Below are 72,089 nucleotides of genomic sequence, written 5' to 3' on the forward strand. Positions count from 1 at the left end.
TTTCAATGTAAAATAGCAATATCTTAATATGTAAAATTTATGCTAGAACTGTTGCATAAGCAGTTTGTATTGAGAAGAAAATTATAATGCTCAAACTGCACAGAGGATTTGGAATTTAATCCGTTATGATGCACTACTGGAGGGTGTGACTGTAATTGGAAGAGGAAAATGCAAGACCTAGCATAGCAACATTCTTCATATGCTTATATATCTTCTGTGAAATATGAATAGCTCGTGTTCGGATGCTAGAAGGAACTATCAAGCATAATGTTGCCAAAATCCCGTTAATAAGTGGTGCTAAGAAAACCATTCGGAAACTTTTACCAATGAATTAAAATGATTTAAATTAAGTACAGCGCCACATCTACTCCTGGATCTGGCAATAAGGAAAAAAGACTCATTTAATACTCACGCATGTATGGAGAACTTAATAAGTTAACATTTTGTAGCACAAGAAGATGTAAGGAAAAAACTATAGTAAGGCAATACTATACCTCCAGCATTAGCAGAAACAAAGATGGAGAAAAAATATGTGCACTTTTATCTCAACTGAGACAGCTCCGCTAGAGCAAGAGTGTATCTAGGAGGGTTTCAACTAAAATTCACATGCGGAGTAGCGAAGTAAATCAAATTTGTACTATAATTTAAGGAAAACCAAGCCGGTGACAGTGAAAGCTTTTTTTTTTCATAGTTGCTAGATATACTTAAAGACAAGCGTGCATACACAATCTACAGAACTGCACAAGAAGTGTTTGAGCTGTCGCCCAAAAGCGTATATTAACTCTTCTAGAGCAGTATACCAATGAGGCATGTTATATCTATCTAACACATACGCACATTTATGGAGTTTCAGCATCACCTCGTGTAAAACATAAGCTATGCTTAGGATATTCAGAAAAAAGTAACAGTGCCATCTTGTTCTTAGAGAACCTGAAAGAGATATATTTTCAAAGCAATCTACATTAGCACAAATATGAAAATAGAAAAGACATAGGTATTAGCAAATTCTAGGTACAACAGAATCCAATGCCTAGTTGTAGCATATTATGAAAGAACTATATCTCATTAGTCGAAATCACAGGTAAACTCCGGTATTTCCAGGGATATTAAAATGTACACAACATCATCAAGTATTTTTTTAGATTAATCGCACTGACATAATTTCTTGAACCTAGTTTGCAGAAATATTTTGACTGTTGGTACGGCCCGCAAAAGTTATTTGCGAAGATGTGCGGCACACGGTAGTAGTTTAGGAAGATATCATAGGAGAAACATATGTTTGTCAAATGATAAAGCTCACATATCAATGCCGGAGATAATAGGCTTTTTTTTGCTAGTTATGATCTTCTCAATCACGGTCTAGCTATATGAGTATGTATAAGGCACCAAGGTTGCCATGTGTTACCCCTCATTGCTATTATAAAGATCTCACCTTACCAGGATATATCAATCAAACGGAACCCCATTGATTTTCTGTTGTTGTGATTTTAGTTGTAAGCCATATTGTTGGTCCTTGAGTTCTTTCCTTGCACTGACTAAGATGCCTAGAATGTAGTCACAGAGGAGCAGGACAGGCCCATCGGGATGTCATGGACACGAAATCCTTCACCATGAAGTCAGCTCATGGAACCCTCTTGATGTGGCCGCCCGCATATAGCAGCACCAAATGCTTCTTCACCATTAGGTGTACCACCAAACCGAGTAGGACGCCATCTGCAGAACTGCAAAAGAAACGTATGAGTCAGGGAGGAATCCAACAATCTCTTCCTCGTGAGCAGGCAATTTGTTTGAAAGCAAAAGGAGAGCAGAAATCTAGTTCCCTAGCACAGTTCTATCTGTAATAAGTTAAACGATTGGAGAAGGGTTTCATCTGGGATATGAAGTGTCGGTAGATAGAGGCGAAGATATGTAGTGCGGCGGCGCCATAGCCGACGCGGGCCGGAAAAGCCAGGCGGCGGTACAGGCCAGGAAACAGCCGAGGAGTCATGTGCGAGCGAGCTAGCGGTCATAGAACGCGACCTGCTCAGGACTGGCGTGACTACGACGAATCCCCACGGCAGCAACCTCGTCGTGGCACGCTCCAACAGCTGCAGCGGACACCCCTCCTTCCGCAGCATCCCTGCCTTCTTGACCGCCCTACCGACGTCGGCAAGCCATCGTCTTATGGAAGATCGGAAGAGGAGCACCACACCAAGGTGTGATTTGATTCAGCGAAATTTGATCCTGGAAAGGAAGATAAATCTGGAAAAGAGAGGATTTATCGGCATTAACCTTCACTTAAATGATTCGGTGGGATTTGATCCGCGGAATCAGGCCATGCAGGCAGGGATTCGGAGCTTCGGAGGCGGCGTCAGCGCGATTTGAGGAGGGGGATGGGGAGAACAAATGATTTTCGTTCGTTAGATAAAAGACTATGTAGTAGAGATGTATCTTTCCCGGCTTACCTCTGCAAACCTTGTCCACGAAAATCATGAGGATGCCGCTCTCCGTCTGACTGAGCCTAGATTCTCATCTCAAAAAAAAAAAAAGCCTAGATTCTATAAAATGGCCAGCCCGGTAAACACCTCTACTGCGAACAACAACACGCTCACCGCGATTCATCCTCTACTCTAGAGCAGTAGAGCGCTCAGCAGACGAGATGCATCGTTCTATCCTTATTATCCCAGCGCTCCTGCTCCTGGCCGGTGCTGTCTCGGCCTGGCTTCCCCAGGAGCGCAACTTGGCTGCTTTCAACCAGACGGCTCGCTTCGAACAGCTTGGCAAGCGCTTCGAGCCGTCTCTGGCCAAGGCCAAGGGCATCAACAAAATCAGGGGCGTTAATTTGGGCGGTATGTCTCGTTAAATTTATAAAAAATCCTGTGAAACCTTCTCGTCTCTGGCAAGAACTACTAACACACAATGGTTGGAATTCTCAGGCTGGCTCATCTGTGAGCCGTGGATGATGCGTGATGAGTGGGACAACGTCATGGGTTGCAAGGGGGCTGCCTCGGAGTTCGACTGCATGCTGAAAAATTACGGTGGAAGCAAACGAGACGCAGGCAACGACAAGTTCGAGACTCACTGGAAGACTTGGATCAATCCCGCCAGCATCCAATCAGCCCACGATGTTGGCCTGAACACGATCCGTATTCCCATCGGGTACTGGTCTAACGTAGACATTGCCGACAAGGCCAGCGAGCCTTTTGCCGACGGCAACAGGATGCTCCCCTACCTGGACGCCGTCGTCCAAAAGGCCGCTGACCTTGGCATGTATGTCATCATCGATCTTCATGGGGCTCCACGCGGTCAGCAAGAGGACGTCTTTACCGGCCAGAACAACAAGCCGGCTGGTTTCTTCAACGACTACGACTTTGACCGCGCCCAGAAGTGGATGTCGTGGATGACCAAGCGCATCCACACAAACCTTGCCTACGCCACCAAGCTCACTCTATCCAATTATTCTAGATAGAGTGAGGCACGCAATTACTAGGATCGGCGGGCTCCCGAGAGGAGCCTGTCCAGGCGCAATAAAAAAAGAAGAAAGTCCAATTCTCATCCTTGAACTTTTGGGAAAGTTCACTTTCAGTCCCAAAATTTATTTCTAGTCTAGAATGAACCTTGAACTCTCATAATAATTCACTTTTCATCCCTTTGCAGTTGAGTTGAGCAAATTAGTGGCGCGGAAAAAAAATAGGGAACCAACAAAATTGGTTTAGAACTAGACCAAGCCCAAACTAGCTGAGATGTTAAACCAAACGTCACAATGGAAAAAACAACGAAACCCTTGGGTCCTGAACCAGTCTCTCGCTTGATTTCTCTCCCTTCTAATTCACGTGAAGGGTTGCGCCACAAAGGACTAAAAGTGAATGATTCTGAGAGTTCAAGGTTCATTTTGAACCAGACGGAAGTTCTAGGACCAAAAGTGAACTTTCAATAGAATTCAAGGACCAAAAGTGGACTTTGTTCATGAAAATATTATCTCTGAACTATCAGGGTTTGGGGAACAACCCGACAGTTCCACCGCTTTTGGATCTTCGAACGCGTAGTGATCCCCGAGGTGGGTTTTTTGTCGGAGACCCACCTAGATGTATATCCGGCAGATTGTTTGCGAAGGCGTTTGAATATAGTCTTCAAAATTGTTAATCCGAGTGATGGAAGGACTGGTGGAGTTATGCTCTTGTGGAAAAAGGAAATAATTATCCAACAATTGTTCTCAGCTCCTAAATATATTGATGTAAAAGTGATTGAAGCTCCGGATAAAGTTTGGATACTTACATGTATGTATGGAGAACCGACGTGGGAAGACAAATATAAAATCATGGGACAAAATTAGGGAGCTTCATTGTAACTCAAATCTCCCGTGGGATAGCATCGGTGACTTTAATGAAATTCTCTTCTCACATGAAAAAGAGGGGCAACCCCAAGGATATATGCAAGCTTTTTGAGATGCACTGGTGGACTGTGGTTTGGAAGACTTGGGGTTTTCAGGTGATGTTTTTACATCGAAGCGAGGTCGTATTAGACAGAGGCTCGATCATGCAATCGCTAATGGGCAATGGATGACTATGCACCCGGGGGCGGTTCTCCAGCACCTGGGGTATATCAAATCGGACCATCGCCCGATTTTGCTTGATACTGACTACCAAGCGGGGGTAGGACAACCGAAACTTGGGCCCCGCAGATTTGAGGCGAAGTGGCTGCACGAAAAGGGTTTTAGACAATTGGTCGAGAATGCCTAGGAAGCGTCAGGGGCTCCCGCGGCAGGCGTGCTAGATCTCTCCTGGCTAGGCTGCATGCAGCCATGCACGAGTGGGATAGTACGGTACTGGAGCAGCCAAAGAAGCGATTGTGTAAAGCTCAAAAAGATCTTGATGATGTCCTTAGTGGTCAGTTGACTGAGGAGAGTGAAAACAAAGCAAAGGAGTTAGCTAACCTGGTTGAAATTCTACTAGAACAAGAGGAAGTGTATTGGCCGCAAAGGTCCCAGGCTAATTGGATCCAACATTGGGACATAAATACTTCTTTCTTTCATAATTATGCCTCAGCACGTCGGAAGAAGAATTTTATTACAAAGTTAAAAGATGAGGCGGATAAATGGGTGGAAGGTACCGATGCACTAAAACCCCTTATTCTAAATTATTTCTCCAATCTCTTCACGTCCGAAGTCCAGGAAACTGACCCAAACTTTTTGGAGAAAGTGCAACCTAGAGTTTCTCAGATGATGAATGAAAACTTCACGGCCCCGTTCTTGGCTGAGGAAGAAGGCCATTTTTAGCATTGGTGATTTCAAGGCACCAGGACCTGACGGGTTGCATGCCGTTTTCTATATATAAAAAAACAGGGATCTTTGTGGGACTGAAATCACGCAAGAAGTTCTTCTAGCTCTGAATACTGGACAAATACATGAAGGATGGAATGGTACTACTGTGGTGTTAATTCCCAAAAACTGAGAACCCGGAGTTAGTGACACAATTTTCACCAATAAGTCTTTGCAATGTTAACTATAAGGTTATTTCTAAAATACTCTCTCTCAGATCTTCGAGAGGTTATTTCTGCTATGCAAAGTGCCTTCGTCCCCGACCGTCTTATTACGGACAATGTTCTTGTGGCTTATGAGAGTGTTCATGCAATCAAAAATAAGAGATCGAGAAACAATGGAAATTGTGATGTCAAGCTAGATATGCACAAAGCTTATGATAGAGTTGAGTGGGTATTTTTGTATAATATGTTACACAAACTTGGCTTCGCGGAGATCTGGATTACATGGATGATGGCTTGTGTTACGTCAGGGAGATACCAGGTCCGCTTCAACTCGGAGGATACTGAGATGTTTGCGCCTACTAGAGGGCTCTGTCAAGGAGACCCGCTATCTTCATACTTGTTTCTGTTATGCGCGGAGGGGTTATCCAGCCTTTTGTTATACGAAGAAGTTGGTGGCATCGATGAGGTAAGGGTGTGCAGAAAAACACCATCAATCTCACATTTACTATTTGCTGATGACTCCTTAATCCTCATGCAAACGGATATGAACGATGCAACTTCCTTACAACGGGTACTGGACACTGTGCGAATTCTGGACAATTGGCCAGTTTATTAAAATCAAGTATTTTCTTCTCTCCTAATACTAATGTGTTGTTGAGAGCAGAAATTTGTGAGACTCTTCACATGGATACAGAGGCACTATCCGATAAATACTTGGGCCTGCCAACCATAGTGGAAATCGATAGAAGTGATTCCTTTGTGCATCTTATTGAGAGAACTATTCAGAGGATAAACGGTTGGAAATAAAAATCTTATCGTTTGCAGGTAAAGAAGTTTTATTGAAGGCTGTTGCTCAAGCCATCTCGGTCTATGCCATGTTGGTTTTCTTGATACCAAAAGGGATTTGTAAGCACATGATGGATGTTATATCCAAATTTTGGTGGGGTGATGATGACAATAGCAATAAGATGCATTGGTATGCCTGGTGAAAATTATGCTACCCGAAGAAGAAAGGAGGTATGGGTTTTTGAGATTTCAATTCCTTTAACCTCGCTATGCTGGCTAAGCAGGTTTCCAGTCTTATTGATGAACCAGAATCATTATATGCAAGGGTTCCGCGGGCCAAATATTATCCATAGGGAGATATTCGTAAAGCTGGTCTAAAATCGGGTTCATCATTTACCTGGCAGAGTATACTCGCAGGGATTACTACCTTTAAGCGTGGATATATCTGGAGAGTGGGTAATGGGGAGAAAATAAATATTTGGAGCGACCCATGGATTCCAAGCCGTCCGGATAAAAAAGTCATATCTCAAGGTGGTGGGGCGGCTTATACCAGAGTGAGCTGACGGTGATGTGCATCGAATTTTGCAAATTCCTTTACCCAGGCAGTGGTTCGAAGATTTCATTGCTTGGGATGCTACTAAACATGAGAGATATACTGTCCAATCTGGGTATTATTTACAATGGCGCCACAAGTTTGTTGCCTCAGCTTCTCAACTGGCTCTTCCAGGACAATCTGCCATAAACCTTGTTTGGAAATCCCTTTGGAAAATCAAAATTCCAAGCAAAGTTAAGATATTCATATGGCGTGCTCTCCATGGTATTTTACCTCTCAAATCAATTCTATATAACCGCCAAATTGGAACTACAGGGGGCTGCCCTATCTGTAAGCAAGGTCCAGAGGATATTAGCCACCTTCTCTTCCAATATGAAGCGGCGCAAAGACTTTGGGAAAGCCTGGGCATCTCTGATATAATTACTAAAGCAGTTCAAGTGGATAGGGCGGGTTCCGCGGTACTAGAAGAATTTCTATGCCGCCACGATAATGCGTTCGAAGGGTTTAACAACATTGGCCTAAAAGAAGTAACTTCGGTCTCATGTTGGTACCTCTGGTGGATCCGACGCCACAGGATGCATAATGAAGTTGTTCCACCTATTATCCGCTGTAAAATGTCTATCCTTTCCATTACGGAAAATGCACAGAAAGGTCCTAAACTGAGTGGAAGGAACGAAGGAGAAAGATGGTCTAAACCGAAGCCACGTTACATCAAACTGAATGTTGATGCTGACTTTCATGATGACAGACAAAGAGGAGCGGCAGGTGCGGTCCTCCATGACATCGATGGACAGTTTATCGCTGCAGCCTGCGTCTTCATACCACATGTATCCACGCCTATGATGGACGAAGCAATAGCGATGAGGAAGGTCTGGTGTTGGCTGATAGAATGAGCTTATCAAGGGTTTAGGCAGAATCTGATTCCTCTGAAATCATTGATGCATGCAAAGGGGATGAAAGGTGGTGGAATTAAGCGTCTGCTATTTTCGCGGATTGTGTTGATCTAGCCACCTCTATTGATGATGTTTCCTTTAGCCATTGTCCGAGGGAAGCTAATGGAGTGGCTCAGGAGCTAACTAGGTTTTGCTTTTCAAATTGGTCTTCTTGTAATTGGGTCGATGAACCCCCTAGATTCATGCTAGACTCGTTGATAAACGATGTAACCATATCTTTATTGTGGCAGCTTCAGACACACTATTTTTCTTACTAGTGTAAAACTACTAGTACATGAAATTCATAATCTTACTAAGCTATAGAAAAAATAAGTATTCCCTCTATTCCATTAAAGTTATCTAAGATTTGTTAAAATTTAGATGCATCTAGACACTATCTGGTATATCGATACATCTAAATTTTGTCAAATCTCAGATAAGTTAATGAGATAGAGGAACAATTGGTACTAGCTAGCAAATATGTAGGTCTTTTTTTGAAAAGAGGGTAAAAGCCTTGCCCAATTCCATTAATTAAGAAGAAGAGTTTGGATAAAGAGTTCCGTTTACAACCCAAATACAAACCCGATTACAAAGACCACTAATCTTGCCGCATCAAATTACTCATAAATTTGTCACTTGCAAGCACCCAAAGCCTATCTTTCAGCTTGATCCTGTGAAAAAGAACCGTGGGGGCGCGTGTTTGTTCTTGAAAACGCTAGCATTCCTTTCGTTCCAAACATCCCAAAACACAAGAAGGATGAGAGAGTCCAAGTCTAAAGTTCGTTGCCGCTGGCAGCAGCAAATATGAAGGTCTAAAGTTTGTTGCCGCTGGCAGCAGGGCATCGGCCTGCTGCGAGAGCACCGTGGGGGTGGCCTGTGTCCTTGCCACCAGCAGCATGAGCGTGACACTGTGGGCGAGCTGTGTGTACACCGTGTCAGAGTTAACCTTGTTGTATAGGTTTAGTCTTATGTTTATTGCATGATGTTAGAGCTAGTTATATGCATGTAAACATGGCAGAGAGGCATCGGCAAGAGAGCACATCACGCAGCGATAGAGGGAGTGGAGTGCAGCGGCTAGACTGCCAGCCATTAGTCGAGTACTTGCGTACACGTGTTGTTAAGATTAGTCAAACTAATGTTAGTGGAAGCTACATGCATGGATCAAGATGGACAGAGTTGTGTGGCCGTTAGCAATAGGATCAGCTAGCTGTTAGTGCCGATCATGAGTGTAGTTAGTGGAGAAAATAGGATCAGGTAGTTGTGTGTCCTGGTTGTGCGTGAGTTGTTATCTTGTATGGCTATTTAAGCTAACAAAGGAATGGAAAAAGAGTGGCCTGCGGGGCAGACAGAAAACATGTGTAGTCCCTGTGTTGCCCAGGAAAAGTATTCTAGGCAAAGCTTTGTGTTCTTCATCCTTGGAATATGCATGTGTGTATAGAGTTTCCTATCGTGTGTGCGATCTAGAAGACCAAAGATTTAGTTCTGAGAGTGTAGAGACTAGAGGTAGGAGAGGATCGAGGAGCTGCATAGTGCAGCTCTAACAATTGGTATTAGATCCTCATACGGCGGGGTGGATAATTTTTTTAGATCAAGCACGGGCCTTGGACATGTATCGTTGGATTTATTTTAGGGAGGACGCAAATATTTATTTTTAAATGTTGTGCTGGCTAGGATTCAAACCCAGGACCTTGTAAGTCTGAAACAAGCACCTTGAGCATGGTTCTCGGCTCAGTGATAAGTTGCACACACTTGGTTTTACTCCTTCTAAAGCTGACACTACTATAAAAAGACCTAGCCACAACATCGCTAGCAGTGGCGCACAACTACCAGGTGCTTCACTGCTCCCAAATACTAGTGACGCACCATAGCCAACATGCGCCATTTCTAACTTTTTTCCTAGTCCACCCCCTCCGCTACACTTAGAAGTGGCGCACCACACCTAGGTGCGCTACTGCAAAGTGTGCAAAATGTTGCACCATGCCATGGTGTGCCATTGGTAAGGGGACCAAAATCTGCCCCCCCCCCCTCCCCCCCACAGACAGCCTTAACAAACATGAATTTCGATATATTATGTAAATAGCGTCATGTTTCGGTAAAACGATTATTATGGTTGCATAGTAACTTCGATGAAAATGTATCTACGAAAAAAATTACATTCGATTTCAACCACCTATGGTCGTTTAGCAAATTTTTCGATTCTTCAAATTCAAAATGAAAACAAGAGTTTTTTAGCTTTTAGTTTTCGAGCAAAAAACATTTCAAGAAAAATATCAATGGCGGATCATGCCTTGGTGCGCCACTGCTAACTTCCCGCCTTCAAATTTCGGACTCGATGACGACCACCTACTAGCATGGTGCTTCACTATGATCCTACGGCTAGGCCTTTTTCTAGTAGTGGGGTATTCCTCACCCGCCTGCAACATGCCTATGGTGTGACAACATTGGAGCTACCTGCTTATCATCTAATCCTATTTTTTCATGCAAGAACTAAACACATTGAGGTGTGTCTAAAAACGAGTGACAAGAAAATTATTGGATATTCAGTTTGTTCCGTCCGGTGATCAAGTACGTAGCAGATGGATTCACGAAGGCTAAGTGCAATCTTAACTTAGATAAGTTATGACTTAGGGGATATGTTGAACAACATGTACGCGGAGGGAAGTCACTAGACGGGTCTAGAACACACATCCGCCCAGAGACAAAAAGGAAGGAATAACCATCGATTAAGCTCCTTAACGATCCGAAGATCCGGTACACATTTATTGAACGAGTCACCGCCGCCACCACCTAAGAGCCGCCCCAAAAAATCTTAACCCTAACACCAAGCCCTCGCACCGATGAAGAACCGAGATCCACCACGCCTCCATGGCCCGAAGGCCACACAGGAGGGGTAGATCGGCGACGGCTGCACTGACGGGAGTCGGGGAAACCTTAGAGAATCTCCAAAGCGTCCCTCAAACAGATTTGGGGCGCGCCGGACAAAATTTCGTTCCCATCTGCGCGCCCCAAAGGCCCTTTCCGTCCGGCGCGGCCCAATACGATGTATGGCGCCCCGAGCCCGTCCCCGCTCCACAGGGGACGCTCCAGGCACGCAGGACACAACGAAAAGCGAGGCGTTGATTGGAGGGCCCGATGCATCAGCGACACGGAAGTCTAAAACTCCGTCGCCTACCTCTGGTAAAGCGACGTTAATGGCGCCCAGCTTTCCCAGGCGATGCAGTGACGCGTCTGGTCGTGCATCGCAGTGTGGCCATCTGCGCCGGCGTTTATTGCGGCCAACACCCCGCTGCCGCTTTGCCTACCGCCGCTGTACAATAAGAGTGCCTCTCCTTCCTTCCCCATCCCAATCTCGCAGCTCCCAATCTCTCGCCGCACCTCCCAGCCGCTCCAATCTCGCCGCTCGCAACGTCGTCCTCCCGCAAGAACGTCGCAGCGTAGGCTACGGCTGCGGCAGCCTCACCGTGCCGGAGGCGTGGGCACTGTACCGCGTGGGGTATCATGTCCCGCCGGACATGCGTCTGCCAAGCAACGACGGCTGGAAGATGGACGTCAATGGGGGCGGCGTCCCGCCGCCGCCGCAAGGCACGAGGCACTGGAGGGACGCGATCAGGACCCAGCGGGCTTGCCTCACCACTGAGGAGCGAGCCGATCCGACCTGGGCCCTGATGGCGTGTAACTCACACGTTCGTTGGGAACCCCAAGAGGAAGGTATGATGCGCACAGTAGCAAGTTTTCCCTCAGAAAGAAACCAAGGTTTAATCGAACCAGTAGGAGCCAAGAAGCACGTTGAAGGTTGATGGTCGCGAAATGTGATGCGGCGCAACAACAGGGATTCCGGCGCCAACGTGGAACCTGCACAACAAAACCAAAGTACTTTGCCCCAACGAAACAGTGAGGTTGTCAATCTCACCGGCTTGCTGTAACAAAGGATTAAGCGTATCGAGTGGAAGATGTTTGTTTGCAAGAAAATAATAAAACACAAGTATTGCAGTAGAATTTATGCTATGTAAAGAATAGGACCGGGGTCCACAGTTCACTAGAGGCGTCTCTCCCATAAGATAAAAGCATGTTGGGTGAACAAATTACAGTCGGGCAATTGACAAATAGAGAAAGGCATAACAATGCATATACATGATATGATAAATATAGTGAGATTTAATTGGGCATTACGACAAAGTACATAGACCGCCATCCAACTGCATCTATGCCTAAAAAGTCCACCTTCAGGTTATCATCCGAACCCCCTCCAGTATTAAGTTGCAAAGCAACAGACAATTGCATTAAGTATGGTGCGTAATGTAATCAACAACTACATCCTTAGACATAGAATCAATGTTTTATCCCTAGTGGCAACAACACATCCACAACCTTAGAACTTTCCGTCACTCGTCCCGCATTCAATGGAGGCATGAACCCACTATCGAGCATAAATACTCTCTCTTGGAGTTAAGAGTAAAAACTTGGCCAGAGCCTCTACTAATAACGGAGAGCATGCAAGATCATAAACAACACATAAACAATAGATTGATAATCACCATAACATAGTATTCTCTATCCATCGGATCCCGACAAACACAACATATATTATTACAGATAGATGATCTTGATCATGTTAGGCAGCTCACAAGATCCAACAATGAAGCACAACAAGGAGAAGACGACCATCTAGCTACTGCTATGGACCCATGGTCCAGGGGTGAACTACTCACTCATCACTCCGGAGGCGATCATGGCGATGAAGAGTCCTCCGGGAGATGAATCCCGGAAGCATATGAGTTATGTAAATTATATCTTACAAGTTGCAAGCCTCATGCATAGTGTACTAATAGTGTCCGCACCTCGTCCTACTTAGCTTGGACTACCGGATCTTTGCATGCCATGTTTCAACCAAGTGTCACAAAGGGGTACCTCCATGCCGCTCTGTACAAAGGTCTAAGGAGAATGCTCGCATTTTGGATTTCTCGCTTTTGATTATTCTCAACTTAGACATCCATACCGGGACAACATGGACAACGAGATAATGGACTCCTCTTAAATGCATAAGCATGTAGCAATGATTATTATTCTCATATGAGATTGAGGATATATGTCCAAAACTGAAACTTCAACCATGGTTCATGGCTTTAGTTAGCGGCCCAATGTTCTTCTCTAACAATTTTGCATGCTCCAATCACTAAAATGATAGTCCTTCAGACAAGACGGACATGCATAGCAACTCACATGATATTCAACAATAGTTGATGGCGTTCCCTGAAGCATGGTTATCGCGCAACAAGCAACTTAATAAAATATAAAGTGCATAAGTACATATTCAATACTACGATAGTTTTTAAGGCTATTCTGTCCCATGAGCTATATATTGCAAAGGTGAATGATGGAATTTTAAAGGTAGCACTCAAGCAATTTACTTTGGAATGACGGAGAAATACCATGTAGTAGGTAGGTATGGTGGACACAAATGGCATAGTAGTTGGCTCAAGGATTTTGGATGCATGAGAAGTATTCCCTCTCGATACAAGGTTTAGGCTAGCAAGGTTATTTGAAGCAAACTCAAGGATGAACAAGTGCAGCAAAACTCACATAAAATACATATTGTAAACATTATAAGACTCTACACCGTCTTCCTTGTTGTTCAAAACTCAATACTAGATATTATCTAGACCTTAGAGAGACCAAATATGCAAATCAAATTTTAGCAAGCTCTATGTATTTCCTCATTAATGGGTGCAAAGCATATGATGCAAGAGCTTAAACATGAGCACAACAATTGCCAAGTATCACATTATCCAAGACATTTTAGAATTACTACATGTAGCATTTTCCAATTCCAACCATATAACAATTTAACGAAGAAGAAACTTCGCCTTGAACATTATGAGTAAAGCCTAAGGACACATGTGTCCATATGCAACAGCGGAGCGTGTCTCTCTCCCACAAAGTGAATGCTAGGATCCATCTTATTCAAACAAAACAAAAACAAAAACAAACAGACGCTCCAAGTAAAGAACACAAGATGTGATTGAATAAAAATATAGTTTCAGGGGAGGAACCTGATGATGTTGTCGATGAAGAAGGGGATGCCTTGGGCATCCCCAAGCTTAGACGCTTGAGTCTTCTTAAAATATGCAGGGGTGAACCACGGGGGCATCCCCAAGCTTAGAGCTTTCACTCCTCTTGATCATAGTATATCATTCTCCTCTCTTGACCCTTGAAAACTTCCTTCACACCAAACTTCAAGCAAACTCATTAGAGGGTTAGTGCACAATTAATAATTCACACATTCAGAGGTGACACAATCATTATTTTCACTTCTGGACATTGCATAATGCTACTGGACATTAATGGATCAAAGAAATAAATCCAACATAGCAAAAGAGGCAATGCGAAATAAAAGGCAGAATCTGTCAAAAACAGAACAGTCCGTAAAGACGAATTTAAAGCTGGCACTAGACTTGCTCAAATGGAAAAACTCAAAACTAATGAAAGTTGCGTACATATCTGAGGATCACGCTCGTAAATTGGCAGATTTTTTCGAATTTTCTACAGAGAACTGTGCCCAGATTCGTGACAGACAGCAATGCTGTTTCTGCGCAGCGATCCCAAATATAACATCAACTTTGACATAGAAACTTTACTTGGCACAAAAACATGATAAGGAGAGGTTGCTACAGTAGTAAACAACTTCCAAGACTCAACAAAACAAAAAATTGCTGTAGGTAAAAACATGGGTTGTCTCCCATAAGCGCTTTTCTTTAACGCCTTTCAGCTAGGCGCGAAAGTGCAAATCAAGTAACATCGAGAGTAGAAGCATCAACATCATAACTTGTTCTAATAATAGAATCAAAAGGCAACTTCATTCTCTTTCTAGGGAAGTGTTCCATACCTTTCTTGAGAGGAAATTGATATTTAATATTACCTTCCCTCATATCAATAACAGCACCAACAGTTCGAAGAAAAGGTCTTCCCAACACAATAGGACAAGATGCATTGCATTCGATATCCAAGACAACAAAATCAACGGGGACAAGGTTATTGTTAACCGTAATGTGCACATTATCAATCCTCCCCAAAGGTTTCTTTTTAACATTATCGGCAAGATTAACATCCAAATAACAATTCTTCAATGGTGGCAAGTCAAGCATATCATAAATCTTTTTAGGCATAACGAAATACTTGCACCAAGATCACATAAGGCATTACATTCAAAGTCATTGAATTTCATTTTAATGATGGGCTCCCAACCATCTTCTAACTTTCTAGGAATAGAAGTTTCAAGTTTTAGTTTCTCTTCTCTAGCTTTTATGAGAGCATTTGTAATATGTTTGGTAAAGGCTAAATTTATAGCACTAGCATTAGGACTTTTAGCAAGTTTTTGTAAGAACTTTATAACTTCAGAGATGTGGCAATCATCAAAATCTAAATCATTATGAGCTACAGCAATGGGATCATTGTTCCCAAGGTTGGAAAAAATTTCAGCAGTTTTATCACAAGCGGCTTCAGCAGTTTTAGCAATTTCAGAGCGTTTTGTACGCTTTGCACTAGAAGTAGGAACATTGCCAACACCAATTATTTTACCATTGATAGTAGGAGGTGCAGCAACATGTGAAGAATTAGCATTACTAGTGGTGGTAATAGTCCAAACTTTAGCTACATTATTCTCTTTAGCTAGTTTTTCATTTTCTTCTCTATCCCACCTAGCACGCAATTCAGCCATTAATCTTATATTCTCATTAATTCTAACTTGGATGGCATTTGTTGTAGTAGTAATCTTATTATCAATATCATTATTAGGCATAACTTTCAATTTTAAAAGATTAACATCGGAGGCAAGTCTATCAACTCTAGAAGCAATAGTATCAATTTTATCAAGCTTTTCCTCCACAGATTTGTTAAAAGCAGCTTTGTGTACTAATAAATTCTTTAAGCATAGCTTCAAGACCAGAGGGTACACTCCTATTATTATTGTAAGAATTCCCATAAGAATTACCATAACCATTACCATTAGCGAAGGATATGGCCTATAGTTATTACCAGAGTTGTTCCTATAAGCATTGTTGTTGAAATTATTGTTTTTAATGAAATTCACATCAACATTTTCTTCTTGAGCAACCAATGAAGCTAAGGGAACATTATTTGGATCAACATTAGATCTACCATTCACAAGCATAGACATAATCACATCAATCTTATCACTCAAGGAAGAGGTTTCTTCAACAGAATTTACCTTCTTACCTTGTGGAGCTCTTTCCGTGTGCCATTCAGAGTAATTTATCATCATATCATCAAGAAGTTTTGTAGCCGCCCCCAAAGTGATGGACATAAAGGTACCTCCAAGCAGCTGAATCCAATAAATTCCGCGAAGAAAAATTTAGTCCTGCATAGAAGGTTTGGATGATCATCCAAGTAGTCAGTCCATGGGTTGGGCAATTCTTTACCAAAGTTTTCATTCTCTCCCATGCTTGAGCAACATGTTCAGTATCTAATTGCTTAAAATTCATTATGCTACTTCTCAAAGATATAATTTTAGCGGGAGGATAATATCTACCAATAAAAGCATCCTTGCATTTAGTCCATGAATCAATACTATTCTTAGGCAAAGATAGCAACAAATCTTTAGCTCTTCCTCTTAATGAGAAAGGAAACACTTTCAATTTAATAATATCACCATCTACATCTTTATACTTTTGCATTTCACAAAGTTCAACAAAATTATTGAGATGGGCAGCAGCATCATCAGAACTAGCACCAGAAAATTGATCTCTCATAACCAAGTTCAAGTAAAGCAGGTTTAATTTCAAAAAATTCTGCTCTGTAGTAGCAGGTGGAGCAATAGGTGTGCATAGGAAATCATTATTATTTGCATTTGTGAAGTCACACAACTTAGTATTTTCAGGGGTATTCATTTTAGCAATAGTAAATAAAACAAACTAGATAAAGTAAATGCAAGTAACTAATTTTTTTGTGTTTTTTGATATAGAGAGCAAGACAATAAATAAAGTAAAACTAGCAACTAATTTTTTTGTGTTTTGATTTAGTGCAGCAAACAAAGTAGTAAATAAAATAAAGCAAGACAAAAACAAAGTAAAGAGATTGAGAAGTGGAGACTCCCCTTGCAGCGTGTCTTGATCTCCCCGGCAACGGCGCCGTAAAAAGAGCTTGATGGCGTGTAACTCACACGTTCGTTGGGAACCCCAAGAGGAAGGTATGATGCGCACAGTAGCAAGTTTTCCCTCGGAAAGAAACCAAGGTTTAATCGAACCGAGTAGGAGCCAAGAAGCACGTTGAAGGTTGATGGTCGCGAAATGTGATGCGGCGCAACAACGAGGATTCCGGCGCCAACGTGGAACCCGCACAACAAAACCAAAGTACTTTGCCCCAACGAAACAGAGTGAGGTTGTCAATCTCACCGGCTTGCTGTAACAAAGGATTAAGCGTATCGAGTGGAAGATGTTTGTTTGCAAGAAAATAATAAAACACAAGTATTGCAAGTAGAATTTATGCTATGTAAAGAATAGGACCGGGGTCCACAGTTCACTAGAGGCGTCTCTCCCATAAGATAAAAGCATGTTGGGTGAACAAATTACAGTCGGGCAATTGACAAATAGAGAAAGGCATAACAATGCATATACATGATATGATAAATATAGTGAGATTTAATTGGGCATTACGACAAAGTACATAGACCGCCATCCAACTCGCATCTATGCCTAAAAAGTCCACCTTCAGAGTTATCATCCGAACCCCTCCAAGCATTAAGTTGCAAAGCAACGGACAATTGCATTAAGTATGGTGTGTAATGTAATCAACAACTACATCCTTAGACATAGAATCAATGTTTTATCCCTAGTGGCAACAGCACATCCACAACCTTAGAACTTTCCGTCACATCGTCCCGCATTCAATGGAGGCATGAACCCACTATCGAGCATAAATACTCTCTCTTGGAGTTAAGAGTAAAAACTTGACCAGAGCCTCTACTAATAACGGAGAGCATGCAAGATCATAAACAACACATAAACAATAGATTGATAATCACCATAATCATAGTACTCTCTATCCATCGGATCCCGACAAACACAACATATAGTATTACAGATAGATGATCTTGATCATGTTAGGCAGCTCACAAGATCCAACAATGAAGCACAACAAGGAGAAGACGACCATCTAGCTATCGCTATGGACCCATGGTCCAGGGGTGAACTACTCACTCATCACTCCGGAGGCGACCATGGCGGTGTAGAGTCCTCCGGGAGATGAATCCCCTCTCCGGCAGGGTGCCGGAGGCGATCTCCCGAATCCCCCGAGATGGGATTCGCGGCGGCGGCGTCTCTGGAAGGTTTTCCGTATCGTGGCTCTCGGTACTGGGGGTTTCGCGACGGGAGCTTTAAGTAGGCGGAAGGGTAGGTCAGGGGGCCACACGAGGGGCCCAGGGGTAGGTCGGCGCGGCCAGGGCCTGGGCCGCGCCGCCCTATCTCCTGGCCACCTCGTGGCCCCACTTCGTTGACTCTTCGGTCTTCTGGAAGCTTCGTGCAAAAATAGGACCCTGGGCGAAAGTTTCGTCCAATTCCGAGAATATTTCCTTACTAGGATTTCTGAAACCAAAAACAGCAGAAAACAAACAACTGGCTCTTCGGCATCTTGTTAATAGGTTAGTTCCAGAAAATGCATAAATATGACATATAATGTGCATAAAACATGTAGGTATCATCAATAAAGTAGCATGGAACATAAGAAATTATCGATACGTTGGAGACGTATCAGGCCCCCACCAGTAACGACGACTGGTGGGCGGACTACTTCGAGGCACATGTAATATCCCATGATTTTAGACGTTTGCGGGGTAGAATTAGAAAAGGGATGTGCATTGCATCGCAAAACTAGGGGAAATTTCACGCTTAATTGCATAAAACCTAAGAGGGAACAAGTTTCTCTCTCGACACCAGCCATGATTAGGGTTTCGAGAGTGCGACAAACTTGGACATGATCACTTTTGAATTAGGATTTTGAAAAGGGGGAACCACTTGAATTCAACACTTAGAGTTAAGTGATTGCATTTGAAATGAGTTTGAATTGATTTTCAAACTTAAACATCACATAAAATATAAGACAAGTAATAATTCAACAAATATTATTACATTTGGATAATTCAAATAATAAAAGAATAGATATGTATTACAATAAGCTCATTAGAGAAACATTGAGCTTTATTGATCATCACACAAGATACATTATCTTTACAATATCCAAATATAATAATTACTACATAATAATTTTAGAAAATGATAAAAGAAAAGAAAAGGAAAATTACAACAAATGGAAGAACTAAGCTAAACTAAACCTATCTACATTCTTGATCTTCCTGATCAACCAATAGAAGAAGAACTTCTTTATCATTCTTGATCCCTGCATAAGAACATAAAAATAGAAATATACATTGTTGCCAAGTGGCAATGCCACTTGGAAGGTTAGAAAGAATGCAAATATGAGCGATAAGATCAGACCAGCCGAGCTGATCCACCAAATTCCCAAGTTCCAGCATGGAACCACACAGGCAACCCACAAGGTTGTGTGCATGCACACCAGCACACACAAGCCAGGGGAGTCACCAAAATGCACCAGGCCTTGCTGTTGACCAAGGAAGCATGTAAAGGTTGATATAAAACCTTTTCATCACAAAACCCTAGCCATTCATCGACCAAGCCAGCCATATCTAGCAAGAACAGCAAGAACATCCAAGAAAACCAAGAACACATGAACATTAGAGTTCCAGTTCTTTTTCCACAAAGAAGAAGTGACTGTTGAACAAGCAGATGGAGTAGCACCAGCACAAGCCAGCTAGGAGAAGCAGGGCAAGCACCAACCATCCAAATAGAAGCAATCCTCTACATCCAGAACTGAGTGAGGTATACCATTGAAACATGAACAAACCAGATGGTTTTGTTCATATTATTGCACAACCATGCTTCACACAAGCACACAAGGGTGGATAAACCCTGTTTGATTATCATTTGGTCATAGACCAAGTGAAATCTGGTGGAAATGGCAAATACCAGAGATGAATCAAGCATAGGACCATGGTGGTAGCATCTTCCAAATGGAAATAGGAAGGAAACCATTCTAGATACTTAACCCAAACCTACCAGACTACACTAGCCCTTTGAAACCATCAGATAAAGGCCGAAATAAATGTATCTGCCAGTATTTTCAACATCAAAAGCTACTGGCAATCAAGTTTGATCACCTAGCAAGCACTTATCCAATCACAGCAAGCCAACAGAGGTGGGAGATACCAAAACAACAACTAAATACTGCTAAGGCTAACTCTACCACACAAAACCATCCAACCATCAAGCCTTACACACTTATCATTACCCAGATGGGTTCAAAAGGAAGCTAGGGTCCCCAACAGTAGTTGGCATCCCTCTAGCTCAAGCAAATATATCACAAGAGTCATCACTGCATAGCAGTTCATCTAATTTATCCACTGATACATGATAAACTGCATAGATAAATAAAGTAATCAACTGAAAAGTAACAGAGACACTTGCTAAGCATCAAATGGATCACTGCAAGCACATGCACATGCTTTACCAAGCACTAGCATCCACCAGCACATGGTGAAATGCTATACAATAGCACAGTTATCCACAGTAAGCACAAGAGAGATATCACAGTGAGCAGTTACCAAGCAAATGGTGATCATGTGATCACCAGAGCTTGCAAGAGCAAGCTAGAGCATCAGTAACTCATTGGAGTTACTGAATTGCTACAGATAAGAAACCATTGCATCAACAAAAATTATATAAAACATTTTATAATTGTATCCAGAAGCACATCATCAAGAATGAATGAATCTGTGCAACAGGATAACCAAGCAAGCCCTAGTATTAGCCAGAGCTTCACAACAACATCACACAGGCATAATTGGCACTTGCAAATGCAATGAATGTCAGCAGTAACAACCACATGAGGCAATTATAAGGACAATACAGATAGGCTAGAGCAACAGCAACAAGAAGAGCTTGCTCAACTAACAGCAACAACAACATAGCAGTAACAGAAGCTAGCAGCAACAGCAGTTCAGGCATTAGAGCAGTAGTAGCAACAACAGTTCATGCAGTAGAGCAGTAGCAGCAGCAGCAGCACACACACATCAATGGCAGCAGCACGGCATGTCCAGCATCCCAAAGAGGGAGGCTTGGCCAGTAACCCTAGAGCCTGGAGAAGAAGAGGAGAAGAGAGGAGGGGTAGCAGGAGGCGTGTACCTAGAGCAGAGCATTGCAGAAGTGTCCATGGCGGCACATCGGCGCAAGCCTGGTCACGGCGGCGCCAAGCCGCGACCAAGACGTGTCCACGCCGAGCACCATGATACGTCTCCAACGTATCGATAATTTCTTATGTTCCATGCTACTTTATTGATGATACCTACATGTTTTATGCACATTATATGTCATATTTATGCATTTTCTGGAACTAACCAATTAACAAGATGCCGAAGAGCCCGTTGCTGTTTTCTGCTGTTTTTGGTTTCAGAAATCCTAGTAAGGAAATATTCTCGGAATTGGACGAAATCTTCGCCCAGGGTCCTATTTTTGCACGGAGCTTCCAGAAGACCGAAGAGATAACGAAGTGGGGCCACGAGGCGCCGTCACCATAGGGCGGCGCGGCCCAGGCCCTGGCCGCGCCGACCTATGGTGTGGGCCCCTCGTCAGCCCCCCTGACCTACCCTTCCGCCTACAAATAGCCTCCGTCGCGAAACCCCCGGTACCGAGAGCCACGATACGGAAAACCTTCCGCGAGACGCCGCCGCCGCGAATCCCATCTCGGGGGATTCAGGAGATCGCCTCCGGCACCCTCGCCGGAGAGGGATTCATCTCCCGGGAGGACTCTTCATCGCCATGATCGCCTCCGGAGTGATGAGTGAGTAGTTCACCCCTGGACCATGGGTCCATAGCGGTAGCTAGATGGTCGTCTTCTCCTTGTTGTGCTTCATTGTTGGATCTTGTGAGCTGCCTAACATGATCAAGATCATCTATCCGTAATAATATATGTTGTGTTTGTCGGGATCCGATGGATAGAGAATACTATGTTATGGTGATTATCAATCTATTGTTTATGTGTTGTTTATGATCTTGCATGCTCTCCGTTATTAGTAGAGGCTCTGGCCAAGTTTGTACTCTTAACTCCAAGAGGGAGTATTTATGCTCGATAGTGGGTTCATGCCTTCATTGACACTCGGGACAGGTGACGAAAAGTTCTAAGGTTGTGATGTGCCTGTTGCCACTAGGGATAAAACATTGATTCTATGTCTAAGGATGTAGTTGTCGATTACATTACGCACCATACTTAATGCAATTGTCTCGTTGCTTAGCAACTTAATACCGAATGGGGTTCGGATGATAACCCGAAGGTGGACTTTTTAGGCATAGATGCAGTTGGATGGCGGTCTATGTACTTTGTCGTAATGCCCAATTAAATCTCACTATATTTATCATATCATGTACATGCATTGTTATGCCCTTCTCTATTTGTCAATTGCCCGACTGTAATTTGTTCACCCAACATGCTTTTATCTTATGGGAGAGACACCTCTAGTGAACTGTGGACCCCGGTCCTATTCTTTACATAGCATACAATCTATCGCAATTGTGTTTTACTATTTTCTTGCAAACAATCATCTTCCACTCGATACGTTTAATCCTTTGTTACAGCAAGCCGGTGAGATTGACAACCTCACCTGTTTCGTTGGGGCAAAGTACTTTGGTTTTGTTGTGCGGATTCCACGTTGGCGCCGGAATCCCTGTTGTTGCGCCGCATCACATTTCGCCACCATCAACCTTCAACGTGCTTCTTGACTCCTACTGGTCCGATTAAACCTTGGTTTCTTACCGAGGGAAACTTGCCACCGTGCGCATCATACCTTCCTCTTGGGGTTCCCAACGGACGTGTACATCTACGCGCATCAAGCAAATTTACGGCGCCGTTGCCGGGGAGATCAAGACACGCTGCAAGGGGAGTCTCCACTTCTCAATCTCTTTACTTTGTTTTTGTCTTGCTTTATTTTATTTACTACTTTGTTTGCTGCATCTAAACAAAACACAAAAAAATTAGTTGCTAGCTTTACTTTATTTACTGTCTTGCTCTCCATATCAAAAACACAAAAAAATTAGTTACTTGTCTTTAGTTTATTCGCCTAGTTTACTTTTTGCTTATTGCATCATGTTTCCTTTTAATTTTACCACAAAAGACATACCGGTAGGACGTGGGTCCATAGTTGGGAGAAATAATATAGAAGAATTTTTCAATCATGTTAGTATTATCGAAGATTTTGAAGATAGACACTTGGTAGAACTTGCACCTACCTATGAAATTGCTGCTGCTGCTTTAGTTCGCATGTTGGAAACTAAATTTGTTAATCTCAATCCTATAATCCAACACATGTTTCTTACACTCGGTGATTCTATTATTAGAACAAGCTATGATGTTGATGCTTCTACTCTCGATGTTACTTGATTTGCACTTTCTGCGCCTAGCTGAAAGGCGTTAAAGAAAAGCGCTTATGGGAGACAACCCATGTTTTTACTACAGCAATTTTTTGTTTTGTTGAGTCTTGGAAGTTGTTTACTACTGTAGCAACCTCTCCTTATCATGTTTATGTGCCAAGTAAAGTTTCTATGTTATAGTTGATGTTATATTTGGGATCGCTGCGCGTAAACAAGCATTGCTGTCTCGTCACGAATCTGGGCACAGTTCTCTGTAGAAAATTCGAAAAAATCTGCCAATTTACCAGCGTGATCCTCAGATATGTACGCAACTTTCATTAGTTTTGAGTTTTCCATTTGAGCAAGTCTGGTGCCATCTTTAAATTCGTCTTTACGGACTGTTCTGTTTTTGACAGATTCTGCCTTTTATTTCGCATTGCCTCTTTTGCTATGTTGGATTCATTTATTTGATCCATTAATGTCCAGTAGCTTTATGCAATGTCCGAAGTGTAAAGAATGTTTGTGTCACCTCCGAATGTGTGAATTATTAATTGTGCACTAACCCTCTAATGAGTTTGCTTGAAGTTTGGTGTGAAGGAAGTTTTCAAGGGTCAAGAGAGGAGTATGATATACTATGATCAAGAGGAGTGAAAGCTCTAAGCTTGGGGATGCCCCCGTGGTTCACCCCTGCATATTTTAAGAAGACTCAAGCGTCTAAGCTTGGGGATGCCCAAGGCATCCCCTTCTTCATCGACAACATCATCAGGTTCCTCCCCTGAAACTATATTTTTATTCAGTAACATCTTGTGTTCTTTACTTGGAGCGTCGGTTTGTTTTTGTTTTTGTTTTGTTTGAATAAAATGGATCATAGCATTCACTTTGTGGGAGAGAGACACGCTCCGTTGTTGCATATGGACAAATATGTCCTTAGACTTTACTCATAATGTTCAAGGCGAAGTTTCTTCTTCGTTAAATTGTTATATGGTTGGAATTGGAAAATGCTACATGTAGTAATTCTAAAATGTCTTGGATAATGTGATACTTGGCAATTGTTGTGCTCATGTTTAAGCTCTTGCATCATATGCTTTGTACCCATTAATGAAGAAATACATAGAGCTTGCTAAAATCTGATTTGCATATTTGGTCTCTCTAAGGTCTAGATAATATCTAGTATTGAGTTTTGAACAACAAGGAAGACGGTGTAGAGTCTTATAATGTTTACAATATGTCTTTTATGTGAGTTTTGCTGCACCGGTTCATCCTTGAGTTTGCTTCAAATAACCTTGCTAGCCTAAACCTTGTATCGAGAGGGAATACTTCTCATGCATCCAAAATCCTTGAGCCAACTACTATGCCATTTGTGTCCACCATACCTACCTACTACATGGTATTTCTCCGCCATTCCAAAGTAAATTGCTTGAGTGCTACCTTTAAAATTCCATCATTCACCTTTGCAATATATAGCTCATGGGACAAAATAGCCTTAAAAACTATCGTAGTATTGAATATGTACTTATGCACTTTATCTTTTATTAAGTTGCTTGTTGTGCGATAACCATGCTTATGGGGAACGCCATCAACTATTGTTGAATATCATGTGAGTTGCTATGCATGTCCGTCTTGTCTGAAGGATCTATCATTTTAGTGATTGGAGCATGCAAAATTGTTAGAGAAAAACATTGGGCCGCTAACTAAAGCCATGAATCATGGTTGAAGTTTCAGTTTTGGACATATATCCTCAATCTCATATGAGAACAATAATCATTGCTACATGCTTATGCATTTAAGAGGAGTCCATTATCTGTTGTCCATGTTGTCCCGGTATGGATGTCTAAGTTGAGAATAATCAAAAGCGAGAAATCCAAAATGCGAGCATTCTCCTTAGACCTTTGTACGAGCGGCATGGAGGTACCCCTTTGTGACACTTGGTTGAAACATGGCATGCAAAGATCCGGTAGTCCAAGCTAAGTAGGACGAGGTGCGGACACTATTAGTATACTATGCATGAGGCTTGCAACTTGTAAGATATAATTTACATAACTCATATGCTTTATTACTACCGTTGACAAAATTGTTTCATGTTTTCAAAATAAAAGCTCTAGCACAAATACAGCAATCGATGCTTTCCTCTTTGAAGAACCATTCTTTTACTTTTATTGTTGAGTCAGTTTACCTATCTCCCTCTACCTTAAGAAGCAAACACTTGTGTGAACTGTGCATTGATTCCTACATACTTGCATATTGCACTTGTTATATTACTTTATGTTGACAATATCCATGAGATATACATGTTATAAGTTGAAAGCAACCGCTGAAATTTAATCTTCCTTTGTGTTGCTTCAACACCTTTACTTTGATTTATTGCTTTATGAGTTAACTCTTATGCAAGACTTATTGATGCTTGTCTTGAAGTACTATTCATGAAAAGTCTTTGCTATATGATTCACTTGTTTACTCATGTCATTACCTTTGTTTTGATCGCTGCATTCATTACATATGTTTACAAATAGTATGATCAAGATTAGGATGGCATGTCACTTCAGAAATTATCTGTGTTATCGTTTTACCTGCTCGGGACGAGCAGAACTAAGCTTGGGGATGCTGATACGTCTTCAACGTATCGATAATTTCTTATGTTCCATGCTACTTTATTGATGATACCTACATGTTTTATGCACATTATATGTCATATTTATGCATTTTCTGGAACTAACCTATTAACAAGATGCCGAAGAGCCGATTGCTTGTTTTCTGCTCGTTTTTGGTTTCGAAATCCTAGTAAGGAAATATTCTCGGAATTGGACGAAATCTTCGCCCGGGGTCCTATTTTTGCACGGAGCTTCCGGAAGACCGAAGAGATAACGAAGTGGGGCCACGAGGCGCCGTCACCATAGGGCGGCGCGGCCCAGGCCCTGGCCGCGCCGACCTATGGTGTGGGCCCCTCGTCAGCCCCCCTGACCTACCCTTCCGCCTACAAATAGCCTCCGTCGCGAAACCCCCAGTACCGAGAGCCACGATACGGAAAACCTTCCAGAGACGCCGCCGCCGCGAATCCCATCTCGGGGGATTCGGGAGATCGCCTCCGGCACCTGCCGGAGAGGGGATTCATCTCCCGGAGGACTCTTCATCGCCATGATCGCCTCCGGAGTGATGAGTGAGTAGTTCACCCCTGGACCATGGGTCCATAGCAGTAGCTAGATGGTCGTCTTCTCCTTGTTGTGCTTCATTGTTGGATCTTGTGAGCTGCCTAACATGATCAAGATCATCTATCCGTAATACTATATGTTGTGTTTGTCGGGATCCGATGGATAGAGAATACTATGTTATGGTGATTATCAATCTATTGTTTATGTGTTGTTTATGATCTTGCATGCTCTCCGTTATTAGTAGAGGCTCTGGCCAAGTTTGTACTCTTAACTCCAAGAGGGAGTATTTATGCTCGATAGTGGGTTCATGCCTTCATTGACACCGGGACAGTGACGAGAAAGTTCTAAGGTTGTGATGTGTTGTTGCCACTAGGGATAAAACATTGATTCTATGTCTAAGGATGTAGTTGTCGATTACATTACGCACCATACTTAATGCAATTGTCCGTTGCTTAGCAACTTAATACCGAATGGGGTTCGGATGATAACCTGAAGGTGGACTTTTTAGGCATAGATGCGGTTGGATGGCGGTCTATGTACTTTGTCGTAATGCCCAATTAAATCTCACTATATTTATCATATCATGTACATGCATTGTTATGCCCTTCTCTATTTGTCAATTGCCTGACTGTAATTTGTTCACCCAACATGCTTTTATCTTATGGGAGAGACACCTCTAGTGAACTGTGGACCCCGGTCCTATTCTTTACATAGCATACAATCTACTGCAATTGTGTTTTACTATTTTCTTGCAAACAATCATCTTCCACTCGATACGTTTAATCCTTTGTTACAGCAAGCCGGTGAGATTGACAACCTCATCTGTTTCGTTGGGGCAAAGTACTTTGGTTTTGTTGTGCGGATTCCACATTGGCGCCGGAATCCTCGTTGTTGCGCCGCATCACATTTCGCCACCATCAACCTTCAACGTGCTTCTTGACTCCTACTGGTCCGATTAAACCTTGGTTTCTTACTGAGGGAAACTTGCCACTGTGCGCATCATACCTTCCTCTTGGGGTTCCCAACGGACGTGTACATCTACGCGCATCACACCACAGCTCCGACGCACTACCAGCGAGCCCTGAGCACCACCACGGCGCCCTGGAACACCAGCGCGGCGAGAATCACCGCGTGTACCGCAACCCTAGTTGCAGTAGGGGTTGATGATGAGCGGAGGTGACCAGATCTTCCAGATCGAAGCGGATAGGAAGAGGCAGCGTCACCAGGCGGTTCGATTGCGACAAACCACGCCGCCAGGGACCGCCGGAGACGGCCGGGAGACGCCAGCGGCGGCGCTGGCGACGCAGCATCACGAGAGAGGAGAGGAATTAGGGTTAGGTCGAGGAGAGGAGGACGCGAGCGAGTGAGCCGGTTGGGCCGAGCCCAATGAGCTGGTCCAATCAAACCACTCGGTCTGACCAGTGGGCCTAGGGAGGGGCAAAATGGTCATTTGACCATAGGATTTATTATAAATTTGAAAATAAATCTAAAACCCCTAGAATAACTCTAAAAAAAATGTATACCACTTAAAATTTTGAGAGCTATTCAAAGTAAATACTTTCATCATAAATTGAACAAATATAAAAAATGAGTATGATGAAATATTACCAATAAAATTGAATAAATAAGTTCTAAGCTTTTTAATAATTAAAAGAAGAATAACAATCCATTCTTTGAATAAACTCCTTAATAAAAATCGCAAATAATTATTTTAATAACTCTTAAGGAGTATTTATAAATTATGCTTATTCATCACCTCTGACAAGAAATAATGAAGCATCGGGAAGGGGGGCAACCCTAAAAATCTAAAGCATGCATATTTGAATCTTTAACCATTTCCCTTATTAAACAATGATGCTATCTTTCGAAAAAAGAGGACCAGGGTCAGTCCAAACAATCCAACCGCACTACCTTGCAGTCATCAGGCAAGTTCATCGCTTGCTCATTTCACTTTGAGTATTTTTATCAAATTACTTGCAAAGTACTATACTTATCACTCTTGCATGAAAAGCAAAAATACTATTTTCATAACTATGAATATGACTATGTGGTGGGCAATGGAACCATGGTATGAGTATGGTGGAGGTTCCATTGCAATGGGTTTACATCCATATAGGATTAAAAAGAAATGTCGTCTAGTGATTCTTGTGTCGTAAAACCCGTGTTAACCATAAGATCTAGAGTGGGACGGAGTAGTCAGTTGTATTTCTTCCTCTCGTACATCAACGGATGCGCTTACTGTAGTAGTTGTATCTTGCGAGAACAACCGGATGGGTGGGGAACCTTTAAGTCCCCACGGTAATGTGGTCTATGATGGGTTGCAGAAGGCCGGCGAAGGTATCGAGGTCGGATGATACCCAATGGGGTATGCTGACCGGCGGGGATATTAGTTGAGGTCGGATGATATCCAATGGATATGCTGACCGGCGAGGACCCAAGAGGTCGGAACTGCAACAAAGGGTGGGTGTGCGGGGTCGTGGAGAAATGCAATGATTGGCTAGGACCTTATACCTGGCCCCATACCAAGGAAGTATGGACGAGCACGCGACTCGGTTGTGCAACAAGGTTAAGATCTCTTATGGGTAAAGCAACACACATTTGCAGAGTGTATCAAATCGTGACCTGTCACTCCCTGTTCCGGGTTTTGGAACTGCGAACGCGGCCGAAAAGGAACTCCATGAAGTTCTAGACACCCGGTGAAGGCTGACGGTCATAGCTCTTCGGAATAAAAGCAACCTTTACAAGAAATGCTTACAAAAACCTGCATTGGTATATGACTTTCTGGTCTAGTGTCGTAGCTGGTGCCTAAAACACCTCTTTCCTATAATGAACTTGTTGAGTACGCTCGTACTCATACCTCTTATAATCCCATGCTTAGATTTTCTGAACCACCTGGAGGAGGCCAATGAAGGACCCGAAGGAGCATATGGAATCTGCTATGAAGAACCAAACCTCTCTGGAGGAGTAGAGGGGGTAGATTATCTGATCGTTTACGGAACCGGGGAGGTTCCAGAAGAAGACACCACTTAAGCAACACAATTAGTAGTAGTCGAGTAGCACGAACTCTATAGTATTTAGCTCGATTAGAAATGGTACTAGCCTGCTTAGACCTATATTGTATAAGTTAAGTAGGGTTCACCTAGAACCTTTGAGTTATCCTCTACGGACCCAGGAGGAGCTCCAATGTGATGTACATATATGGCTTGTAATCTTAAGTGAGTAAAATAAAGACCAGCTATGTTTCTGTTGTACTACTCTGAGGGATGTAATATTTGCGGATTGGTACTTCGCACATGTTATGTCAACGACTGACATACTACAACATGCAGTGGTATGCAAGGTCACCACAACACAACACAACATCGAGATGAACAACACCGACGGCCTCATCAGCCGGAGGAACACCTGGAACAGGGAGGGGCACCTCCGCTTCTGGTGCGTTCCCGGGAGAACCCTCGAGCACGTCGTCGACGGCATCCATAATGGCACCCCAAGGCTGGAGATGCTGCCTTTGCCGCCACCATCTCCTTCGCCCGCAGCACGCTGGCAGCCAAGAGGACGTACTTGTCATCCTCGAACTCTTCTTCCTCGGGGCCGGCGCGATCGGCGCTTTCGTCGCACCGCGCCACACCCTACATCGTGCCGAAGCGCGAGGTGAAGGATGAGCCGGAGTATGCGACGCCGCCCGTCAATCGGAGGCGTGGCATCAACAGCGTCAGCATCCGCTAACCAGCGGCAGCAGCACATGCGTGTCGGAGGCGCCGTCCTCATCCAGAAGCCGGAGGTGAAGGAGGAGCGGGACGACGAGGAAGCCGCGAAGGCCGCGCTGTTGGCGGAGCACGAGTGCCAGCAGCGACGACCCCGATGACTGTCAAGGGTTGCACGCGGCGTCGTTGAACGACAAGGACGCCTGGAGGGGCGACGTCGACGCGGCGAACGCAATGTCCATCCGCGACGCCGGGAAGCCGCTCGTCGACCTCACCGACAATGACGAAACTGGACCAAGCGACGCGGCGAAGGACGAGCGCGGTAAGCAGGACGTCGTCGTCGACGACATATACAACTTTCACCAGTACTACGACCCCTCTGGCCGCCGCAAGTACTATTAGTGTTTAGGTTTCAATTTTATCGAATTTTGTTCGAATCTATGTAATATATAATATATAGCAAGTTCAAATAAATTCAACCGTTTTCTATTAAATTTTAAAAATCTCAAATTCTGTCTGGGGGACGCGGCTGGGGAGCGGTTCCCAAACGCGACACGAAGAAAACGCGTCCCCCAAACGCTAAATCCGATGCCGTTTGTAGGACGCGTCTGGAGATGCTCTTAATCGCGTGTACAGGGAGCTCTCCGGGTTGACGGGGATAAGGCGAGCTGGCCTGATGCCAGACAGCTAGAGAAAGGCAAGATATGGAGGATAGCGACGGCGTGGCGGCTAACTCTTGCGTGTTTGACCGATTGGCAGGGAACATAAGATGGGTAGAGCCACAGTTCGATATGGCAGGAACTGCGTTTGCGTATGCTCTGAGCCAGGCCAAAACAATACATGCCCAAGAGGATCTGCAGAGACTAGAACGAAGACAGAAAATTTCCTTGCGTGCGTCCCCGGCCTGTGAAAGACCAAACGATGAAACGACGACGAGAAATCAAACCCAGCACACGTTATTTTTTGTTTCGAGGGTACAAACCCAGTACACGCGTTTTCTATAAGATCAAAACAAACAGGAAAGGGGCAGGCAATGTCTTCATCATCTACAGAACGCACGCGGTTTTGCTCAACAGTAAGCACACATTTCCTCATCAGCTAGGCAAGTATCTACGCACGCGGTATCGTTCGATAGCAAGTGGCCTAGGGGCGGCCGAACTAATTTGTTCTATATATGCGGCTTACCTTCCAAGTCGCACTTACTTGTCCATCAAAGTCATGAAGATAAGCCCGTCTGACGGGGCACAGATTCTATAAAAAGACCAGCTGTGAACATCACCCTCACCGTGCCTAATCCTCTCATCTAGAGCTTCTCAGCAGCAGACGAGATGCATCGTTCTATCGTTGTTATCACGACGCTCGCGCTCCTGGCCGGTGCTGTCTCGGCATGGCTTCCCAAGGAGCACGACTTGGCTGCTTTCAAGGGCATCAACAAGATCAGGGGCGTTAATTTCGGCGGTATGTCTGATGTCTCCTTTGCAACAACTACTTCCTCATTCCTCCCATAATATAAGTCACATTCTTTTTCCAAAATTATACGGATTCAGAACGTATAAGTGCTTGCATTCCTCTTACAAATCTCTTTGTGTTTGTATATATTTATACAGATTTTGTGGATATAATAGAAGTATAAATCGTAGTGAGTGTTGTAAACTTTGGGAAGGAGGGAGTACTAACTAACACGGGTTGAAATTCTCAGGTTGGCTCATCTGCGAGCCATGGATGATGAGCGACGAGTGGAACAACGTCATGGGCTGCAACGGGGCTGCCTCCGAGTTCGACTGCATGCTAAACAATTACATGGGAAGCAATCGAGCTGCCGGCAACGACAAGTTCGAGACTCACTGGAGGACTTGGATCAATGCCGACAGCGTCGAGTCAGTCCACTACGTTGGCCTGAACACGATTCGCATTCCCATCGGGTACTGGTCCTACGTGGACATTGTCGACAAGGCCAGTGAGCCCTTTGCCGACGGCAACAGGATGCTCCCATACCTGGATGCCGTTGTTCAAAAGGCTGCTGACCTTGGCATCTATGTCATCATCGATCTGCATGGGGCTCCCGGCGGGCAGCAACAAGACGCCTTTACCGGCCAGAACAACAAGCCAGCCGGTTTCTTCAACGACTACAATTTTGACCGCGCCAACAGGTGGATATCCTGGATGACGAGGCGCATCCACACAAACCCTGCCTACGCCACCGTCGGCATGATTGAGGTTCTCAACGAACCCGTCTCCGGACACGACCCGGCCGGACGGTACCCTGCCCCGGGTCAGGTTCCGGGGCTGGTCCAGAAGTACTACCCGGGCGCTCTCAAGGCGGTCCGAGATGCCGAAGCGTCTCTCGGAGTGGCTGACGGCAACAAACTCCATGTGCAGTTCATGTCCCAGAAATGGGACTCAGGCAACGCGCGCGACAACTCTGCCGTGGCCAACGACCAACGCACTGCGTTCGATGACCACAACTACATTGGCTTCGCCTTGAAAGACGGGGGCAACCGGGACAGCCTCATGAGGAGTGCCTGCAATGACCATCGCACCGTGAACGGGCAGGCATTCACCATTACCGGCGAGTGGAGCATGACATCCAGCGTGAGCCCGGATGACAAAGACTTCTTCAGGAAGTTCTTCACGGCCCAACAACAGCTCTACGAGGAGCCTGGGATGAGTGGCTGGATCTACTGGACGTGGAAAACACAGTTGAATGATCCTCGATGGACCTACTCTCATGCCACGTACCTCAATCTGATCCCCACAGATGCCGCTGCCTTGGAAAGGAATGTGTATCAAGATATCTGTTACCCTTATAGATAGAGACACATACTACTTTTTAGATGAGGTCTATTCATACCTCTTATATTTTACTAATGTGCCGTCAGTTTTCCCCTTAAGCATCAAATTTCATAATTTGGGATTTTAATTTCGATGAGGAAATTGGAAATTGTTCCTGTAAATTCTTATCAGATTTCCGTGTTCCAAAATTCCAGAATATAGCCAGCCAAATGTTAAAGCATTATGTATTGATCAGTACGTAGTTCAAGTCTAATAATCTTACGGAGATGTAAGAACAAAAAAAATATTACTAAGCTGTAGATGTGTATCTACATACTAAATAGTATGTAGATGTACATATTTTGATAATGTCAGACAACTTTCATGTGACAGAGGGAGTACTACCAAGAAATTAAAATGACTAACAAAAAAAGGTAAATTAAATCACTCTAATTTATTTATCTCCATGATTACGCTGCTCTGTTTTGGAGTGTTTCCCTTTGTTCTGTACAGTACGTGCTCCACAAATTCCTAGCATGCTTTTGCTCCACAAATTCGAGCAGCCGGTAGTCGTTTCCGAAACATACTGGGCTACTATTGGTTTGGGCTGGACTTGATCGGGCTGGGAGAAAGAGCTGCACGTCCCGTTCAGCCCTGCACTACAGAACTTCTCAAGAAAAAAAAAACCCTGCACTACAGACGACGGCGGCAGGGGCCGACCGATAGAAAAGAGAGCGCCGCCGCCGGCAACCTCATCCCCAGGAAGCAGCCACCGAAGACTCGAGGTAAGGCCACCGCTTACCCTTCTAGATCCCCTAGTTTTTCCCAATTTCTTCTAGTTTCGTGCAGAAAACCATAGCTCTGATTTATCCTCATAACTGAACCCAATTTCTCAGAGAGGGGCGAGCGTGCTAAGGAGATAGGCAATGGATCCTGCTCAGATTCCTCAAGGGTAAGTAAGGCCACCCAATTTCTCTATTGTAGTTCCAGATGGATCCCGCTTGTTGTGTGCTGGATGGTTTGCAAGGTCGAAATAAATTTTTCTATTTCATTAACAGAAACAGCCTAGCTGATACATGTGAAGTTTATAACTCTATAGGGTAACAAGTATATTATGCATGTAATTTGTGGTTTCCTCATTGTCACGGTGAGACTACCATACAACAGTTATGGTAGGGGCTAGGGTTCTACCGGGTCTAGGGCGGAGGTTGTAAGGGTGGAAGTGAGGGCGGAGAGGCTGGAGAGCTCGGCGCCGGCGGCTGGGCGCCGTCGCGGAGGCGGCGGCTAGGGTTGGGTGTGGCTGGGCGCAGGGGTCTCCCGTCTCCCTTCGAGAGACGAGACGATATGATGCTGAATATTTGTCCGATTAATCACGAAGGGTACATGTGTTTATATAGGAGGACGGCCTCCTCTAAACCCTAATTTACTTGGGCTAAGCCCACAACTAGCCACTAGTGGGCTTCTTGCGTGTATAGGTCAGACCGACCATAACATCTCTCCCCGCCTTCTCAAACAGCTCGTCCTCGAGCTGAACTTTGGAAACTGCTGGCGGAGATCTTCAAGCTTCTCCCTAGTCGCCTCGTCCTCTGGCATGCCTGTCCAATGCATCAAGACGTGCCAAACACCAGGTCGCTGCTGGGCCTTCATCACGCGAGCCACACTCGCCGGGGCAGGCTCGAGACGCCCATCCGAAGTAGGTGGAAGAGCTGGTGGTGCAGACGGAGGGTCGCCACGGTAGGCCTTCAGGAGGCCGACGTTGAAGACGTTGTGGAGGCGCGAGCCCGCGGGCAGCTCAAGACGGTAGGCGAGCGTGCCGATGCGCTCCAGCACACGGAAGGGACCGGCGTAACGAGGTCCCAACTTGCGCCGGAGCGCGGGTCCAAGGACTCGGGTCGTCCGGTGAAGAAGGCGTAGCCAGACCCAGTCGCCCACCGCAAACTCCACCTAGCGATGGTGTGCATCATAGTACCTCCTGGCCAGCTGCTGAGCCTGAAGAAGTTGCTGGCGCGCCTCAGCCAGTATCTCGTCGCGGGTACGCAGCAGGTCATCCGCCGTCTCAGTACGTGCCATGCCAGACGCATAGGGAAGCATCGCCGGCGGTGGCCTCCCGTAGACCACCTCAAAGGGAGTGGCGTGTAGCGCGGAGTGGTAGGACGTGTTGTAGCAGTACTCGGCCCACGCCAGGCAGTCCACCCAAGCTCGTGGACGATCCCCGGTGATGCGGTGCAGGTACATGGCGATGATCTTGTTGACGACCTCGGACTGGCCGTCCGTCTGAGGATGAAACGCCGTGCTCATGCGGAGCTTCACGCCCGCCAACCCAAAGAGGTCCCGCCAGACGTGACCCGTGAACATAGGATCACGATCACTAACGATGGAGGACGGAAACCCGTGGAGGCGAACGATGCCGTCGAAGAAGGCGCGTGCCACGGACGCCGCCGTATAGGGATGGCGGAGGGCGATGAAGTGCGCGTACATGGAGAAGCGGTCGACCACCGTGAGGATGACGGACTTGCCGCCAACCTTCGGCAGCCCCTCGATGAAGTCCATGGAGATGTCCGCCCATACCTGGGACGGCACGTCCAGCGGCTGCAGTAAGCCCGCCGGACGAAGCGTCTCCGTCTTGTTCCGCTGGCATGTGACACACGCCCACACCCAGTCGCGCACCAGGGCGGCATCCCCTGGAATGTAAAAATCAGCGCGGAGACGGTGCAGGGTCTTCTGGACGCCCTCGTGACCTGCAGAATGCGCCAAGGACAAGGCCTGGTGGCGCAGGTCTCCATGATCCGGAACGAAGATGCGGCGCCCATGGAGGAGTAGTCCCTCGTCCAGGCGCCATGGCGCGGCCAGCTCGCCGTCGGCCGGCGCGCGGCGCAGCTGCTACGCATCCGCGGCCTCGGCAGTAGCGCGGCGAACCTCGTCGATGAAGGAGAAAGATGGCCCGGAGTGGATGCAGAGGGCCGCACCGACCGTGGGCGCGTCCGCAACGTCATCGATATCGCGGCGGGACAGGGCGTCGGCGACTGTGTTGAGGCGGCCGGGGCGGTACTCGACGGTGAAGTCGAAGCCGAAGAGCTTGCTGATCCACTGATGGTGCGACACTGTGGAGAGGCGCTGATCCAGCAAGAACTTCAGACTGTAGTGGTCCGTGCGCACACGGAACGTCCGGCCCCAAAGATACGCCCGCCAGTGGCGCACCGCCTGGACCAGCCCGATCAGCTCGCGCTCATATGCGGCGAGCTTGTGGTGGCGCGCGGCGAAGGGGCGGCTGAAGAAAGCGAGTGGCCCTTCGCCCTGGTGAAGGACGACGCCGAAGCCGATGTCGGAGGCGTCGCAGTCCACCACGAACGGCTCGTCGAAGTCCGGCATCTGAAAAACGGGGCCCGTCGTGAGTGCCCGCTGCAGGGCGGCGAAGGCCGTGGCCGCCTCCTCGTCCCAGGAGAAAGCGTCGCGGCGAAGCAGGCGCGTGACAGGCGCGGCGATGAGGCCGAAGTCCTGGATGTACCGCCGGTAGTATCCCGCGAGGCCCAAAAATCCGCGAAGAGCTTGCGGCGGCCGGGGCGTCGGCCAGGGCGGCGACGGCGGCGACCTTGTCCGCGTCCATCGCGACACCGTCGGCGGAGATGACGTGGCCCAAGTACGCGACGGAGGTCGTGCCAAACGAGCACTTCGAGCTCTTGAGATGAAGACGATGCGCTCGAAGCACGTTGAAGATGATGGCCACGTGCTTGCGGGTGCTCCGCCCGAGGATGCGCTGTAGAACAAAATATCATGAAAGAAAACAAGCACAAAGCGGCGTAAGTAGGGGCTGAGCACGTCGTTCATCAGGGCCTGGAAGGTTGCCGACGCGTTGGAGAGGCCGAACGGCATCACCAAAAACTCGTAGTGGCCATGGTGAGTGCGGAACGCCGTCTTGGCGATGTCGTCCGGGTGCATGCGCACCTGATGATAGCCCGAGCGCAAGTCGAGCTTGGTGAAGAAGCGCGCGCCATGCAGCTCGTCCAGGAGCTCATCCACGACGGGGATGGGAAACTTGTCCTTGGACGTGACGGCGTTGAGGGCGCGGAAGTCGATGCAGAAGCGCCACGTGCCGTCGGCCTTGCGCACAAGGAGCACGGGGGCGCAGAACGGCGACGTCGAAATCCGAATGATGCCCTGTGCTAGCATGACCGCCACCTGGCGCTCGAGCTCGTCCTTCCGCAGGCTGGGGTACCGGTACGGCCGCATAGCGACGGGCGCCGTGTTCGGCAACGAGGTGTATGCGGTGGTCACGGGGCCGCGAGGGAGGGAGGCCCTGCGGCTCGTCGAAGAGGTCGCCGTGTCTGCTGCGGTAAGTCGGCCGGGAGCGGATGCGCCTCGTCAAGCGCGGCGGCCATCGGGTGGAGCTGCGGGGATGCGCCGGTGCTTCCCAAGCCCGTTCGGTGAACACGGCGGCCGCCCTCGCGCCGAGAAGATGAGGGACAACACGTCGGTCCCACGGGATGGGGCCTAAGGTGCTCAGGAAGTCGAGGCCGAGGATGAAGTCGTAGCAGCCCAATTCGATGCCGACGCAGTCGATGGAGAACGGCTCGTCGCCCACGAGCACGGGAACCAGTCGCGCCACGCCACGGCACGTAAGACGGTCCCCGTTGCGATCCACGTGCGGTCGGCGCTGAGCGTCCGCTGCCCCCGAAAGAACTGCTCACACTGGTTCAGCCAGTTCAGGGGGTCGGTGGCGCCGTCGTAGGTGGCGAACTCCAGCTTGGTGAAGCGGGGCGGCTGCTGCGCCAGAGGCGTGACCCCGGAGGCGCCCTCCTGGCGGCCCGGGGTGAAGGACGTGCTCTCGGCGAAGGGGGCAGCAAACCCGCCGGGACCGCCAAAGGTGTGGGCGGGTTGCTTGAACCGTCGTCCGCGCCGCGGTCCGAGTGTAGACGGGCGACGCGTCGGTCCATGTGGGGATTGGCGAGGGCGATGGCGGCCACCACGCGGGCGGCCCTTGCTGGCGACGGAGGCGGGCGGTGTCGGGGTGGCGGACAGGACCGGGACGGCGGCCGGTGGGGGCGGCGGGTGCTAGCCGGCTTTGATCTCCGCGAGCTCGAAGCGGATGGCGTGGAGACTGTCGGCGAGGTCCGCCAGTGTAGCGGGCAGGAGGTCGAGGCCCGTGGGGGCGGCAGCGGCCTGGATGGCAGCGGCGGCCCCCTGGTCTCCGTCGGCGGCGGCCCCCGGCGGCGCGTGGGCGCCTGTCATGGCGGCGGAGGTGGCGGGGGTGGTGTTGGTGGCGGCGGCGGCGGACGTGGCGGTGATGGGGTCGACGGGGAGGCTGTTGGAGCCCATTAGACCTAGGCAATCTGATACCAAAGTGGTAGGGGCTAGCGTTCTACCGGGTCTAGGGCGGAGGTTGTAAGGGTGGAAGTGAGGGCGGAGAGGCTGGAGAGCTCGGCGCCGGCGGCTGGGCGCCGTCGCAGAGGAAGGAGGCGGCGGCTAGGGTTGGGTGCGGCTGGGCGCAGGGGGTCTCCCGTCTCCCTTCATGAGACGAGACAGTATGATACTGAATATTTGTCTGATTAATCACAAAGGATACATGTGTTTATATAGGAGGACGACCTCCTCTAAACCCTAATTTACTTAGGCTAAGCCCCTAATTTACTTGGGCTAAGCCCACAACTAGCCACTAGTGGGCTTCTTGCGTGTATAGGTCAGACCGACCATAACAAGTTAGCAAAGGAACTTGTTGAATAAGTTGATGGCAAAGTGATCCCCTTTTACTGATTATACATCCAATTGTATTGCAACTATGTGGATCACAGAAATACGCCCATTAATTATTGCACTTGTTGTTGTTACTGTTTCAGGCACGATCCTGCTCCAAGTATGGTATGTGTGGATGCCAAGAGGCTGCGGCGTTCTGCAATGCCAGCCGACACCGTATCCAAAGTGATCAACGCTGACAACACTAGTTCCTGGTCGGCGCCCCCGCTGGACGATGATGATCTCCTTGAGGAGATCTTTCTCCGCCTCCGTCCAAAGCCATCTGCACTTCTGCGTGCCTCCCTCGTTTGCACACGCTGGTGTAGCATACTCTCTGACCCCAAGTTCCTCAAACGTTATAGGAAACACCATCGGAAGCCTCCTCTATTGGGCTTCTTCACAGGAAATAGTGGCACAGAATACAATTTCGTTCCTGCTCTAAAGGCGAAGCCCAACCGCATCCCGGCTCAGCGCTTCACCATACCCAGGAGCAGCAGCCCCTACGACCGTTGGAACTTCCTTGGCTGTCGCCACGGCCTTGGTGTCCTAATGCACTACTATGGGCGTGAGGTTGTTGTATGGGATCCCCTCACCGGCCAGCAGCACCACGTTCCGTTTCCGCCTGAGCTACGTAATGCCAGAGGGGATATTTATTGGAGTTGGCACGCCGCGGTGTTGTGCGCTGATGACGATGATGGACATGTGCACGGCGATTGCTTCTCAAGCCCGTTTAAGTTGGTTTTGATAGCTGCTGGACAGACGCAGGCTTTTGCTTGCCTCTATGAATCGGTGTCTGGTTTATGGGGAAATATTGTCTCAACATTGACTACAACTACGATTCATGAGATTAGACACAGCGTTCTCATTGGGAATGCACTTTATTGTTTGTTCGGTGGAGGTGACATCCTTGCATATGATATTGATGGACAAATCCTTAGTCACATTGAGAAGCCAACTGAGGCCTATCATACTGGCTTGGGCTTTCAGCTTTGGCGGACAAATGATGTTTGTGGCCTTGGCCTCGCTGTTATGTCAAAACTGGGCATACATTTATGGGAGTGCAAAATGTACTCTGAAGGTGTTTTCAGATGGGTGCTGCAGCCGAAAATCATTCAACTTGAGGAGCTCTTTCCACAGAGGATCGGTAGCGACCACAAAAAGGTGTACATGGTGGGCTATGATGAGGAGTCAAATGTTATTTTTCTGGCTACGTATATTGGTGACTTCATGCTCCAACTTCAGTCTATGCGGTTTAGAAGAATTTCCGAAAGAAATTGCTGGGATAACAAGATGCATTATCCCTACAGAAATTTCTATACTGCAGGTAATACCTCTATACCTTTTGTGTGTTAAGATACCCAGTTTCTATGTTGAGTGTATTATTGTTCATGTGATCAAGGGTCGGCCAGATATATGAGAATAGCTTGAGTTGTTTGTTTCTTTATTCTAGTGCTATCTATTGTTGTGTGGCCATTTCTAAACTACGTTTTTTGTGCTTGTTGATCTTTTTAGCACTTTGCTTTGTAATAATTGGAAAATAGGCACTAAAAGGATATAATGAAACCATGTAATATGTGAAAATAGGCACTAAATTCTAACTATGGTTCTGGCTTGTATTCATATTGTACTTTGGAGTTCTCTAACAAACTGGAATCTGACAATAATTGCACTAAATGAATACAGTGAAACCATCTGCTATGTGAAATAGTTACGCAGTTGTCAGCCTGACAGCAGAAGACGAAATGAGCACCAGAAGAACACTTTCAGCGAGGAACAATTTAAGGAGATCCGGTGGAGCCTGGAGATTTGGCAAGGGCAGACGTTCTGAATCACATGGGCAGTGGCACTGGCAATGCTATCATACTCGTGTGTCAATTAGGCAGCATTTTTTCTCTCCAAGTTTCAGTTTCATTCATTTTACACTGTCACGTGACAAGTCAGACAGGGTCTAGTGGTCTTCTTTTCACGTGTTTTCAAACACTGCCTGATCGTAATTCTTGAATTTTTATAATACTTCCAACTTTTTTTTAGGACGTATGGAGTACACGATTGAGGAGTAGTATATGTCACTCCCATGTGAGTTTTTTTCTAGCCTTGTATATTTTGAAAAAAGGACATTGCTACATGGTGCGCGGTTACCAAATAGTCTTACACTCTCTGAATCACATGGGCAGTGGTAGTGACAATGATATCATACTCGTGTGTCGATTAGGCAGCATTTTTACTCTCCAAGTTTCAGTTTTACTCAGTTTACACTATCATGTGACAAGTCAGACAGGATTTCTGGCAGCCTCTCTGCAGTGACAAGTATGCAACTGGATATATTGGAGCAAATGTGTTTGGCCTACCCTTACCCAATTTAATCTAGCCACATCTAGCTATAACTGTGGTTACTCGATGTGGATTTGAGATTTTTCTGGAACTCGCTCCTCTCCTTCACCCTCATAACACACATACATTTACAAATCTAACCCTCACAATAATAACCATAAGACCGAGCAGCATCCATGTTGAATGCTCTAAATGATTTCGACAATAGAAGATGGGCAAGCCAAAAAGATATGAGATAAGTTATCTACTCCCTCCGTCTCATGAAGATTGTCTGGGATTTGTTAAAAAATGGATGTACCTAGACACTAAATAACATCTAGATACATTCAAATTTTGACAAATTTCAGCCTATACACTAAATAACACCTAGATACATCCAAATTTTGACAAATTTCAGATAAGCTTCATGGGATGGAGGGAGTTCATTTACATAAATAGTACTACTCCATCGGATCCATAGTAATCCATAGTATTGGGGCTTTAAATTGAGATAAAGCCCTAACATTTTACTAGGGTGCGTTTGGTAGCCTCGACTAGTTTTGGGTCTGGGAGGGAAAGATCCGAAAACGTGTCGCGTGTCCCAGACGGACCACGAGCCAACTTCGGCCAGTTGTTTTGTAGGATGGGAAGCATCAGTTGGTATCCAAGGCTTAATTTGTTTGGTTGCCTGTTAAAAACATATCATCTAGTATGTTCAATCATAAAGCATGTGTTTGGTTGCTATTTTAGGCACACAGCTCTGGTATCTCATCACCATATTCAAATATGGTGACCTTACTATCACACAATGCATACACAAAATCAGAGCAAGCATAGAAGCATATATAATACACATCATATGAACATTTGACCTACTAGTACCTTGCTTAGTGGTAGCGTTAGAGTACTAACGCGCACTCAGTTCATCCTAATGAGTATCATACTTACAGCAGGGGCACACATCCCTGGCACAAAATGATTGTTCAACAGGCTCGCGAGGCCAACAATATACCGCAACATCACAAAAGTACCTAAACATGTAGATAACATGGACGGTTTCCTGTAATGGCGACCTTCATAGTGAGGATCTTCCTAGCGGCCCTAGGGGCACTTCTTGCAGCCCCTGATGCTGGAGACAGAGGTGACATACCTGTAAAGCTTACTTCGAAGCCGCCATCCATGGGGGTGAAGACGATCGTGTCGTGGATGACACTCGCGTATATCGTCAATTCGTTGGTACTCGAAGCGCAGAGTGTCGTAGCAAGAGTATCTTTCCCCACAAGAGTGACTAGAGGGTTTATATCGAACTCTCGGAAAATCGGGTAAGAGTTGTCTCCTCTTTCTCTTCTTCCAACAATCCTGCAAAGCAAATTTTTGCATATGTCCTCAACACCACCGTGCGATTGTCAAGCACAAGGTTTCGTATTAGTGATTGTAGATAAAAGAGATATTGAAAGTAAAGTAAAGTAAATAAAGTAAGTAAAATAGATAAAAACAGTAACGATATAGTTGTTTTAGGTTTTGTGTATGTTTAAGTAATGAAATTATTTTTGTATTTTCAGATTAAAATATTGATGCATATGTAAAGTATGATAAAAGTGTTGGAAAGTGTTTCTTATGATTAAAATTGGACCGTAGTTCATGGGTTCACTTGTCTAGTCTCTTTTTAAGTTGTAGTGGACACTAACAATTAATCAGTGACATAATATTGGTGGAATTTTAATATGTGTTTGATGAGCATTCATATGGTCATCACGTCTTAACATAGAGATGATGCAACACATCTCTCTTACACTACACAAGAAACGAAAAAATCCAAATAATCTTGTATTAAGAATTAACATAGCATAGCCTTAACTACTTTGACATGATGTTCGAATATCAAATATGTCACCTTGAGAAAAAAACAAGATTATCATAATTGTCACATGATAACATATCACGTGCATTAAAAAATGAAACCATGTCTAGGAGGAACTAGACACTTTTTTGATATAGTAGAAGTGGGACTTGGCGTGACAATTCCGAAATTCGTCCCTGACAGGAATCGAACTCCGGTCGTTGGGGTGCGCCACTGCGACCCCAACCACTGGGCTGAGCCCACGTTGTCCATATCACGTGCATTCACTTTATCCCTAGTGAGGCAGCAAAGGTAAAGGTAAAATCATAATAGATCATTAATTTGTTGTCATTATTCAATCACTACAACCATGCTACTTCAACTAATACACACTTCTCCCCACAGATGTTCTTGCATACAAGTTGGATCAGAACAAGCACTTCAGAAAGGAATATATGATATATGCATCTATCAATACATAATACACATAATAGATTTTAATATCATATATCAATATCATAGAATAAAGATCCACCACATATGAATTACATATATGGCCATAATCATGTTGGGCAGCTCATATGGTACTAAGATCTATGAAGAATAATAGAGAAATAGATCAATCTACTGCCATAACCCCATAGTCCAGAGGTGAACTACTCCCCCTTCATCATGGTGATGATGTACAAGACGATGCAGAAGGTGGAGATCCCTCTGGCGGTGACTGTGGTGGAGTTTCCCCCTCCAATCTTTGTTGCTTCAACCTCTGTTTTGGTGTCTCTATGTTTCTGCGGCGCTCTCCTCGAGGGAACCCTGAGGGCCCTATATATAGGGATTTGTAGGTCAAATAAAGTTGGTTGGTGAAAGAATCAGGTCAATCGAAGGGACGAGACTCAAAAGAGCATGGGTGGGGCGCCCACCCTACCTGGGTGCACCACATGTTGCCTTTTGGGCCTCCAGGCCACTCTCGTGTGATCCAAGTGTTCCAGATGCTTCTTTTGATGAAATATTGATATCTCCGAAATCCTAGCTCAATTGACTCCGTTTAGGTCCCTGGAAGAGAAAAAATACACAAAAGACGGTTTTCCTATCCCGAAGAGTTGTAACCTAAATAAAAGGGATCATGGTAAATCCCCATAAATCAATATAAAACATGGATATAACGTCATATATGTTGCAAATATGTGACAATATGTATCAATAAACTACAAAGTTCATGTATGCATTTTACATGCATCAATCGTCTACAACCATCTGAGTTTTATGGATGAACACACTCCATCCTTTCATGATGGCGACCCTCTCACCCCTCTTGTACCGATGCACATTGTTCTCGTAGTACTTCCCAAATACAACGGTCTTCGCCGGTTGCCCGCCATTCTTGAGCTTGTACTTCTTGATCAATGGATACTCCATGATGGAGGCACGCTCAACGCCAAGAGGTCAGTGCTGGAGAGCTGCATGAAGAACGCTAGGAGCTTGTGTCGGGGACCGTGTCCTAGGTTTGCAGAACTGCCCGGATGAGCCTTAGGCGCGTAGATGTCACGGTATGAATCCATTAGTGCAACATTGTTGTCTCGGAGCTGTACCCTGGGCGTAATGTCTTCATGGACCTCCATCGGTCCCTCCGGGTACTCCCTTAGGTACTCCTAGTTCTACAAAGGATCACGAAATGTCAATGGCTTGTCAATGGCCGACACGGTTGTCACCACGTCTTGTCAATGGCAAGCTTGTCATTGGCAACCATGTCAATGACATGCAGCCAATGCCAGAATCGAATCCATGAAAACACTATCCTAAATCAGCTAAATCGAACTACACTTATCGAATTGCGTTGAACTAGAACTGAATCTAAAAAAACTTACCAAAATCGAAAATAGGGGAATCGTGAACTTACAATGGGCTGGAGGGAAAGTGCAACCGAGGGAGGTGGAGGACACGTTGCTTCTCCTGTCGTTGTTTGAAGATTTCCCACGCCCCATACAGGAGGAGGTAGCGGTTGAGATGCTTCAGGCGGTGCCACGGCCGCCGCTGAGGAAGGTGACCTGTCGGGGGCTGACCCCTCCGTGGAATTGGATCAAATTAGACAGAACATCCATCTCCCCGATAGGGCCTGCTGTACCAGCCGCTCTGGGCGTCGCGAACCCAAGGGGTTGTCCCCATCGAGGGATCCGCTAGCCGAATCCGCGCTGAGATGAGGGCAGCCGATTTAACACCGGCATTACTACCAGGTCAATCAACATTGACGTATCATGGAGGCCGTCAGCCTCGTACTCTCGCATGATCCGCACGTGGTCGAGCATCCTTCAGGGACCGAGCTTTGCCGCCGGAGTCGTCGACGGACTGGCCGGAGAGGGCTGAGGAGGCAAAGTATGCAAGGAGGCCATCGAAGTGTGGTTGATTGGACATGTGGTTCGATGTTAGTGAGAGCGAGTGAGGGAGACACAGACATATAGAGAGGAGGCGGTGACTGGAGTGGAGACCGACACACGCGAGTAATTGTCGCGTCCCCCTCGCTTCTCTATACGTGTGATGCATGTAAAATGCATACATGAACTTTGTAGTTTATTGATACATATTCCCACATAATTTCATATGATGTAATGTTATAATCATGTTTTATATTGAATTTTGGGGATTTTCCAATGATCCCCTTTATTTTGGTTATAACCCTACAGAAGTGGAAAACCCTGTTTTGTGTTTTTTTACCTTTCAGAGACCTATATGGAGTCAAATTGAGTTGGTTAGAGGCTTAATATTTTGCGAGGAGAAGGACATGGAGCACTGGTACATCACGAGAGGAGGCCTGAGGCCCGAAAGAGGCTTGGTGGCGTGGCCCAAGGTGTTGGTCACGCACCTGGCCTCTTTACCTCCTCGAGCATCATCACCCGTCCATCCAAAGCCCTAAATCAAAGTCTTGACCTAAAAACACCTAAAAATAGTGTCCCTGGGGGTTCCTCAAAGAGAGCAAGATAGAAACACAGAAAAACCAAAACAGACGTAGAACTAGTGAAGGTTGCTGGTGGAAACTCCATCAGAGCCGCCGCCGGAGGTATCTCTACCTTCTCCAACATCTCCACAAACATCATCATGATGAAGAGGGAGTAGTCCACCTCTGGAATATGGGTTTGTGGCAGTAGTTTGATCTATTTTTCTCTTGTTCTTTTAGTGTTCTAGTACGATATGAGTTTGTTATCACCAGAATTTGACCAAGCCAGAGGTGGGCCGCGATCGAGATGGACGTGAAGATTATACATGGAAGAAATACGTGAATCGGCCTTTTATACCAAGATGGGCTAAACTGCCCATGTATCTGTAACATATTAGATCGCATCTCAGTTTAGAAGTTAGAATCTATCTCGTGCACGGTTTAGTGCACACCCACATTAGAAAGTCCCCTGGACTATAAATATGTACCTAGGGTTTATGGAATAAACAACAACCAACGTTCAACACAAACCAATCTCTGCGCATCGCCAACCCCTTCGTCTCAAGGGTTTCTCCGGTAAGCACCATGCTGCCTAGATCGCATCTTGCGATCTAGGCAGCGACGAGCCTGCCCACGTTGTTCATGCGTTGCTCGTACCGAAGCCTTTTTGATGGCGAGCAACGTAGTTATCATAGATGTGTTAGGGTTAGCATTGTTCTTAGTATCATATGCTTGTCGTAGTGCAACCCTTGCGCATCTAGCCGTCCTTGTACCTCATCATGGGTGCGGGGCGGCACCCCGCTTGATCGTTATTTAGTAGATCTGGTCCGTTACGATTGCTCCTTGGTTTATCGGGGATTAGTTTAATATCCGCAATAGTTAGGCCTTACAAAGGGTTGGAGGATCCAGCGGCGTGTAGGGTGTAGTTTGCTGGCCCTAGACGAGATGTTCCGAGGATCAACCTCGTGTTGGTTTTTAGGCCTTGTCTAGGGTTGGCTTACGATCACCGTGCGCGAGCGCGAGGCCCAATCGTGAGTAGGATGATCCGATTATGCGGTGAAAACCCTAGATCGTCGTGGATCTCATATGCTTTATCTTGATCAAGCAGGACCACCATATATTCGGCCACCTTGGACGAATCATGGGTGGATCGGCTCCATGAGCCGATTCACGGGATAACCCGAGAGCCGATCGAGGCTCGTATTTAACGTGTACGTGTGTGCCCTGCAGGAAACTAAGCGAGGCATCATTCACACCTTCCCGACCAGGTATAGGTCGGGTGGCACGCCCTTGCAATTTGCATCGGCGCGCGACCGGGAGGCTTTGCGGGCCGTCGCTCTGAGGGACTGGGGCCAGCCGCAGCCCTAGTTGTTCCCGGCTCTACGGTGTTGGCCAGTCACTGCCCGCCGGTGGGTTTCTGACGTCAACACATTCTGGCACGCCCGGTGGGACACATCGACGACAACCACCTCGCCATCCACATCAGAGATGGCGGAAGAAACTCCGGTCACTTACGAGGAGCTCAATGGCGAACTCAAGAAGAAGTATGACGAGGTCAAAGCCGTCCTCGAAGCCGACCTCATCGGCTCTTTCCACAGGACCCGCTCCCATGGCATCAGATGGAAGGGGTTCTCACCTGAAGGCGCCCTTGATGGAGTGGACCTATCCACCCCGTCAGAAGAACGCACCAGGTCGCTGCGTCAGGAGATCAACTTCATGGTGGCTCATTCGCTGCACCGCCATTCTGAGAGCCTGGTGAATACGTTGGAGCGCGTCGCTCTGCGCGTGATCCAGGAGATCATGAGCCATCAGTACGCTCCGTCAGGACCAGCTCTAGGGACTCACCAAGGAGAAGTACCACTCCAGTCCCGTCCACCGCTGCCGTTCGCCTTGGCAGCGCCTGAAGCGCCGAACGCATCGGCCTACGTCGTCTACAAGATTGGTGGTGACCCCAGTGACTACCAATTCCTACATGACGCGCCCAAGGAGATCCCGCACGGATACGCATGCGCATACGTACCAGACTGCAGCCGCTCGGGCACCCTCGAACCAGGTTGCAACAGCGGGGACTTCGGAACAACATGAGGAACGTCGGAGGCGGACCCGAGAAGCGAGACGTGGCTAGCTAAATACGCCACCCCGACAAAACTCCGAGCCCAGCTCCTGCGGTTGGCTCGGAACCGGAAAAACAAGCATTGGCTGGTTAAGTACGCCACTCCAGCGAATCTTCAGGGTTCGGCACCTGCAGCCATCACCGCGGATCAGATTTGTACGATCCTGAAAGATCAGTTCGGCATGATGCCGAAAAGGAAGACGATCGGCTATACCAAGCCGTACCCCAACGTGTACGAATTGATCCCGCTACCACCCAAATATCGGCTCCCGGACTTCACAAAGTTCAGCGGATCAGATGGTTCCAGCTCCATCGAGCATGTGAGCCGATATTTGGCGCAGCTGGGCATGATCTCAGCGTCGGACGAGCTGCGTGTGAGGTACTTCTCACGAGTCCCTCACGGGATCGGCTTTCGGTTGGTACACATCACCGCCACCAAACTCGGTCCGGACTTGGAAGCGGTTGGAAGAACGGTTCCATGAGCAATATCACTCGGAGGCTTCCGAGGCTGGCATTGCCGATTTAGCACAAGTACGACGAAGCGCGGGGAAACAGGTGTCGGAATACATCCAGCGCTTCGAGGACCGTTAGGAACCGATGCTATTCGGTTCACGTAAGCGAAAAAGAAGCGATCGAGTTGGCGGTGGTGGGTCCGTCATCATCGATCAAGGACGTGGCCGCCCAAGCGGACTACCCTTCATTAGCACACATGGTGCAGAAGCTGTCAGCGTATGAACAGCGCCACCCAGATGTCTACCGGGACAAATTCAAGCGCGTGGTTACCATGGTTGACGCAGGCGAAGATGAAGGCGCTATGGGAGACCAAGAAATAGCAAGTGGCTGAGTGGACTCGGGGAGGAACCCCGTGTCCCGCAAATGGGTAAAGCCACCGGGGCCGCCCGAGGGATTTGATTTTGACGTGACCAAGACGGAGCAAATCTTCGACCTCCTGCTCAAGGAGAAACGAGTTGACGATTCCTGAAGGTCTCAAGTTCCCCACGGCGCAAGAGCTGAACGGAAAGCCGTACTGCAAATGGCACAACTCGCTCTCCCATGCCACCAACGACTGCAGGGTGTGGCGTCAGCACATCCAAGCGGCGATAGAGAAGGGGCGTCTAATTTTCAACCAGATACGCCATGAAGGTCGACACCCAACCCTTCCCCGCCGTTAACATGGTGGAAGTCACCTTCCCCGAGGGTTGCCGGACAGGTCCCTCGTTCGGCATCAACATGGTAGGACCCGGGAACCACTTCGGCAAAGATGGAGATGAGAGCAGCTGCTCTCAGAGCAAGGACACAGAGGGGGCCGCTCCATGCGATCGGCTCCGTCAAGATGGCAAGCGCTACGTCACGGAGGGAGAAGTGAAGAACATTAGATATCAACGACCCCTCTCTGATCACCTCCTCAACAAGTATGTGAGTCAGTACGACCAACACCGGCGACACGGCGACGATGATGAGAGAGATCGTCTGGCTAGAGAAGCCAGAAGATATCGTCGGCACGATCACAATGAGGAGGAGCACGAGCGCCGTGCCACGGAAAAGCCAAGGGAGCAAGATGACAACGCCAGGCACTGGGACTGCCCCTTCTTCAGACACTGCTGGGATTCAGGAATGAGCCGATTGCCCACGATCGGCAATTGCCCAGAATGCAATCGCAAGAAGAAGGAGGCAGCCAACGTGTCCGTGTTCGAGCGCTTAGGGCCTCTCCCACCACGAGCAAACGCGCTGAGTCCCCTCGCTGGGCAGATCTCGAGGATTCAGAAGACGAGGGACAAGAAGAGGAAGAAGACAGGTACCACCGTCCAAGGTGGTGCCCTGATGGACTCAGCCGTTCACAAAAGCGCAGGGTTCAGCGATTGCGCGGCTTGGAGGAAGCCGAGAGGTTATACTTGCATACGCTAAGGAAGGCACGACCTGATCTGGCTGCGAAAGTTCAGCGAACCCTGGATGAGGAGGGACTGCCGCAAAGAAAAGAGTGGCGCCCCAAGCAAAGGAAAGCCGATGATGAAACATCGGCTGGTACGAACATGGTGCTCGTTCGTCCGGCGAAGTGTAGAACTCCACGATTACACGATGCACCCGAGGTGGACAACAGCAAGCGCACCAACGTGATAAAGTCAGAGATTGGGCTGGTTCTATCCACCGGCCTGGACGAGTAGCAGGAGCACGTCAATAAGCAAACGTGGCGAGGATGATCCTTGCGATCGGCCCCCCAAAAATTTATGAAGGGACATTACAAAACCTTCACCGAGCAAGCAACGTGGAGGCCGATTCCAGCAATCGGCCAAAATTATCCTCACCATCTATTCTGCCTGGGGTCAATATTTGGCCCAACAGGGACTACCTAAAGAGCCGATACCATCAATTCTTGACAGAATCGGCTCGGGGGGCACCTAGATGGGTAAAACATGAGGGTATGAGGTGACACTATCAAATATGGGGGCCGATACTCAAATCGGCCTAAAAAATTCGAAGAATTTTGAGCACAGCCGATGCAGCAGACATCGACTTAAGGATATGAAAGCCGATGCATGGCCATCGACTCAAGAGGAATAACTGTTACGATCAGAGGGTTAATGGAGTAGTTTAAGGGCTCGGACCCTCTCTTCAAGGAAAATGCCAAGAGCAGCCTGGACGTGCAGATCAGGACAAGGATGGATTGCATTAGATCCGCCAAAGGAAGAAAGGGAATCGGCTTTGGCACATTCACTCTGACAGTCTCGCCTCGAGTAAGGCTCGGGGGGCAGCAGGCCTGGTGGATACTCTGTTTTACTCTGTTTAAGAAGCCGATTGGGATACCATCGGCTGATCCTTTATTGCAACTTTCTTCACAAATGATGAGTACTGAAGAGGATTATTGGGTTTGGTTGGGAAAGTTCAAAGGTTTTCATGAAGATCCTGCATTTTCTGCCAGATTTAGGAAATCATCAGTTGGAGAAAGGAAGGGCAAATTTCGAAGGACCGATGCGGTGCTATCGGCTCATTACGCATTGGCAAAGGGATGCTAATGCGAAGGAGATGCAGAGGAGAACTGTTCGTAGCAGTTAAATAAAAGGGGATATAGTGGAAATTCAATGCCACAGCAGTTTCCGAGGAAGTAGTGCCAAGACTGTCAAATCGTGCGGAGAAGTTGAGAAGGCAAGTTATCATGATGAAGGACTCTGCGACGGTTCTGCTCTGCCACGACATGACCCGGCGAAAGGAAGCATAATGATTTTGGAAATGTCATTTCCAAAACCAGGGGGGCATGTGTTATCACCAGAATTTGACCAAGCCAGAGGTGGGCCGCGATCGAGATGGACGTGAAGATTATACATGGAAGAAATACGTGAATCGGCCTTTTATACCAAGATGGGCTAAACTGCCCATGTATCTGTAACATATTAGATCGCATCTCAGTTTAGAAGTTAGAATCTATCTCGTGCACGGTTTAGTGCACACCCACATTAGAAAGTCCCATGGACTATAAATATGTACCTAGGGTTTATGGAATAAACAACAACCAACGTTCAACACAAACCAATCTCGGCGCATCGCCAACCCCTTCGTCTCAAGGGTTTCTCCGGTAAGCACCATGCTGCCTAGATCGCATCTTGCGATCTAGGCAGCACGAGCCTGCCCACGTTGTTCATGCGTTGCTCGTACTCGAAGCCTTTTTGATGGCGAGCAACGTAGTTATCATAGATGTGTTAGGGTTAGCATTGTTCTTAGTATCATATGCTGTCGTAGTGCAACCCTTGCGCATCTAGCCGTCCTTGTACCTCATCATGGGTGCAGGGGCGGCACCCCGCTTGATCGTTATTTAGTAGATCTGGTCCGTTACGATTGCTCCTTGGTTTATCAGGGATTAGTTTAATATATGCAATAGTTAGGCCTTACAAAGGGTTGGAGGATCCAGCGGCGTGTAGGGTGTAGTTTGCTGGCCCTAGACAGGATGTTCCGAGGATCAACCTCGTGTTGGTTTTTAGGCCTTGTCTAGGGTTGGCTTACGATCACCGTGCGCGAGCGCGAGGCCCAATCGTGAGTAGGATGATCCGATTATGCGGTGAAAACCCTAGATCGTCGTGGATCTCATATGCTTTATCTTGATCAAGCAGGACCACCATATATTCGTCCACCTTGGACGAATCATGGGTGGATCGGCTCCATGAGCCGATTCACAGGATAACCTGAGAGCCGATCGAGGCTCGTATTTAACGTGTACGTGTGTGCCCTGCAGGAAACTAAGCGAGGCATCATTCACACCTTCCTGACCGGGTATAGGTCGGGTGGCACGCCCTTGCAATTTGCATCGGCGCGCGACCAGGAGGCTTTGCGGGCCGTCGCTCTGAGGGACTGGGGCCAGCCGCAGCCCTAGTTGTTCCCGGCTCTACGGTGTTGGCCAGTCACTGCCCGCCGGTGGGTTTCTGACGTCAACAGAGTTGCCCAACATTATTATGGCCTAAAAGAGAAAAATATGTAATCCTAATCAGTAGCATAATTAAACCAGGGGTGTACAACCCTAACACAAAATACATGTTCAACAGCCTCATAAGGTCAACGTTATATCGAAAGTAGACAAACAACCACGAAAGCCCTCTCTAATGGCCAGCTTCACCCCTAGGTCCTGCAAAAGAGCCTTGGCGATGCTTCCTGCAACCTAAGACAACCTGAGTGGAGTTGGCATGCTAGCACATCTGGAGCTGGAAGTCATCGTTCTTGTATGGCGAATTCGCTCCAGCCTTCGAAGAAGGTGAACCTTTCACCCTTCCACTCCAGCTGGACGTTGTTCTCGCACCACCTCCGAAGGAAGATTGGCGTCTTCATAGGTTGCCCTCCCTCTTTCACCATGAGCTTCGCTGCCAGCACCTGCTCCATGGCGCGTGGCACGCTGGGGAACCTAAGGTCAGTGGCCGCGAGCTGCACGAAGAAGTTAGGAACCTTATGCTGGGGACCGTACCCTAGGTTTCCAGGGCTCCCCTAATGCATCCTGGGCGCATGCAGATCGTCGACGACAGCCATGAGTGCATCATTTTGAGGCATGAGCTGCACCCTGGGGGTGTGTTGACGTCAGAAACCCACCGGCGGGCAGCGACTGGTCAACACCGTAGAGCCGGGAACAACTAGGGCTGCGGCTGGCCCCAGTCCCTCAGAGCGACGGCCCGCAAAGCCTCCTGGTCGCGCGCTGATACGTCTCCAACGTATCGATAATTTCTTATGTTCCATGCTACTTTATTGATGATACCTACATGTTTTATGCACACTTTATGTCATATTTATGCGTTTTCCGGAACTAACCTATTAACAAGATGCCAAAGTGCCGCTTCTCGTTTTTCGCTGTTTTTGGTTTCGTAAATCCTAGTAACGAAATATTCTCGAAATTGGACGAAATCAACGCCCGTGTTCCTATTTTGCCCGGAAGCATCCAGAACACCCGAGAGCCGCCAGAGGGGGGCCCTGGTGGGCCCAGATGACATGGTGGCGCGGCCAGGGCTGGGCCCGCGCCACCCTATGGTGTGGTCGCCCCTTTGACCCCCCTGCGCCGCCTCTTCGCCTATATAAAGCCCCTGCATCGAAAACCCTTACGGAGGAAGCCACGATACGAGAAAAGTTCCAGAGCCGCCGCCATCGCGAAGCCAAGATCTGGGGGACAGGAGTCTCTGTTCCGGCACCCTGCCGGAGCGGGGAAGTGCCCCGGAAGGCTTCTCCATCGACACCGCTGCCATCTCCACCGCCATCTTCATCACCGCTGCTGCTCCCATGAGGAGGGAGTAGTTCTCCATCGAGGCTCGGGGCTGTACCGGTAGCTATGTGGTTCATCTCTCTCCTATGTAGTTCAATACAATAATCTCATGAGCTGCCTTACATGATTGAGATTCATATGATGATGCTTGTAATCTAGATGTCATTATGCTAGTCAAGTGGGTTTTACTTATGTGATCTCCGGAGACTCCTTGTCCCACGTGTGTAAAGGTGACAAGTGTGTGCACCGTGTGGGTCTCTTAGGCTATATTTCACGAAGTACTTATTCACCGTTGAAGAGCGTAGTGAAGTGCTTATTTATATCTCTTTATGATTGCAATGTGCATCGTATCACAATTTATCTATGTGCTACTCTAGTGATGTGTTATTAAAGTAGTTTTATTCCTCCTGCATGTGTGCAAAGGTGACAAGTGCGTGCACCGTGTTAGTACTTGGTTTATGCTATGATCATGATCTCTTGTATATTGCGAAGTTAACTATTGCTATGATAATATTGATGTGATCTATTCCTCCTACATATGCATGAAGGTGACAAGTGTGCATGCTATGCTAGTACTTGGTTTAGTCGTTTTGATCTATCTTACACTTAAGGTTACTTAAACATGAGCATTATTGTGGAGCTTGTTAACTCCGGCATTGAGGGTTCGTGTAATCCTACGCAATGTGTTCATCATCCAACAAAAGTGTAGAGTATGCATTTATCTATTCTGTTATGTGATCAATGTTGAGAGTGTCCACTAGTGAAAGTGTAATCCCTAGGCCTTGTTCCCAAATACTGCTGAGTTACTACCGCTTGTTTACTGTTTTACTGTGTTACTACTGCTGCAATACTACCACCATCAACTACACGCCAGCAAGCTATTTTCTCGGCACCATTGCTACTCGCTTATATATATTCATACCACCTGTATTTCACTATCTCTTCGCCGAACTAGTGCACCTATTTGGTGTGTTGGGGACACAAGAGACTTCTTGCTTTGTGGTTGCAGGGTTGCATGAGAGGGATATCTTTGACCTCTTCCTCCCCGAGTTCGATAAACCTTGGGTGATCCACTTAAGGGAAACTTGCTGCTGTTCTACAAACCTCCGCACTTGGAGGCCCAACACCGTCTACAGGAAAGGAGGGGGAACGTAGACATCAAGCACTTTTCTCGGCGCCGTTGCCGGGAGGAAAGGTAAAAGGTACTCACACTCCGGATCTCGGCTACTAAGCTATTTTCCCGGCGCCGTTGTAAGTACTCGAAGCTATTTCCTTTAGACTCGCAATTGCGACATTTGGTTTCTTGTTTACACTAGTTAGGCATAATGGAAAACAACAAAAATATGAGAGATCTTTATGAACTTTATCTTGAATTAGGACATGATGTGTTTGAAGAAAGAATTAAGAAACCCATGGAACTTTATATGCATGCTAATGGGAATGTTATTACTATGAATGCTTTGAACACCATTGTTGATAATGCTATGGAAAATTCTAAGCTTGGGGAAGCTGGTTTTGATGAGCATGATATCTTTAGTCCCCCAAGCATTGAGGAGAAAATTTACTTTGATGATACTTTGCCTCCCATTTATGATGATTATAATGATAGTAGTCTTTTGTTACCACCTGTTATGGAGGATAAATTTGATTATGATTACAATATACCTCCTATATTTGATAGCTACTTTGTTGAATTTGCTCCCACTACAATTAATAAGAATGACTATGCTTATGATGGGAGTAGTAATTATTTTATGCATGAGACTCATGATAAGAATGCTTTATGTGATAGTTATATTGTTGAGTTTGCTCATGTTGCTACTGAAAGTTATTATGAGAGAGGAAAATATGGTTGTAGAAATTTTCATGTTACTAAAATGCCTCTCTATGTGCTGAAATTTTTGAAGCTACACTTGTTTTATCTTCCTATGCTTGTTACTTTGCTCTTCATGAACTTGTTTATTTACAAGATTCCTATGCATAGGAAGCATGTTAGACTTAAATGTGTTTACAATTTGCCTCTTGATGCTCTCTTTTGCTTCAAATACTATTTCTTGCGAGTGCATCATTAAAACTGCTTGAGCCCATCTTAATGGCTATAAAGAAAGAACTTCTTGGGAGATAACCCATGTGTTTTTTTACTACAGTACTTTGTTTTATATTTGAGTCTTGGAAGTTGTTTACTACTGTAGCAACCTCTCCTTATCATGTTTTTGTGCCAAGTAAAGTTTCTATGTCAAAGTTGATGTTATATTTGGGATCGCTGCGCAGAAACAGCATTGCTGTCTGTCACGAATCTGGGCACAGTCCTCTGTAGAAAATTCGAAAAAATCTGCCAATTTACGAGCGTGATCCTCAGATATGTACGCAACTTTCATTAGTTTTGAGTTTTTCCATTTGAGCAAGTCTAGTGCCAGCTTTAAATTCGTCTTTACGGACTGTTCTGTTTTTGACAGATTCTGCCTTTTATTTCGCATTGCCTCTTTTGCTATGTTGGATTTATTTCTTTGATCCATTAATGTCCAGTAGCATTATGCAATGTCCAGAACTGAAAATAATGATTGTGTCACCTCTGAATGTGTGAATTATTAATGATGCACTAACCCTCTAATGAGTTTGCTTGAAGTTTGGTGTGAAGGAAGTTTTCAAGGGTCAAGAGAGGAGAATGATATACTATGATCAAGAGGAGTGAAAGCTCTAAGCTTGGGGATGCCCCCGTGGTTCACCCCTGCATATTTTAAGAAGACTCAAGCGTCTAAGCTTGGGGATGCCCAAGGCATCCCCTTCTTCATCGACAACATCATCGGGTTCCTCCCCGAAACTATATTTTTATTCAATCACATCTTGTGTTCTTTACTTGGAGCGTCGGTTTGTTTTTGTTTTTGTTTTTGTTTGAATAAAATGGATCCTAGCATTCACTTTGTGGGAGAGAGACACGCTCCGCTGTTGCATATGGACACATGTGTCCTTAGGCTTTACTCATAATGTTCAAGGCGAAGTTTCTTCTTCGTTAAATTGTTATATGGTTGGAATTGGAAAATGCTACATGTAGTAATTCTAAAATGTCTTGGATAATGTGATACTTGGCAATTGTTGTGCTCATGTTTAAGCTCTTGCATCATATGCTTTGCACCCATTAATGAAGAAATACATAGAGCTTGCTAAAATTTGATTTGCATATTTGGTTTCTCTAAGGTCTAGATAATATCTAGTATTGAGTTTTGAACAACAATGAAGACAGTGTAGAGTCTTATAATGTTTACAATGTGTCTTTTATGTGAGTTTTGCTGCACTTGTTCATTCTTGTGTTTGTTTCGAATAAACCTTGCTAGCCTAAACCTTGTATCGAGAGGGAATACTTCTCATGCATCCAAATCCTTGAGACTACTACTATGCCATTTGTGTCCACCATACCTACCTACTACATGGTATTTCTCCGCCATTCCAAAGTAAATTGCTTGAGTGCTACCTTTAAAATTCCATCATTCACCTTTGCAATATATAGCTCATGGGACAAAATAGCCTTAAAAACTATCGTAGTATTGAATATGTACTTATGCACTTTATCTTTTATTAAGTTGCTTGTTGTGCGATAACCATGCTTCGGGGAACGCCATCAACTATTGTTGAATATCATGTGAGTTGCTATGCATGTCCGTCTTGTCCGAAGGTCTATCATTTTAGTGGTTGGAGCATGCAAAATTGTTAGAGAAGAACATTGGGCCGCTAACTAAAGCCATGAACCATGGTGGAAGTTTCAGTTTTGGACATATATCCTCAATCTCATATGAGAATAATAATCATTGCTACATGCTTATGCATTTAAGAGGAGTCCATTATCTCGTTGTCCATGTTGTCCCGGTATGGATGTCTAAGTTGAGAATAATCAAAAGCGAGAAATCCGAAATGCGAGCATTCTCCTTAGACCTTTGTACAGGCGGCATGGAGGTACCCCTTTGTGACACTTGGTTGAAACATGGCATGCGAAGATCCGGTAGTCCAAGTTAAGTAGGACGAGGTGCGGGCACTATTAGTATACTATGCGTGAGGCTTGCAACTTGTAAGATATAATTTTCATAACTCATATGCTTTATTACTACCGTTGACAAAATTGTTTCATGTTTTCAAAATAAAAGCTCTAGCACAAATACAAGCAATCGATGCTTTCCTCTTGAAGGACCATTCTTTTACTTTTATTGTTGAGTCAGCTTTACCTATCTCCTTCCACCTTAAGAAGCAAACACTTGTGTGAACTGTGCATTGATTCCTACATACTTGCATATTGCACTTGTTATATTACTTTATGTTGACAATATCCATGAGATATACATGTTATAAGTTGAAAGCAACCGCTGAAACTTCATCTTCCTTTGTGTTGCTTCAACACCTTTACTTTGATTTATTGCTTTATGAGTTAACTCTTATGCAAGACTTATTGATGCTTGTCTTGAAGTACTATTCATGAAAAGTCTTTGCTTTATGATTCAGTTGTTTACTCATGTCATTACCTTTGTTTTGATCGCTGCATTCATTACATATGTTTACAAATAGTATGATCAAGATTATGATGGCATGTCACTTCAGAAATTATCTTTGTTATCGTTTTACTCGCTCGGGACGAGCAGTAACTAAGCTTGGGGATGCTGATACGTCTCCAACGTATCGATAATTTCTTATGTTCCATGCTACTTTATTGATGATACCTACATGTTTTATGCACACTTTATGTCATATTTATGCGTTTTCCGGAACTAACCTATTAACAAGATGCCGAAGTGCCGCTTCTCGTTTTCTCGCTGTTTTTGGTTTCGTAAATCCTAGTAACGAAATATTCTCGGAATTGGACGAAATCAACGCCCGTGTTCCTATTTTGCCCGAAGCATCCGTAACACCCGAGAGCCGCGTGAGGGGGCCCCGGTGGGCCCAGATGACATGGTGGCGCGGCCGTGGCTGGGCCCGCGCCACCCTATGGTGTGGTCGCCCCTTTGACCCTCCTGCGCCGCCTCTTCGCCTATATAAAGCCCCTGCATCGAAAACCCTTACGGAGGAAGCCACGATACGAGAAAAGTTCCAGAGCCGCCGCCATCGCGAAGCCAAGATCTGGGGGACAGGAGTCTCTGTTCCGGCACCCCGCCGGAGCAGGGAAGTGCCCCCGAAGGCTTCTCCATCGACACCGCTGCCATCTCCACCGCCATCTTCATCACCGCTGCCGCTCCCATGAGGAGGGAGTAGTTCTCCATCGAGGCTCGGGGCTGTACCGGTAGCTATGTGGTTCATCTCTCTCCTATGTAGTTCAATACAATAATCTCATGAGCTGCCTTACATGATTGAGATTCATATGATGATGCTTGTAATCTAGATGTCATTATGCTAGTCAAGTGGGTTTTACTTATGTGATCTCCTGGAGACTCCTTGTCCCACGTGTGTAAAGGTGACAAGTGTGTGCACCGTGTGGGTCTCTTAGGCTATATTTCACGAAGTACTTATTCACCGTTGAAGAGCGTAGTGAAGTGCTTATTTATATCTCTTTATGATTGCAATGTGCATCGTATCACAATTTATCTATGTGCTACTCTAGTGATGTGTTATTAAAGTAGTTTTATTCCTCCCGCATGTGTGCAAAGGTGACAGTAGCGTGCACCGTGTTAGTACTTGGTTTATGCTATGATCATGATCTCTTGTAGATTGCGAAGTTAACTATTGCTATGATAATATTGATGTGATCTATTCCTCCTACATATGCATGAAGGTGACAAGTGTGCATGCTATGCTAGTACTTGGTTTAGTCGTTTTGATCTATCTTACACTTAAGGTTACTTAAACATGAGCATTATTGTGGAGCTTGTTAACTCCGGCATTGAGGGTTCGTGTAATCCTACGCAATGTGTTCATCATCCAACAAAAGTGTAGAGTATGCATTTATCTATTCTGTTATGTGATCAATGTTGAGAGTGTCCACTAGTGAAAGTGTAATCCCTAGGCCTTGTTCCCAAATACCGCTGAGTTACTACCGCTTGTTTATCTGTTTTACCGTGTTACTACCGCTGCAATACTACCACCATCAACTACACGCCAGCCAAGCTATTTTCTCGGCACCATTGCTACTCGCTCATATATATTCATACCACCCGTATTTCACTATCTCTTCGCCGAACTAGTGCACCTATTAGGTGTGTTGGGGACACAAGAGACTTCTTGCTTTGTGGTTGCAGTGGTTGCATGAGAGGGATATCTTTGACCTCTTCCTCCCTGAGTTCGATAAACCTTGGGTGATCCACTTAAGGGAAACTTGCTGCTGTTCTACAAACCTCTGCACTTGGAGGCCCAACACTGTCTACAGGAAAGGAGGGGGAACGTAGACATCACGCGCCGATGCAAATTGCAAGGGCGTGCCACCTGACCTATACCTGGTCAGGAAGGTGTGGATGATGCCTCGCTTAGTTTCCTGCAGGGCACACACGTACACGTTAAATACGAGCCTCGATCGGCTCTCGAGTTATCCCGTGAATCGGCTCATGGAGCCGATCCACCCATGATTCGTCCAAGGTGGCCGAATATATGGTGGTCCTGCTTGATCAAGATAAAGCATATGAGATCCACGACGATTCAGGGTTTTCACCGCATAATCGGATCATCCTACTCACGATTGGGCCTCGCGCTCGCGCACGGTGATCGTAAGCCAAACCTAGACAAGGCCTAAAAACCAACACGAGGTTGATCCTCGGAACGTCCCGTCTAGGGCCAGCAAACTACACCCTACACGCCGCCGGATCCTCCAACCCTTTGTAAGGCCTAACTATTGCGGATGTTAAACTAATCCTTGATGAATCAAGGAGCAACCGTAACGGATCAGATCTACTAAATAATGATCAAGCGGGGTGCCGCCCCTGCACCCATGATGAGGTACAAGGACGGCTAGATGCGCCAGGGTTGCACTACGACATCATATGATACTAAGAACAATGCTAACCCTAACACATCTATGATAACTACGTTGCTCGCCATCAAAAGGCTTCAAGACGAGCAACGCATGAACAACGTACGCAGCTAGTGCTGCCTAGATCGCAAGATGCGATCTAGGCAGCATGGTGCTTACCGGAGAAACCCTCGAGACGAAGGGGTGGCGATGCGCCGAGATTGGTTTGTGTTGAACGTTGGTTGTTGTTTATTCCATAAACCCTAGATACATATTTATAGTCCAGCGGACTTTCTAACGTGGGCGTGCACCAAACCGTGCACGAGATAAATTCTAACTTCTACATAACCTACTATAAAGATACACGGGCTAACTAGCCCAAACTTGGTAAACAAGGCCGATTCACATATCTCTTCTATATGTATATCTTCAAATCCGTCTTGATCGCGGCCCACCTCTGGCTTGGTCAAATTCTGGTGATAACACATGCCCCCCTGGTTTTGGAAATGATATTTCCAAAATCATTATGCTTTCTTTCGTCGGGTCATGTCGTGGCAGAGTAGAACCGCCGCAGTACTGTTTATTACCACCTCCTCCGTATGACTTGACAATTCCGGCAGTCTCTGAGCAATCGGCTCTTTTCTTTCACGTGATCGGCTTCTAGTTAATTTGGCCGATAGTAAAAGTCAAACAAACCCCAAAAGAGCCGATGGCGTCGCACCGGTCCCTACCATATAACAAGCAAAGGCGAACCTGGTTACCCCTCCAAACGGTCACCTGCAACCTCCGTCTGAGAAAGCAAACTCAGATCCCCAAAATCCGCCACCTACGCGATCTCGCGAGCTTCAGATCTCAACCGCACCGCCCCAACTCCGTAGCGCATCAAATGGCGGGACCGTCCAACGCCGACGCGATGGTCTCCGGATTGAAGGTAATACTCCACCGCTTCTCCGCCATTAGGGCCAATATCAGGATTGAACAGAATAACACCTGACTTAATGTTCTACTCCGTCATTAATTTTAGGTTTCCAACATCCTATTGCCGCATCCTTCTCTCCCAAATTCCATGTGTCTTGGCCCTCGTTCTTCCGAGAGTCCTGCTCATCTAATCTCCTGTGAAGCTAACAGAATCCCCTTCGTGAATCAGAACTTAGATCTGACCTCCCGGGCCGACCGCCCGCGAGCCCGGCCTAATCCTCCCGAAGGTTGGGTGCCATGGTACAATAGAGTATCCAAAACCCATTACGCCACCTCGGGAATCTATAGGGATAGCCGATGCCTTATCATTATCATTGTCTCCTCTTGAGAAGAATGAAAATATTCTCGAAAACCATCGGCTACTTCGGTCCGACGCGCCGAACCGCTTCATGTTTGGCCATGGCCCGATGACACCAACCCCGCCGGACGTAGCCATGATTACAGGCCTGGACATTGCGTCTCCAAGCCCTTCTGCTTTCAAACTGCCGAAAGTCCCTTTCACCCTTTCTTCTAAAAAGGAGTGTACCAGCTGGGGCGCCTACCTCAATCGTTATATGAAAACCAAGGGCCCTGTGGACGGAGCGAGAGCACACAGCCTTCCCGAACTTTTGGTTGGAACACTTCATATTCTCGTGGCCCATCACTTGCCCCTACCAAGAATTACCTTTCCCTAGCCTATGAACCGGCCAAAGGCACCCATCTCGGCATCGGCAAACTGTTCCTTGGAGAGGTATATCGATCTCTTCAACCGATGTCTGGTCAAGCCGTTCTCTCGTAAGACAGCTAAAACCGGCGGTCCCTGGTGGTTTATTCAGCTATGGGCGCAGTTATACTTTCGGGATCAGATCCCAGACTTCCCACCTTTGACCTCCTGCACCTTCCCAGATGTTAACGGGAAGGATATTCGATGCACCAGTTATGGTCAAGCCCTGTATGGCCTCCCAGGCAGCAGGCTGATCCCTAAGGAAGCAGCAGGATGGTTCAAAATCTTCTTCCAAGGTTTGGACAACCCCCTGTTCTTTCCTTATACTGAAACGGAGGATTTTGAAAATCCAGTCTCCTTCCGATTGGGTAGCTTTGCCGATGACGATAGCACCCGGCATCTGTATTCCATCATGATTCGTCCTTGCTTTCTCCCTGTTGGCATGAGTACCTCAAATCGGATCATCAAGCCTGGTTATGAGTGTTATCAACCGGTAGTGGTAGCCCGTCGCCTCGGTCTCGGCAAGTGCCTCCGCACTTATTCTTACACCATCTGACCGCAAGCAGAGCCGAACTGCCTGACATCCTTACTGGCCAAAGGTGCTACACCTTCTTTGATGCTTTGGCCCCTCCAATCCCTCACAACCTCCGTTTTTCCTTCACTACTGACGGCTTCGAGACCTGGTGGTCCATGTGGAAGACCCATGTCTTTAGGAGGGCGTTAGGACCGCTATTGAAACAACTCGACGCCGCGCATGACATCTCCGCTGACCAGGTACCATTCCTCAAAATATTTCTCGTTCCCACTTATGGTGATTTGCCTGTGAACTGACTTCACCTCTTGGCAGCAACAAGACGGCCCAGCTCCCATGCAAGCTGATGGTTCTCCCTTCGTATTCCTACCTCCGGCCCCAGTAGTCCTCTTCTGTCAGAGTTCGCCACCTCTGAAGAAAGTCATAATGCAAGGCCAACCGATTTCACCGAAATCGGCTCCCAAGAGCAAAGCATCTTTGGGGCCGGTTGCCCCCGAGCCTCGACCCGGCGAGGGCGGCGGTGAGGAAGGTGGCTGTCGAGAAAACCCCGACGCGCGAGCTCCCGCCCAAGCGAGTTCGGCAGGTAAGTTGTACCATATTTCGATCGACCGCATTTGCCCTCCCAACCTTTGTAAGGTGGTCGTACCTCTTCTTTCGACTTCCACCGAAGAGAATTCCAGTGAGGGAGAACGAGTCCGAGCCCCGTGGACTCCTACTCACGCGGTACGGAAAGATCCACCACACGTAGCCGACGGACTCGCCAACCTCGGCTTCTAGAAAAAGGTCGACTCCCGAGCCTGCCGCTCTTCAGCCCTCAGTCCAAACGAGGTCGCGCATAAAGCGCCGATGTGTCCAAAGGGCTCGCACGGGCCCACAAGCCTCCTCGCCTAGCCAAGAAGTTTCAAAGGTAACCCTCTTGACAGCTCGTGTTCCCCGTTGTCTTGTCACTAACTGGATTGCTTTACCATTCCCCTTGCAGATTAATGAGACTTCTAGCGGGGTCGTTGAAGAGGTGCCGATGCCATCTACTGCCCCTGGCCCATCCAACTCGCCCCGCGTGACGGACCAAGTGTCTGACCAGCGTACTGCAAAGCCGATTGTTACCACCTCGGCTTCCCTTCCTTTCTTGAGAGAGGTACACTCTCTTCCTCTCTTTTCTCTCTCGGGCCTACTCTTTTCCTCTGCCGCATGCCCATGACGTTCTTGTTTGTTTGTTAGGGGTGTGATCCTTCAAGCTTGCTGACATTCGACCCCGATTCCATCGAGCCAGCCGTTCCCAAAATAGGCGAAGAGCCAAACCTTGGTGCAGTTGACGGTCCACTCCAGCGTCTCAAAGTCCTGCTCTCCTCCCCGGCTGATACCCCGGTTGAGGACCCTGAGACGATCAGGGGCATCCTCGTGGACATCCAGCCCCATCTCCCAGTGGTGCTGGAAGCTAAACTCTGGCCGACAGCGATTTTGTCAGTTTTCAAGTCAAGGGTGCAGTCGGCCCGTCAAAGGATTACTCTCCGCCGCGCCCAACTCCCGTTGAGAGCCGATATTGCGTAAAAATGCCAACGGCTCAACGAGAAGAAGGCTGCTTTAGATGCGAAGACCGCCACTTCCACTCATAGTGTCGGACTTGAGACCTTACGCAAGGAGCCGGAGGACCTCGAAAAGAGGGCCGTGGAGACCAAACGACTCATCCAAGACGAGGAATCCCTCATTGCTCGCTCCCAAGAGGAAGCACAAGGTCTCACCGCTGGTCTGAAGACCGACCTAGCTGAAATTCGTGCCCTAAGCAGCCAGCTGGTGATGGGGAGAGACGAGGATGATGAGGTCGAGATCGCTGAGGTGGATCGAATCCGTGCCGATGCTCTTCACGCTCTTGATGCATTTCTTCAGTAGGGTCTCTTTGCTTCTGTGTGTGAACTGATACTTGTAAACTCGCTTTCTATTCTTGTCAAAGTCGACTGCCACGCATCGGCTCCGGTTGCATCCGAATTTTTTTTTTATATTCGGCTACCAAAATTTCTCCGCACATGCTCAACGGCGTCGCGCGCGCTCCATGATTAGGTGCCCCCCGAGCCGATTCTGCCAGGTGACTGCTGAAATCGGCTCTATGTTTAGCCAAGGTATTATGGTGTGAACGTCGGCTTCATTAAGAACAACACGGATTCCTTCCAGCGCATCAGACGACGCACCCCATTGCTCATTAGATCGACGTTGAGACCGGACCGGAAACCTGGTGAGGACGATTTTAGCCGACTCCTAGAATCGGCTCCTACGTTCGTAGGTCCACGAGAGTCTGGTGATGCTATTTCACAGGCCGCCGGGGCCGATCCCACAGACCGGTATAACTGTGCTTGCCCATACATAATGCCGGGGCCTGTGAAATCGGCCTTCTTGGTATCATTGTTTAGTACGCCACCTTTTCGAGCTTGTCGGGTAGATCTTGTCCTTGTCTTTGTCATGGCGGCATGTGAGCCCCGCCGTGTTGATGCCAAAGGAGAACCCTGGCTTCCTTCCTCGGTGGCTAAGACCCACCATGTTGACACCAGGCCGCGGGCGCGTGTCTCCGTTGAGCCTGATGCCGTGCGAACGTGTCTCCTCACAGGAGCCGACGAGTTCGGTTTCGAGGACAGCCTTGATCTTGTTATGCTTCTTCTTGAATTTGTCAGCCAGGTCCTCGTACTTGACCGGAGTTTCTTCTGCCATCCCCGATGTAGACGGCGATGTGGTTGATGTTGAGGATTGTCCCACCGGGCGTGCCAGAATGTGTTGACGTCAGAAACCCACCGGCGGGCAGCGACTGGTCAACACCGTAGAGCCGGGAACAACTAGGGCTGCGGCTGGCCCCGATCCCTCGGAGCGACGGCCCGCAAAGCCTCCTCGGTCGCGCATCGATGCAAATTGCAAGGGCGTGCCACCCGACCTATACCCGGTCGGGAAGGTGTGGATGATGCCTCGCTTAGTTTCCTGCAGGGCACACACGTACACGTTAAATACGAGCCTCGATCGGCTCTCAGGTTATCCTGTGAATCGGCTCATGGAGCCGATCCACCCATGATTCGTCCAAGGTGGCCAAATATATGGTGGTCCTGCTTGATCAAGATAAAGCATATGAGATCCACGACGATTCAGGGTTTTCACCGCATAATCGGATCATCCTACTCACGATTGGGCCTCGCGCTCGCGCACGGTGATCGTAAGCCAAACCTAGACAAGGCCTAAAAACCAACACGAGGTTGATCCTCGGAACGTCCCGTCTAGGGCCAGCAAACTACACCCTACACGCCGCCGGATCCTCCAACCCTTTGTAAGGCCTAACTATTGCAGATGTTAAACTAATCCTTGATGAATCAAGGAGCAACCGTAACGGATCAGATCTACTAAATAATGATCAAGCGGGGTGCCGCCCCGCACCCATGATGAGGTACAAGGACGGCTAGATGCGCCAGGGTTGCACTACGACAGCATATGATACTAAGAACAATGCTAACCCTAACACATCTATGATAACTACGTTGCTCGCCATCAAAAAGGCTTCAGTACGAGCAACGCATGAACAACGTAGGCAAGCTCGTGCTGCCTAGATCGCAAGATGCGATCTAGGCAGCATGGTGCTTACCGGAGAAACCCTCGAGACGAAGGGGTGGCGATGCGCCGAGATTGGTTTGTGTTGAACGTTGGTTGTTGTTTATTCCATAAACCCTAGATACATATTTATAGTCCAGCGGACTTTCTAACGTGGGCGTGCACCAAACCGTGCACGAGATAAATTCTAACTTCTACATAACCTACTATAAAGATACACGGGCTAACTAGCCCAAACTTGGTAAACAAGGCCGATTCACATATCTCTTCTATATGTATATCTTCAAATCCGTCTTGATCGCGGCCCACCTCTGGCTTGGTCAAATTCTGGTGATAACAGGGTGATGTCTCCGAGCCCTTGGACCGGTCCCTCTGGGAAGTTCCTCAAGTAGTCCCAGTTCTGCATTGCAATGTGAGCGTGGACTAACATTCTGGCGATGCCACTTCATTGAGAAGCATGTAACTGTCCTTGTGCCATTGTCATTGACATGCTTTTCAATGCAACCACGTTGCCATTAACACGCTTGTCACATGATCAATGATATTAGGGTGGTGACTGCACTATGGAATGGTGACTGACGTAATGGCATTGGCATGTATTCCAATGTTGACGCGGTGATCACCATGCCATCAAGCGGTCACCACCAACGCTACCATCTCACGGTTGTACCGATCACACCCGACTACTCCTAGATGTACTTGAACAGATGAAAGTACTAACATATCATGATTCTAGCCTAAACCGAACGACCCTAACCAAAATCAGATAAACTATATGTGGATCTGAAAACCCTAAGCAAAATTGAAAAGGGGAATATATAACTCACCGTTGGATGAAGTGGGAATGGCCCTGTCAGAGGAGGCTCCCTCACCGATCTTGTCGGAGGTCCCGCCCAACATGCCGGAGTTGCACGTCGTGTTGAAGGTCCAACCTCACATGTCGAAGGAGGCGACACTAGAGATTCTATGGGAGGTGCCGTCATGGGTGTCGTAGGAGGGTAAAAGCGGGCGAGTCCCCCACTCGTGTGTAATATCCCAGAACATAGGACTAACGAAGGGTAGAACTAGAACAGGGATGTGCATTTCATCGCAAAACGGGGGAAATTTTTGCGCTTTATTGTATAAAACCTAAGAAGGATCGAGGTTTCTCTGTCGTTGCTATTAGGGTTAGATCAAGGAGAGTGTGATGAATTTCGACATGACTTCTTTTGAAACTTAGAGTTTTGGGAGATGATTTGAATTGTACTTCAAATGGAATTCATAACACAAATGAAGTATAAGATAAACAATAAACAAATGAATTATGAATTCATAATTCATGCACACATCTTATATATACAAAATTATTCACAAGAATATCAATTTATATAAATAAATCACAAGTGAATATAAAAAATTCACAAAGAGCTCATAAAACAAAACTTGAGCTTTATTGATACGCACACATAGATACATTGTCATTACAATATCCATTATACAAGAATTGATGAATAATAAAAGACAGAAAATAAAAATTACATCAATTAAATTGACCCTAAACTAAAATCTTCATCAATCTTCATCTTGTCACTTTCCAATTCTTGATTCATCTTGGAAACCTGCAAAACAATAGCAAATAGAAGAATCTGTCCAGTACCAAGTATCATTGACACTTGGCAAGCCAAAGAAATGAAAATGGAGCTGATAAGCTTGGAGGCAGGGAGCAAGTCCCAACCCATGACAAGAGGGAACACAACAGCTGTGCACCAGCAGGAGCAGGGAGTGGAGCACAAGACAACACAACACACACACATACATGAGCTGTCGACCAAGGAGTCCAACATATGGTGCTATAAATAGCACAGTGCTTAGAGATAGGATTGAGTTCATCAGATCATCAGGAAGAACAGCAACAACTGCTCAAGAACCACCAGTAAAGCATTTCATACATTTATCTAGGGAAACCAAACACCAAAATCCAATCAATCATCCATAAATCATGGTGACTGATGTCTACGGGAGCTTCTATTCTTGTAGACAGTGTTGGGCCTCCAAGAGCAGAGGTTTGTAGAACAGCAGCAAGTTTCCCTTAAGTGGATTACCCAAGGTTTATCGAACTCAGGGAGGAAGAGGTCAAAGATATCCCTCTCAAGCAACCCCGCAACCACAAAGCAAGAAGTCTCTTGTGTCCCCAACACACCTAATAGGTGTACTAGTTCGGCGAAGAGATAGTGAAATACAAGTGGTATGAATAAATATGAGCAGTAGTACGGCGCCGTAAAATAGCTTATCGGCGTGCGCTTGATGGTAGTAATATTGTAGGAAGTAAACAAGCAGTAGTAACGCAGCGAGTAGTAACAAGCAGTGATAGCGTATTTAGGAACAAGGCCTAGGGATTACACTTTCACTAGTGGACACTCTCAACATTGATCACATAACGTAATAGATAAATGCATACTCTACACTTTTGTTGGATGATGAACACATTGCGTAGGATTACACGAACCCTCAATGCCGGAGTTAACGAGCTCCACAATAATGCTCATATTTTAGTAACCTTTAGTGTAAGATAGATCAAAAGACTAAACCAAGTACTAGCATAGCATGCACACCGTCACCTTCATGCATATGTAGGAGGAATAGATCACATCAATATTATCATAGCAATAGTTAACTTCGCAATCTACAAGAGATCATGATCATAGCATAAACCAAGTACTAACACGGTGCACACACCGTCACCTTTACACACGTGCAGGAGGAATAAAACTACTTTAATAACATTGCTAGAGTAGCACATAGATAAATTGTGATACAAACTCATATGAATCTCAATCATGTAAAGCAGCTCATGAGATTATTGTATTGAGGTACATGGGAGAGATGAACCACATAGCTACCGGTACAGCCCCGAGCCTCGATGGAGAACTACTCCCTCCTCATGGGAGCAGCAGCGGTGATGAAGATGGCGGTGGAGATGGCAGCGGTGTCGATGGAGAAGCCTTCCGGGGCACTTCCCCGTCCCGGCAGGGTGCCGAACGAGACTCCCGTCCCCCGCATCTTGGCTTCGCGATGGCGGCGGCTCCGGAACTTTTCTCGTATCGTGGCTTCCTCCGTAAGGGTTTTCGATGCGAGGGGCTTTATATAGGCGAAGAGGCGGCGCAGGAGGGCCGACGAGGCGGCGACACCATAGGGGGCGCGGGCCACCCCAGGCCGCGCCGGCCTATGGTCCGGTGGGCCTCGTGGCCCCCTCCGGTCCTTCCCGGGTGTTCTGGAAGCTTCGTGGAAAAATAGGAACCTCGGGCGGTGATTTCGTCCAATTCCGAGAATATTTCGTTACTAGGATTTCGAAACCAAAAACAGCGAGAAAACGAGAACCGGCACTTCGGCATCTTGTTAATAGGTTAGTTCCAGTAAAATGCACGAATATGACATAAAGTGTGCATAAAACATGTAGATATCATCAATAATGTGGCATGGAACATAAGAAATTATCGATACGTTGGAGACGTATCAGCATCCCCAAGCTTAGTTCCGCTCGTCCCGAGCAGGTAAAACGATAACAAAGATAATTTCTTAAGTGACATGCCATCATAAACTTGATCATATTGTAAACATATGTAATGAATGCAGCGATCAAAACAATGGTAATGACATGAGTAAACAACTCGAATCATAAAGCAATGACTTTTCATGAATAGCACTTTCAAGACAGGCATCAATAAGTCTTGCATAAGAGTTAACTCATAAAGCAATAATTCAAAGTAAAGGTATTGAAGCAACACAAAGGAAGATTAAGTTTCAGCGGTTGCTTTCAACTTATAACATGTATATCTCATGGATAATGTCAATGTACAGTAATATAACAAGTGCAATATGCAAGTATGTAGGAATCAATGCACAGTTCACACAAGTGTTTGCTTCTTGAGGTGGAGAGAAATGGGTGAACTGACTCAACATAAAAAGTAAAAGAAAGGTCCTTCAAAGAGGAAAGCATCGATTGCTATATTTGTGCTAGAGCTTTTTTTTTAAACATAAAGAGAGCATAAAAGTAAAGTTTTGAGAGGTGTTTGTTTTTGTCAACGAATGGTAGTGGGTACTCTAACCCCCTTGCCAGACAAACCTTCAAAGAGCGGCTCCCATTTTATTTTTATTTTTGGGTGGCACTCCTTCCAACCTTTGCTTTCACAAACCATGGCTAACCGAATCCTCGGGTGCCCGCCAACAATCTCATACCATGAAGGAGTGCCTTTTTATTTTAGTTTTATTATGATGACACTCCTCCCCACCTTTGCTTTCTCAAGCCATGGCTAACCGAATCCTTCGGGTGCCGTCCAACAATCACATACCATGGAGGAGTGTCTATTTTTGTTAATTAATTTGGGACTCGGGAATCCCATTGCCAGCTCTTTTTGCCAATTTATTGGATAAGCGGATGAAGCCACTAGTCCATTGGTGAAAGTTGCCCAACAAGATTGAAAGATAAACACCACATACTTCCTCATGAGCTATAAAACATTGACACAAATAAGAGGTAATAACTTTTGAATTGTTTAAAGGTAGCACTCAAGCAATTTACTTTGGAATGGCGGAGAAATACCATGTAGTAGGTAGGTATGGTGGACACAAATGGCATAGTGGTTGGCTCAAGGATTTGGATGCATGAGAAGTATTCCCTCTCGATACAAGGCTTAGGCTAGCAAGGTTATTTGAAACAAACACAAGGATGAACCGGTGCAGCAAAACTCACATAAAAGACATATTGTAAACATTATAAGACTCTACACCGTCTTCCTTGTTGTTCAAACTCAATACTAGAAATTATCTAGACCTTAGAGAGACCAAATATGCAAATCAGATTTTAGCAAGCTCTATGTATTTCTTCATTAATGGGTACAAAGCATATGATGCAAGAGCTTAAACATGAGCACAACAATTGCCAAGTATCACATTATCCAAGACATTTTACCAATTACTACATGTAGCATTTTCTAATTCCAACCATATAACAATTTAACGAAGAGGAAACTTCGCCATGAATATTATGAGCTAAGAACACATGTGTTCATACGAACCAGCGGAGCGTGTCTCTCTCCCACACAAGGACGAACTTATTCAGAGAACTAAGATAACAAAACAAAAACAAAAATAAAAGCACACAGACGCTCCAAGTAAAGAACATAAGATGTGACCGAATAAAAATATAGTTTCACTAGAAGAAACCTGATAAGTTGTCGATGAAGAAGGGGATGCCTTGGGCATCCCCAAGCTTAGATGCTTGAGTCTTCTTAAAATATGCAGGGATGAACCACGGGGGCATCCCCAAGCTTAGAGCTTTCACTCCTCTTGATCATAGTATATCATACTCCTCTCTTGACCCTTGAAAACTTCCTTCACACCAAACTTCAAGCAAACTCATTAGAGGGTTAGTGCATAATCAAAAATTCACATGTTCAGAGGTGACACAATCATTCTTAACACTTCTGGACATTGCACAAAACTTCTGAAAGTTAATGGAACAAAGAAACTCATTCAACTTAACAAAAGCGGCAATGCGAAATAAAAGGCAGAATCTGTCAAAAACAGAACAGTCCGTAAAGACGAATTTAAAGCTGGCACCAGACTTGCTCAAATGGAAAAACTCAAAACTAATGAAAGTTGCGTACATATCTGAGGATCACGCTCGTAAATTGGCAGATTTTTTCGAATTTTCTACAGAGAACTGTGCCCAGATTCGTGACAGACAGCAATGCTGTTTCTGCGCAGCAATCCCAAATATAACATCAACTTTGACATAGAAACTTTACTTGGCACAAAAACATGATAAGGAGAGGTTGCTACAGTAGTAAACAACTTCCAAGACACAAATATAAAACAAAGTACTGTAGCAAAATAACACATGGGTTATCTCCCAAGAAGT

General features: G+C 46.4%; 3 protein-coding genes across 3 annotated transcripts; all 3 read left to right on the plus strand.

Moving 5' to 3' along the window:
- Positions 1-2,584: 2,584 nt before the first annotated feature.
- On the plus strand, positions 2,585-3,448 carry LOC124657431 (probable glucan endo-1,6-beta-glucosidase B). The gene is made up of 2 exons (XM_047195986.1): positions 2,585-2,828; positions 2,916-3,448. Exons 1-2 carry the CDS (start codon positions 2,639-2,641, stop codon positions 3,446-3,448), a joined length of 723 nt encoding a protein of 240 aa, XP_047051942.1. The 5' UTR covers positions 2,585-2,638.
- A 27,838-nt stretch (positions 3,449-31,286) lies between these two features.
- Positions 31,287-33,082, plus strand: LOC124653943 (probable glucan endo-1,6-beta-glucosidase B). The gene is made up of 2 exons (XM_047192999.1): positions 31,287-31,527; positions 31,769-33,082. Exons 1-2 carry the CDS (start codon positions 31,398-31,400, stop codon positions 32,881-32,883), a joined length of 1,245 nt encoding a protein of 414 aa, XP_047048955.1. The 5' UTR covers positions 31,287-31,397; the 3' UTR covers positions 32,884-33,082.
- Positions 33,083-33,527: 445 nt separating this feature from the next.
- Positions 33,528-40,468, plus strand: LOC124654092. Its single transcript, XM_047193121.1, has 4 exons — positions 33,528-33,626; positions 33,738-33,793; positions 38,673-39,892; positions 40,252-40,468. The coding sequence occupies exons 2-4, from the start codon at positions 33,768-33,770 to the stop codon at positions 40,269-40,271; spliced, it is 1,266 nt and encodes a 421-aa protein (XP_047049077.1). The 5' UTR covers positions 33,528-33,626; positions 33,738-33,767; the 3' UTR covers positions 40,272-40,468.
- The last annotated feature ends 31,621 nt before the right edge of the window (positions 40,469-72,089 follow it).

Source organism: Lolium rigidum, chromosome 5 (genome assembly GCF_022539505.1).
Source record: "Lolium rigidum isolate FL_2022 chromosome 5, APGP_CSIRO_Lrig_0.1, whole genome shotgun sequence".
Lineage (NCBI taxonomy): Eukaryota > Viridiplantae > Streptophyta > Magnoliopsida > Poales > Poaceae > Lolium > Lolium rigidum.

What these genes read in the sequence shown, in the direction of transcription:
- LOC124657431 (XM_047195986.1), top strand. Translation starts at nt 2,639, where the DNA reads ATGCATCGTTCTATCCTTATTATCCCAGCGCTCCTGCTCCTGGCCGGT. An exon ending in CAGGGGCGTTAATTTGGGCG is followed by an intron (nt 2,829 to 2,915) that starts GTATGTCTCGTT and finishes TGGAATTCTCAG; the next exon opens with GCTGGCTCATCTGTGAGCCG.
- LOC124653943 (XM_047192999.1), top strand. Translation starts at nt 31,398, where the DNA reads ATGCATCGTTCTATCGTTGTTATCACGACGCTCGCGCTCCTGGCCGGT. An exon ending in CAGGGGCGTTAATTTCGGCG is followed by an intron (nt 31,528 to 31,768) that starts GTATGTCTGATG and finishes TGAAATTCTCAG; the next exon opens with GTTGGCTCATCTGCGAGCCA.
- LOC124654092 (XM_047193121.1), top strand. Translation starts at nt 33,768, where the DNA reads ATGGATCCTGCTCAGATTCCTCAAGG. An exon ending in CCTGCTCAGATTCCTCAAGG is followed by an intron (nt 33,794 to 38,672) that starts GTAAGTAAGGCC and finishes TTACTGTTTCAG; the next exon opens with GCACGATCCTGCTCCAAGTA. An exon ending in CAGAAATTTCTATACTGCAG is followed by an intron (nt 39,893 to 40,251) that starts GTAATACCTCTA and finishes AAATGAATACAG; the next exon opens with TGAAACCATCTGCTATGTGA.